Source organism: Ascaphus truei, chromosome 5 (assembly GCF_040206685.1).
Source record: "Ascaphus truei isolate aAscTru1 chromosome 5, aAscTru1.hap1, whole genome shotgun sequence".
Taxonomy (NCBI): domain Eukaryota; kingdom Metazoa; phylum Chordata; class Amphibia; order Anura; family Ascaphidae; genus Ascaphus; species Ascaphus truei.
This window is the reverse complement of record NC_134487.1, coordinates 190,291,902-190,363,990: the sequence shown is the minus strand read 5'-3', so window position 1 is coordinate 190,363,990 and position 72,089 is coordinate 190,291,902. Positions and strand designations below refer to the sequence as shown.

General features: G+C 50.4%; 1 protein-coding gene and 1 long non-coding RNA gene across 7 annotated transcripts in view; both read left to right on the top strand.

Moving 5' to 3' along the window:
- The window catches only part of PPP3CC (protein phosphatase 3 catalytic subunit gamma), a 91,507-nt gene extending 87,207 nt beyond the window's left edge, over nucleotides 1-4,300 (top strand). For all 5 annotated transcript variants that reach the window (XM_075601460.1, XM_075601456.1, XM_075601455.1 and 2 more), the window contains exon 14: nucleotides 1,767-4,300. In XM_075601460.1, the coding sequence (XP_075457575.1) occupies nucleotides 1,767-1,930 (164 nt within the window). In that variant the 3' untranslated portion in view covers nucleotides 1,931-4,300. The remainder of the gene's footprint in view (nucleotides 1-1,766) is intronic.
- Nucleotides 4,301-39,880: 35,580 nt separating this feature from the next.
- LOC142494521 (uncharacterized) lies at nucleotides 39,881-70,918 on the top strand. Of its 2 annotated transcripts, none has more exons than XR_012801506.1 (3): nucleotides 39,881-40,187; nucleotides 50,125-50,238; nucleotides 70,766-70,918. It is a non-coding gene; the product is annotated as an uncharacterized LOC142494521 (long non-coding RNA). The 2 variants fall into 2 exon arrangements; XR_012801505.1 differs by lacking the exon at nucleotides 39,881-40,187 and adding an exon at nucleotides 48,291-48,809.
- The last annotated feature ends 1,171 nt before the right edge of the window (nucleotides 70,919-72,089 follow it).

Below are 72,089 nucleotides of genomic sequence, written 5' to 3'. Positions count from 1 at the left end.
AGGAGTGTACAGCTCTGTCTTTCTTACAGTGGATCCTTGTATTAAACCCCCATGCTGACAGTTGCTGTGAGCAGTAGACTCAGAGTTCCACTGATGCTGGGGTGAGTCAGCTGCAGGTATTTTGCCTAACCCCTGTAAGGAGTGTGCAGCTCTGTCTTGCTTACAGTGGACCCTTGTATTCAACCCCCATGCAAACAGTTACTGTGGAGAGTAAATTCAGAGTTCCACAGATGCTGGGGTAAATATCCCTGCTGGCTAATTGTCAGCTGAAACCTACTTTCCTGGATAGTATGCCTGTAATCAGATTAAGTAGATGGCGTTCTGAACCATTCACCTCAATAATCGCAGCCTTGTAACTAAGTGTAGTCTACCCCCTAAGCAAACCTGACACTGTCCATAAGTTAAAAGAGCCCTGGTCGACGATCGTTTCGCGTCTGCTGCTTTTTCAAAACTTCTGGGCTGAGAGAAATGTGACTCCGTCGGATCTATTCATATCCAGTGCTTAGCACCGATTGGCTGTGTTGCCTGATTGAAGGATGTCCGTGATTGGAGGCTTTGGGTGTTCCCTGCAGTGTCATATGACATCACACGGCTTGTGTTATTTGCATTCCAGGTAAGGGGGCAGGATCTTAACAGCCCTATTCAAACGCAGCTAATTCGCATATGCAATGAATGGAAATACATTGTGACTGAATGAGTGGTGTTGCGATTCCTTATTATGTGGCTAGGTAACCAATTGTATATACACTGGCGTCCGCCTTTATTCTAAAGCGGCCGCCACCATAAAGGGCGGCTGTCTCGCGGCTGTTTCCTGGCGTGTGCCGCGCGTCACAGTGGCGCCAGTCACACCGTGCCAGGGTTCCCCGGCATCCCCGAAGGCCCCGAATGTTGATGGGGTAAGAGGAAGATGCGGAACAGCCAGGGGGAGCAGCTGGGGATCGCGAGGTGAGCAGATGCGATGCGCACGCGGGGAAGAAGATGCGCACGCGGGGAGGGGAAGGCGGCTGGCGCGCGGCCAAGTTCGCAAACTGCCGAAAACAATTCCGGGCAAACGTTAGAATAAAGCTGGTCGCAGCAGTATATAGAACCCTCCTTATATCCTTATGAAAGGCAGAGGCAGTGACCTGTTAATACACTGCAGTCCCAACCTGCTGAACGGTTAACGCTTTAATTGGGTCCAAACAGGGGTTAACAAGCAGAGAGACATGAACTCAGTATTGTATAGTATATATAGCACCCTCCTTATATCCTTATGAAAGGAAGAGGCAGTATCTTGTTGATACCGTACAGTCCCAACCTGCTGAAAAAAAATTCCACTCCATGCACCAATATTTTAACATTTAATTCAATAAAGATATATTTTTAAATCAACCACACTATCCTACTACAGATAATAGAGTGCTACTTTAAACTGCGTTCTTTCTCTTCTGGTTCATTGGTCCAGTTAAAGGTAAGGTATCATACCACCTTCCCTCCCCCTCCTTTGTTACCACGTGGTAAAGCTATCCATAAAGCTATCCTGGCTGAGACACCCCCACCCCCCCATACATCGCATAACCAAATCAAAGGTAACCTGCCCATCTTTCCACTGCTGACAGTGTCAGTGAAAGCCACTAACGGTGCGTCACTCTCTCCCTCCAACCTCCCACTTTCATTCTGCCCCCCCCCCCTCTTTGTCTCCCGCCCTTCCTCCTCCCCCCACCCCATTGGCTATCTCTTGCTCATACTCCATTTTCTGCACACACTCACTTTCCGTTCTCCCATAGACGTCCGGGGCTTCTCCCCTCAGCACAAGATCCGCAGTTTTGAGGAGGCCCGAGGGTTAGATCGAATCAACGAGCGCATGCCCCCCCGCCGCACGTCCTCTCCACAGGACCCACTGCTCAACTCCTCCGACAAGAACAACACCACCGAGAAGAGCTCGCAGTGACACTCCCCCTCCCCCCACGACAACCTGCGGTTCTGTGTGCCACCCCCTCCTCCTCCGCTGCCCCTTCCCAAAAACTGCGTATGTGAGGGCAGGACTCACAAAACCAGACTGACACACACACGGGTACAGAGATATGTAAACACACAGATGCATACACAGTGACACAGCTGTATACATATAGACAGATACAGGATACACACAAACAGTGCAAACATAAGATACGTACACGTACATACAGTGACACAAAAAGATACACAAATATGCAGCAAAGCACAGGATACACACAAACACAGCTCCAGACAAGCTGGATACACAAACTGTATGGTTATAGCAAACAATACATTGTACAAACGCACACCCCACCGATGCAAATACATGGAGATTCATACAAACACTGGACAACTAACACAGACACAGGTAGATACACACACAGATGGGGATCTCTGCACACATATGTTTCTGCGCATACGTGCGCACATGCACACAGATTTCTGTGCACCCAAACACAGGTCTCTACACATACACACACACACGTCCTCCAGAGCCCTGGTCTGTCCTGCGGTTTGTATTCTCTTTGTAAATGTCATTTCCGTTCCATATATATATTTATACATGTGTAATATAAAGACCCTCTTTTTTAATGTAGGGTTTGTCTAACTTGCGACTGCTACGGCAGTAATGTATCATGCGGCAGGCCCAGGGCACGTTCACAGCCCTCTCACTCCTTCAGTGCACAGCGGCCTGCATAGCATTGCTCTGCACACAGGTATAGATTGCTCTTCAGTGCATCACTTTGCACACAGACAAGCATTTTGCCAAGCACGCACAGATTGCTCTGCAGTGCGTTGCTCTGCACACACAGACTGATCTGCAGTACGTTGCTTTGCAGGAACCTGATCTGCAGTATGTCACTCTCCACACATCTCTGCAGTACATTGTTCTGCACACACATCTCTGCAGTACATTGTTCTGCACACACATCTCTGCAGTACATTGCTCTGCACACACATCTCTGCAGTACATTGTTCTGCACACACATCTCTGCAGTACATTGTTCTGCACACACATCTCTGCAGTACATTGTTCTGCACACACATCTCTGCAGTACATTGTTCTGCGCACACATTTCACTCTGCAGTACATTGTTCTGCATACACATCTCTGCAGTACATTGTTCTGCGCACACATTTCACTCTGCAGTACATTGTTCTGCATACACATCTCTGCAGTACATTGCTCTGCACACACATCTCTGCAGTACATTGTTCTGCACACACATCTCTGCAGTACATTGTTCTGCACACACATCTCTGCAGTACATTGTTCTGCGCACACATTTCACTCTGCAGTACATTGTTCTGCATACACATCTCTGCAGTACATTGTTCTGCGCACACATTTCACTCTGCAGTACATTGCTCTGCACACACAGATCACCACAGTACATTGCTCTGCACACGCAAAGTGCTCTGCAGTCCGTTGCTCTGCACACACATCACTGCACTATGTTGCCCTGCAGACACATATAGCTCTGCACTGTGTTGCTCTGCACACACAGATTGCTCTGCAATGTGTTGCTGGCCTCTCAAGCACTGAAGGATGCATATGGGAGAGTTCAGTTTGATTGATTGTGTTTTTTTTCTATGGGGAGGGGGGAGCTAAGTTTTCTTTTTCCCCTGCCACCCCTCTACCCCTGCACGCCCCATACTTGCCCCCCAATCAGCCCACTGACAGGGCACTTCTTTTATGTTACTGGGTTTTTTAGGGCTATCGAAACAGGAACATTTCTACAGCAAGGGCTTGAGGTCACACCGAGTTGTAACTGCAATAAGGCACTCATAAGTTGGTTTAACCTCAGGTAATATCACCCCACTGGGGGTGCCATACAGTGGCACTGCCAGAGCAATAGGGCACCCAGGAGCTGGGTTAACCTCATGCCATCTCACCCTTACAGTGTGTACTGGGACAGCAAGGCACCTAAGGAGCAGGGTTACACATTACTGCAGCCATCTCAGAAGCGGAAGGGGGTGCTAGTCCATAATGATACCTGAACACCTGTGGTACCCCCTAGCAAGAAACAGCACAAGGATTAACCCCCTTTCTGCCAGAGGCAAGGGGTTAAAAGTTACCTTGACGCATTCATCTATAGCTTTGATGGCCCACATTGGGAGGGAAGGGGGAGACGTTTCCTATTCGCCCCTCTCCCCTGTTCATATAATTTCTTATTATTTGCGGAGTTGTCTTGTATTAAAAAAAGAGAGAAAAAAAATGTAAAAAAATATATATAATGATTTTTTTTTTCCCTGCGAAAGAACAGGAGGGAAAACCAAAAACAAGAGAACTGTTCAGAATAAACGGCAAAATAGTTAACAGACGCGTGAGTGTTGTTTCATTCCCGTGGGGGAAGGCTAGTGCTGCTCGCATTGTGCATAAATGGAGAGTTTGGTGGTGTGTGTGTGTGAGGTGAAGGCTGGTATTGCCGCTGCATGCGCTTCACCAGTGCTGTGTATAAATAGAGGGTTTAGGAGTGTGCATTGGGAGGTTAGCACTGCTGCTTTCCATGCTGAACTTGTACTATATACATATAATGGTGAAGAAATGTGAGTTTGAGGTTGGCACTGATGCTGCCCGCTTTGTACCTGCACGTCATTTTTTTTTGCAGAATCTGTGAGGGGGGGAGTCAAACTCTGCCTCTGATCATAGTGTGTGTGTGTGTGTGTGTGTGTGTGTGTGTGTGTGTGTGTGTGTGTGTGTGTGTGTGTCCTGGCCCCGATGGTATACATCCAACAGCTCTTATGGAGTCAAGTTCAGTAATAGACAAACCATAATAAATATTCAAGGACTCCCATTTCCACAGGCTCAGTACCACAAGTTTGGCGTAAAGCTAGGGTGACTATATTTAAAAAGGGAGCTAGATCACAACAGGGGAATTACAGACCTGTAAGCCTGACATGAATAGTGGGGAAGTTACTTGAAGGTTTAGTACGGGATACTATTCAGGAATACCTAATGGAAAACAATATTATTAGTAACAGCATGGATTTATGAAGGAAAGATCATGCCAAACTAACCTTATTTGTTTCTTTGAGGAGGTAAGTAGGAATTTAGACCAGGGTAATGCAGCTGATGATACTAAATTGTGTAAGGTAGTAGAATCAGAGCAGGATGTAATTTCTCTCCAGAAAGACTTGGAGAGACTGGAAACTTGGCAGGTAAATGGCAGATGAGGTTCAATACAAATAAATATAAATAGATACACAACTATAGCACTATACTCCAAAAAATTAAATGTATATAATATGTTTACAAATAACGTGTTACAATGCAAATAACAAATCAAATATAATAAATCAATACGTGCAATAAGTGTTGCGGGTCCACTTAATTACGAAGTCCTGCAGCCAGATGGTCCCTAGGATTATCCAAGTCCTATCATGAAAGTCTTTGGAAAAAAATGTCCTCCTCGGCGCTGGTCTTCACTCTGTGCTCAGTGCAGATGTATAGGAATAAAATATTAAAAAACTATAATATGTGCAATAAACTATAAACAATAACACCTCTGTGAATGAACAATTGGAACCAGATGTGGATACCCAACAGTAGATAACTTGTAGATAAAGACGTTATAAAATGATCCCATTAATCATTTGTGCTGGAATTAAGTGAGCTTCCTTAGTGCAGGAGGTATCAATCAAATATTTAACCCCTTTATTTATAGCACCTAGTGCACACCAACAGTGCCTGATAATAGGACATAACTTACAAAAGGGAACAACTTGATGACAGACAAAGGCCTGCAGATCACTGGGATATCCTCAACAATATTTCATAGAAAAAGGGAAAAAGACAACATAGAACAGATAACTGTTAGACTAAAAACTAAAATGTAATAAAACATAAAAGGGGCATCTGGAATGCCACTCACATACTACTTCATCCTTTAAGAACCTTCCAACACATTAAGCCTGGTTGAGGGCCCTGGAGTCGCCGTCTGTTCAGTCTGTCACCACCGCTCTCACCGGTGTCTGCAATGGAGCTTGAACTCGGTGTCCACGCCGGAGTTGGTTCCTGAATCTCCCTGTGTCCGCTTCTGTTGTGCAATGACGTGACCCTCTAATCGGCTATCAGGGACAGGCGCCTCTCCACTCGCAGTCAGTTCTCAGATTTGCCTTGCAAGACTGCAACACTCCCTCAGGCAAGCCAAGCCAAGTGAGGGAAGCAGGATAAATGGTAGTAGCTATCCTCAGGTTATCTACACAAACAAAAAAAGTTATCTATTGGCTCTTAAATCTATTACTAAATGGTAAATAAGTGACTTATAATAAGTGCTAAAATAATAGTGAAATCAAACTCTTAAGGTAAATCTGTGATATTGTGAATAAATATATAAAATAAGGTACAGCTTCAACCCTTCATGTAGATTGCTTTTCCTCAATCCAAAAGTGTCAGGTATCCTTGATGTTTGTGGGGAGCGCAGATATATATGTGGAAAGAAAAACACAAGCAAAATAGTGCAAATATGCCTTTAAAAAAACTGGATATTCAGTGAGTTCTTCGTAGAATCCAGAGAAATTTGTACTTACAAATTTCCCAAAGTACACATGTACATAAAGGTATCTTTTATCCCGAAACAGCAGCTTTCACCGACATGTATGTATATATATATATGTAACATCGCCGGAAGAAGAGATCAGTGTATCTCGAAAGCTCGCACAAATAAAAGCATTTCGTTAGCCACAGAACGGTATCATCTATTTATTTTTTGATTATTGAAGCTCGGCTAACACGGTACTGATACCACTACATGTGTGTATATATATATATATATATACTGGGACCTTATCGGAATAGAACAGAAATACAGGACATAACGCAGACTGTTCAAATTTTATCTTCTTAAAATACAAAGTAAAAATGCACTCACATTTTACAAAATATAATCACGCATTTAGGATATAATATCCGCACCAACAGAACTCTGCTTCCACAATCTGTATGGCGTGTGACGCCTGCTCTCACGTGTCTGGAAGGAAATCCCTCAGGCTGACTGGAGATCGAGCTGCAAGCAGACAGATGTCCTTGGATACGCCCACCTCTGACGTCACTCTGATCGTGACGTCTCCAGGAGGCGCCTTCCAACAGCGTGGAGTCAGGAAAGGTAGTGCAGACCGGTCTCAGCATGTGTCCCTCTGCTCACCAATGCTGGATTACACTCCACGCGTTTCACCTATGCAGGTTTCATCAGGAGTGTTTCATGATGGTAATTGCACACTATAACTACCCTGTCTCTGCTTCTCATTGGCTGATAATAAACCAATGGAAAGGTGTGTTATTTACCTTACTATAAGTGCCCTGTCTCTGCTTCTCATTGGCTGATAATAAACTAATGGAAAGGTGTGTTATTTACCTTACTATATATGCTCAAAATCAAAGATGTAAACATTGAGTCACAAATGTGATAGCACAAATTAAAATTCAATGTAAGACATACAAAGAATTCCAAAAATTGGTGGACATTATAATAACATTAAAAATAATTCTAAAATATTAAGTATAAACTATAAACAATCTCTAACTACTTGAAGTTTTTATGAATAAATAAATAATAAAATATTTAGAAATCTGGAAGAACAGAAGGAAATAGAATATTAGAAAACATCAATATTCAAATGAAAACACTCAGATCAAAATCGGCATTTAAACCAGCGGGACTGAGGGTGTTTCATGATAGATCCAGAATGATTCTCTCCTAATCTTATACTATATTAGTGAAAGCACTGTATGTTTGCCTGCCTGCATGCATGCATGCCTGCCTGGATGTCCGGTGTCCCTAGGGGAAATCTCATTGGTCCCTTGGCCCGCCCGCCCCCGCACACCTCTCATTGGCCTGAGGCGGAGTGACGGGCCAAAGGACACACAGGGACACACACACACAGGGACACACACACACAGGGACACACACACAGGGACACAAACACACACAGGGACACACACACACACACAGGGACACACACACACAGTGACAGACACACACACACACACACACGTGTGTAGGGGGGGTGTTACCTACATTAGCGGAGCTCACAGTGTTAGCAGCACCCGCGCGCACCTCCTCTCCCCGTGTCTCCCGCGCTTTCACCCCGCCCCCCCCCTCCCCCGGCGCCGCTACAGTCAGCGGGACACACACACTATTATTACCCCTTCAGCGCCCCCCCCCCCACCCAGTGTCAGCGGCCGTGCGAGACCCCCCTCTATATCTCCCACCTCTCCCCCCCCCACACATATACATGCCCCCCCCTCCCCGGCGCTACAACTCACCCCTCCCCGGCGGGGGAACAGCCAGTGGCCAGGCAGGCTGCCTCGCGGCGCCGAGTACCCAAGATGGCGGCGCCCGGGACACAGCGGGGGAGCGGCCACAACACGCTGCCTCCCGCCTCAGATCCACGTGGGACCTGCCGGATGGGTGAGTGAGCGGCCTTCACCCCCCTTCACCTCTCCTCCACCCCCCCTTCACCTCCCCTCCACCCCCCCTCCCCTCCAGTGTCAGTGTCTCCCCGATACCCCCCCCCCCCCGGCGCCGCTACAGTCAGCGGGGGAGCGAGTGAGCGCCCGGGACACAGCGGGGGAGCGGCCACAACACGCTGCCTCCCGCCTCAGATCCACGTGGGACCTGCCGGACGGGTGAGTGAGCGGCCTTCACCTCCCCTCACCCACCCCTCACCCCCGATCACCTCCCCTCACCTCCCCTCACTCCACTTCTCCCTTCCACCCCCCTTCACCTCCCCATTTATCTCCCCCCCCTCCACACCTCCCCTCCACCCCCCCCCATCACCCCCCCCCATCACCCCCCTTCCCCCCCCCCTCCGCTCCCCTTTCCACCCCCCCCCTCCGCTCCTCTTCCCCCCCCTCCACCTCTTTTTCCCCTTTCCCCTCCCACCCCCTCCCACACTTCCACCCCCTCCTCTAACCCTTCCCCCCCCTCCTCTAACCCTTCCCCCCCCCTCCTCTAACCCTTCCCCCCCCTCCTCTAACCCTTCCCCCCCCTCCTCTAACCCTTCCCCCTCCTCCACCCCTTGCCCCCCTCCTCCACCCCTTGCCCCCCTCCTCCACCCCTTGCCCCCCTCCTCCACCCCTTGCCCCCCTCCTCCACCCCTTGCCCCCCTCCACCACCCCCTCCTCCCCTTCCCGCCGCCCTTCGCCTTCATGCCCGCCTTACCGCCTCCCAACCCCCGCCTCTGCCTTTCCCCCGCCCTTACTCCGGCCGCCTCTGCCTTTCACCCACCGCCTCACAGCCGCTGCACGCACTCAACAGACACCCGCCACACTCGACACATACCTGCCGCCACACACACCTGCTGCCTCCCGCCCCTACGCACCGACATCACTGACCCACCGCCCCACACCCTAGCAGGACCCCCACTCACAGACAGCACTCACAACCCACGCGCCAGCCGCCGCCTCACACCCTTGCAGGACCCCCACTCACAGACAGCACTCACAACCCACGCGCCACCCGCCGCCTCACACCCTAGCAGGACCCCCACTCACAGACAGCACTCACAACCCACGCACCACCCGCCACCTCACACCCTAGCAGGACCCCCACTCGCAGACAGCACTCACAACCCACGCGCCACCCGCCGCCTCACACCCTAGCAGGACACACGACTCAGATTTTTACATCACTTATGGCACCAAAATATACATTGTACTGTGGTGTGGTTACAATAAACCATGTTTATACAACATCGTATTACATTTTCTTCCATCTTTCTTTTCAATATTATTATCCAACCTTTACAACAAACAGTCACCTTTTGTTCCACGATTTATAAATAATACTACCTATTACGCATTTACATCCCGGGCAACGCCGGGTCTCTCAGCTAGTAAGATCTATATTGCGATCTCCACCTCTCCAATGTGGTAAAACTGATTCTATACCCATATATCTTAATCCGGAAGGGTCAGAGTCATGGAACTTGAGGAAACTTTCTTTTGATATTTCATGTTCCAAGACTCTAGTACGTAGTGGTCTGATGGTCTTCCCAATGTATTGCAGTCCACAGGGAAAAGTCAAAAAGGTAGATAATGAATTTAGATCTACAAGTGATATGTCTATTTACCTTATAACTTCTCCCCGTGGTATGCGACATAAATGAGTCTCCTGAAACACCACTAGATGTGCAAGCTAAACAACTCTTACAACTTAAAAAACCTACATATAACAGTGTTTATCCAAGAAGGATCAAAAAAGTATCCCCATAGCACCCGGCACTCAATGCTGGATAAATTATTCCGGACGACAATATTCCAATAGGAGAAATTACCTATTTAAACAAATGTATAGGGAATTAGTGACCCTTGTACCAAAAAGTCCAAAGAAAATAATAAAGTTTTATTAGTCTAAATACTCATTTAAAAACACACATATATACATCATTCAAAACTGTTAAAAAAAAAACCCATTCAGAGGTGGCTGTTAGGGTCAGCAGCAGTTCAGTGAACTATCTATCATAGATAGGAAATCCAATTATTCTCTGACATGCATTGCAGTGAATCATGCCGTGTTGTGTGTCATAGAGTGTTTGTGCATAGTAACACCTTATATATGTTAGTTTAGGCTTGTTGATGTAACATTTCTAGCATAAATGCAACCATTCCTATGTCCCTCTATACAGTGGCCCTATAGATGTACTGAGTCCACTCTCAACGGATATAATTAGCTTGCTTATACAATTTATGACATAGGATTAACATGCTACGGACCATTTATGTAGCTTATGTATGTATAGCAAATATGTTCAAAGGCGTAGTGCAGCCCCACAGATGCTCCGTGATCACAGCGGGTCACAAGCTGAGTCTGTATCGGGACTCGGTAAGGTATACAAGCCTGTCTTCTCTCTATGCGGCTGATCACCGACTCTCGCCACCTCTGATGACGTCAGCGAGTGACGTCTATTCCCGACAACCGTTTCACGTAAGGCTACGTGCTTCTTCAGGGATGGAGGAGTCTCATCCTGGACTTAATGGTAAGTATTTATCTGTTTATTCATTTGATACTCCCGCCCCTCTTTACGTCAGGGGGCAGAGTTATACCCGTGATCCTCCTACATGGCTGTTTTATATCGTTATGTGGTCATTGACTTCCCTTAATAAAGAAATAAAATGTTTCAGGTACTGACTATGTTGTCTCATTGTGTGTATACTCAGTTACTTTTCAAAGCACTTTGTATCCGTGGTTGCATATGTATACAGGGGTGTGTATCGGTTGCTGCAGGCATATTATATAGCAGTGGCGAAAAGGTGTAGATTAATTACGGTTCGTGGATATTAACTATAGTGCAACTTGCAATTTTATAGCGGCTTCCATAGGGATGTAAATCCTGGGTGATGCATAGATAAGGGTTATCTGAACCCCTGGAGGAAAAGGTAAGTATATAGTGTAGGAGTGAAAAAACCTTGTTTCGATCTGCCCAAAGGCGGTCAATACAGATCCTGAAATCTTATACTATATTAGTGAAAGCACTGTATGTTTGCCTGCCTGCATGCATGCATGCCTGCCTGGATGTCCGGTGTCCCTAGGGGAAATCTCATTGGTCCCTTGGCCCGCCCGCCCCCGCACACCTCTCATTGGCCTGAGGCGGAGTGACGGGCCAAAGGACACACAGGGACACACACACACAGGGACACACACACACAGGGACACACACACACACAGGGACACACACACAGGGACACAAACACACACAGGGACACACACACACACACACAGGGGGACACACACACACAGGGACACACACACACACACAGTGACAGACACACACACACACACACACACGTGTGTAGGGGGGGTGTTACCTACATTAGCGGAGCTCACAGTGTTAGCAGCACCCGCGCGCACCTCCTCTCCCCGTGTCTCCCGCGCTTTCACCCCGCCCCCCCCCCTCCCCCGGCGCCGCTACAGTCAGCGGGACACACACACTATTATTACCCCTTCAGCGCCCCCCCCCCACCCAGTGTCAGCGGCCGTGCGAGACCCCCCTCTATATCTCCCACCTCTCCCCCCCCCACACATATACATGCCCCCCCCTCCCCGGCGCTACAACTCACCCCTCCCCGGCGGGGGAACAGCCAGTGGCCAGGCAGGCTGCCTCGCGGCGCCGAGTACCCAAGATGGCGGCGCCCGGGACACAGCGGGGGAGCGGCCACAACACGCTGCCTCCCGCCTCAGATCCACGTGGGACCTGCCGGATGGGTGAGTGAGCGGCCTTCACCCCCCTTCACCTCTCCTCCACCCCCCCTTCACCTCCCCTCCACCCCCCCTCCCCTCCAGTGTCAGTGTCTCCCCGATACCCCCCCCCCCCGGCGCCGCTACAGTCAGCGGGGGAGCGAGTGAGCGCCCGGGACACAGCGGGGGAGCGGCCACAACACGCTGCCTCCCGCCTCAGATCCACGTGGGACCTGCCGGACGGGTGAGTGAGCGGCCTTCACCTCCCCTCACCCACCCCTCACCCCCGATCACCTCCCCTCACTCCACTTCTCCCTTCCACCCCCCTTCACCTCCCCATTTATCTCCCCCCCCTCCACACCTCCCCTCCACCCCCCCCCCCATCACCCCCCTTCCCCCCCCCTCCGCTCCCCTTTCCACCCCCCCCTCTGCTCCTCTTTCCCCCCCTCCACCTCTTTTTCCCCTTTCCCCTCCCACCCCCTCCCACACTTCCACCCCCTCCTCTAACCCTTCCCCCCCCCTCCTCTAACCCTTCCCCCCCCTCCTCTAACCCTTCCCCCCCCTCCTCTAACCCTTCCCCCCCCTCCTCTAACCCTTCCCCCCCTCCTCCACCCCTTGCCCCCCTCCTCCACCCCTTGCCCCCCTCCACCACCCCCTCCTCCCCTTCCCGCCGCCCTTCGCCTTCATGCCCGCCTTACCGCCTCCCAACCCCCGCCTCTGCCTTTCACCCGCCCTTACTCCGGCCGCCTCTGCCTTTCACCCACCGCCTCACAGCCGCTGCACGCACTCAACAGACACCCGCCACACTCGACACATACCTGCCGCCACACACACCTGCTGCCTCCCGCCCCTACGCACCGACATCACTGACCCACCGCCTCACACCCTAGCAGGACCCCCACTCACAGACAGCACTCACAACCCACGCGCCAGCCGCCGCCTCACACCCTTGCAGGACCCCCACTCACAGACAGCACTCACAACCCACGCGCCACCCGCCGCCTCACACCCTAGCAGGACCCCCACTCACAGACAGCACTCACAACCCACGCACCACCCGCCGCCTCACACCCTAGCAGGACCCCCACTCGCAGACAGCACTCACAACCCACGCGCCACCCGCCGCCTCACACCCTAGCAGGACACACGACTCAGATTTTTACATCACTTATGGCACCAAAATATACATTGTACTGTGATGTGGTTACAATAAACCATTTTTATACAACATCGTATTACATTTTCTTCCATCTTTCTTTTCAATATTATTATCCAACCTTTACAACAAACAGTCACCTTTTGTTCCACGATTTATAAATAATACTACCTATTACGCATTTACATCCCGGGCAACGCCGGGTCTCTCAGCTAGTAACTAATACTCAGAATTGGTGTTACATTTATATAGCAGCGGCAGAGATGACATTTAGTCAAGGTTCGTAGAAAATGACTATAGCGCAAAATGTTATTGTATAGCGATTTCTACAGGGATGTTGATCCTGGGTGATACATGGATACGGGTTATCTGGACCCCTGAAGGAAGGGGTAAGTGTGTAGTGTAGGAATGAATTAACCCTATTTCGATCTGCCCAAAAACGGTCAATGCAGATCCTGAGTTAACTAATACTTTATACCTGGATCCCCATGTCGTCAAAGTTTATTAGTTTTCCATGATAGCGGAGTAGAATTGGTCTTCAGGTATTGACTGCATTGTCTCATTATATGTTTGATTCGTTATTTATAGGTCCATTATCACATAGGTTATGTTGTAGCAGATAGGCATAGGTAACAAAGAGAGCATAAATTAAAGATTAATGGAGTGTGAGTGATAAATGGCTAAAATATATATATAAAGCACGGATACTATCTGACAGCTTCTAGCTGTGTGTTTATTCATGATTGGAGAATGTAAAATATCGCTATAGTGCATAAAGAGAAGATCATTTTGATCCCTAAGAATAATATATAAGTGGTAAGTGTAGGAGTGAAAAAACACTAATTGATCTGCCCATATACGGTCAATACAGATCCTAAATTAATACTGTATACCTGGATCCCCTTTAAAGCAGTGTTCTCAAATAATAGTGCAGTTTACCTCTGGTGTATAAACGTGATATCTCAAAGGCCCATATTATGTAGCAGCTTCTAAATGCGTATTGATCATGAGTGAGGAATGTCACTAAAGTGCATAAATGAAAAGATCATATTGGTCCCCTTAGTAGGTGAATAAGTGTTGAGTGTAGGAGTGATTATACATTATTTGATCTGCCCATATGCGGTCAATACAGATCCTAAAATAACTAATGCTATATACCTGGATCCCCATGTGTCCAAGTGATAGTGCAAATTCTCTAGTGTATTTAGCATGAGGTCTCAAAATATCTGGATCCTCATAAGTGATATCATGTGATGAAATAATTCAAAACGGATGATATGAGAATCATATTATGTGTTCTGTCTTTATCAGCCACTATAGACCTATATCCCTACGTTTACTGTTCATGCTGATTATAAATGTATGGAGACAGTTGATATTGCTCACACCTTCCCAATTCTTCAAAATGGATACCACTGCCATGTATGGCTATTTCCACAAAAAGTTGCATAGTATTACAGATAGGAGGAATACTGCACCGACACACTTTATTCGAGCAAATACCCGGTATGTACCTGGCAGATACCTGGAATGCGCCGCTCCTCACCTCTGACAAGCCCCGTTGCGTTTGCCTTCCCAGCCTGGGTTCATGCCTTGCTGATGGGCGGCTGATTTGTTAAATTATAATGATTAGGATTTAATAGGCTGCAATGCTTCGCGTGTCTACAAGATGGCATAAATTCATGAATTGTAATGCAGTATATATATATATACTGTGCAGTATTGCAGCCAGCGGGAATAAAATGCTTCAATCCCTGCCTAGAAAATAACCCAATATACTCGGGCAGAAAACAGTCACAAACCTCAATACACCCGGGTATACCCGAATTCGTGGGACTAGCCGAGCTCGAATAAAGTGTGTCGCCAGTGTAAATAAATCCTTCATTGAGTCACAAAGGGGAGAGGGTATTCAGCTGGTAAATCCAGCGGCATTCTTTTTGTAGCAATTTCTTATCCCACTCACCCCCTCTGGGATCTCTCGGTACACTGTCAATCCCACTGAAGCGCATCACACTTGAGTCACCTTTATGATCTTGTAGTATGTGTCTCGCTACTGGTGTATCTATAGCATTTCGGACACTTCCCACATGTTCCAGGACCCTCTTTTTTAACGATCTGTGGGTTTTACCCACATATTTTCGGCCACAAATACATGTCATAAGGTAGATGGTACCACATGTGAGACAGTTTATAAAATCTTTGATTTTATAAGTGACTGTGTCGGTAGCGTTTGTAAATGTTTTTGTTGTTGGCATGAATTTACAGTCTTTGCACCTTCCACATGAGAATGATCCCTGCGGTTTATTTCCTAACCAAGTTTTTGATGGTGGTGTTTTGAAATGACTGTACTAGTCTGTCTTTTAAATTGGTATTGCGTCTACACCCTGTTGTAGGTTTATCTTTCAAAATCTTCCTTAGATCTGAGTCCTCCAGTAGGACGTGCCAGTGTCTTTGTAGTACATTTTTTATATTCTGCCACTGGTCGTTATATGTGGAGATGAACCTGATCGATTCGTCACTGGGTTACTTGGTTCTATTTACTAGAAGGCCTGGCCTTTGGGAGGTAAGTGCTTTATAATAAGCCTTTTTAATGAGTGTGTTGCTGTATCCCCGTGTTCTGAATGTTTCTGACATGTCCCTCGCTTGTAGAACAAATTCTGGTGTCGTTGAACAGTTCCGACGTAGCCTCAGAAATTGGCCCGTCGGTATATTATTTGTCACATGTTTAGGATGGTGACTAGTGGCCATCAATAGTGTGTTTGTAGCTGTGGGTTTCCTATAGATGCTAGTCTCAAGACATCCCTCTGTGGATTTAGAGATACTAATATCTAGGAACTCTACCTTCCTCTTATCGAATTGGAAGGTTAGTTTCAAATTGAATGAATTATTGTTCAAGATGTTGATGAACTCTAACAATAGTTCTTCTGTCCCCTTCCAGAATAGTAAAATGTCGTTGATGTACCTGACCCATAATTCCACATGTTCTGTATATTTCTCTTGTGATTCTATGAAGACCACCGTTTCCTCCCACCAGCCTAGGTATAGATTGGCATAGGTGGGAGCACAGGTGGTCCCCATAGCCGTGCCTCGTATCTGGTGATATAGAGTGTTGTGAAAATAGAAGAAATTATGGGTCAGGACAAAGTCCAACAATCTCAGGACCAGATTATTGTGAGGTACACAGTTGTTGTCTCTGGCTCTCAAAAAATGAACTGTTGCATCGATACCATATTTGTGTGGGATACTTGAGTATAGTCCCTCAAAGTCCAGTCCTACCAGATATGTATCAGAGTCCAGGGTCACACCTTCGATTTTACGTAATACATCAGTAGTGTCTTTCACGTATGATGGTAATATTTCAACAAAGGGGCGTAGTATCTTGTCTAGATAGACACTAACATTGGAGGTTAGATTCCCTATTCCGGAGACTATTGGTCTACCCGGAGGTGGACTTTGCTTCTTATGAATTTTGGGTAGATGGTAAAATTTTGCCACTTTAGGGTTTCTAATATTCATAAATTCAAACTCGTTCTTAGATATTAGTTTCTGTTCTAGACCTTCTTTCAGTGTATCACTGAGTGACTTCTGGTATTCTGAGGTAGGATTAGTGGGGGAAACCTGATAGTATACGTTGACATTCCTGTACATAGTCTGTTTGGTTGAGGACAACCACATTTCCCCCTTTGTCTGAGGGTTTGATAATAATTTTATCGTCCTGCTCAAGATCTCTGAGGGCTAATCTTTCAAGATATGTCAGATTTTGTTGTTTTTTCGTGATAGGTAAATCTTGTAGATCTCTAGTCACAAGTTGGTTAAAGACATCTATGTTAGTACTACAGTCATATGGTGGTACAAAGGTAGATTTATTTTTAAGTAGTGTGAAAGGGCCTTCCCCAGGTGGTCTGAGGCTTTCCTCTTCCAGCTGTTCAAGGATATCGATGGTATTTAGTTGTTGTGTGTTCAGAAACTCCATCGGAGTATTGGCATTTCGCCACTGACTACGTTTCTTAAAAAACTTGTGTAATGTTAGTTTTCTGCAGAAAAGGTTAAGATCTTTAATGCATGTGAAATGATCTAAGGGGCTAGTAGGACAAAAAGTAAGGCCTTTAGATAACATACTGATGTGATGTGTATTGAGGACTTTGGAGGATAGATTTATCACCTACGTCTCCTTCGCCTAGCTCTCCTCGATGGTTCCCTGTACCCCCAAGTTTCTCGATCCCTTTCCCCTCCTCGTCCTCCTCTTAGGTTTGGTATGGGGTAGAGCCCAGGGTTCTCTAAAAAACCTTGACTAAATGTCATCTCTGCCGCTGCTATATAAATGTAACACCAATTCTGAGTATTAGTTATTTCAGGATCTGTATTGACCGCCTTTGGGCAGATCGAAACAAGGTTTTTTCACTCCTACACTATATACTTACCTTTTCCTCTAGGGGTTCAGATAACTTTTATCTATGCATCACCCAGGATTTACATCCCTATGGAAGCCGCTATAAAATTGCAAGTTGCACTATAGTTAATATCCACGAACCGTAATTAATCTACACCTTTTCGCCACTGCTATATAATATGCCTGCAGCAACCGATACACACCCCTGTATACATATGCAACCACGGATACAAAGTGCTTTGAAAAGTAACTGAGTATACACACAATGAGACAACATAGTCAGTACCTGAAACATTTTATTTCTTTATTAAGGGAAGTCAATGACCACATAACGATATAAAACAGCCATGTAGGAGGATCACGGGTATAACTCTGCCCCCTGACGTAAAGAGGGGCGGGAGTATCAAATGAAAAAACAGATAAATACTTACCATTAAGTCCAGGATGAGACTCCTCCTCCCCTGAAGAAGCACGTAGCCTTACGTGAAACGGTTGTCGGGAATAGACGTCACTCGCTGACGTCATCAGAGGTGGCGAGAGTCGGTGATCAGCCGCATAGAGAGAAGACAGGCTTGTATACCTTACCGAGTCCCGATACAGACTCAGCTTGTGACCCGCTGTGATCACGGAGCATCTGTGGGGCTGCACTACGCCTTTGAACATATTTGCTATACATAAGCTACATAAATGGTCCGTAGCATATGTTAATCTTATGTCATAAATTGTATAGGCAAGCTAATTATATCCGTTGAGAGTGGACTCAGTACATCTATAGGGCCACTGTATAGAGGGACATAGGAATGGTTGCATTTATGCTAGAAATGTTACATCAACAAGCCTAAACTAACATATATAAGGTGTTACTATGCACAAACACTCTATGACACACAACACGGCATGATTCACTGCAATGCATGTATGAGAATCATTAGATTTCCTATCTATGATAGATAGTTCACTGAACTGCTGCTGACCCTAATAGCCACCTCTGAATGGGTTTTTTTTTTAACAGTTTTGAATGATGTATATATGTGTGTTTTTAAATGAGTATTTAGACTAATAAAACTTTATTATTTTCTTTGGACTTTTTGGTACAAGGGTCACTAATTCCATATACATTTGTATTTAAAAATCATATAAACTCTTGCGGGACTCTTTCCAGATGAAAATAATGTCACCAATATATCTTCGCCAGGTGACCAGGTTTAGCTTGGAGCGAACCTGGTCCCCATTGCGGTCCCGCAGAGTTGTAGAAAGAAATCTCCATTGAACCAAAATACATTTTTCTTTAGGATAAAGTTAATACAGTCTATCAGGATATCGATTTGTACTACGCTAACCTCTTCATGAGTGTTTGGGAACAAGACCATATATGGTCATGGGTGGGCTGGGAAGCAAACCTGGTCACCTGGCGAAGATATATTGGTGACATTATTTTCATCTGGAAAGAGTCTATTTCTGTATCATCATCTTTATCCCTTGTCGACCCACTGCTGGATGAAGGCCTCCCCAATGATCTTACAGGTACTGCGGTTGCAAGACTCTCTTCTCCACGTTGCTCCAACGAATTCTGCCATCTTGCTTTTGGTCTGTTGTTAATCCTTAACTTGCTTCTATCTTAATGTAATAATGTTACGCCATGCTCACCACAGACTAGACGAGACCCCGGTACTGAGATGGGAATGGGCAAACACCAGCCACAGACACAGGGGTCGTGTCCGGAATGTAGAGTGGTCTTGGCAGCCAGGTCGGGGTAGGAGAGATCAAAGTAGTCGTATACTTGCTGAGGTCAGTGCAGGAGAGGTCCGGATCGTAGATGGAGGTATACCCGAGATCGTGTAGGAGAGGTTCGGATCGTAGATGGAGGTAGGGCAAGGCAAGGCAGGGATCTAGCAGGCAGGAGAGGTAAGCACAGCGAACAAGAAACTATGCTCAGCCAATGTGCCAGTGGCACGGCTGAGCATATATAGGCAGAAGGAACCAATCCCCAAGGGGGGTGGAGCGGAGGCGCGACCTCCGCAAGGGCAGCGATAGGCTGGGAAGATGCTATGGCAGGTGAGGCTGTTAAAAGCTGATTTTGCTTGACATGTCACGGGCGCGTCACGTGCCGATGATGCGCAACGCGACCAGGGACCAATCCAACACACATGCACGCCGCGCGGGTAGAGGGCGCCACTCCAGCGTGGGAAGCCCTGTGCATGCGCGAGGAGGCGCGCATGATAGCGCGGGATTCCGGGGGAGCGGCAACGGGTGCCGGAGCAGATGGTGAGAGGCTGCGCGTGTGTCGGCGTTTTGCAGGAGAGCGTGGAGGGCCGTGCGATTCCCGAGTCCTCACAGTACCCCCCACTTCAAGAGAGACCTCCGGACGATTCCAGCAGGGTTTAAAGGGGTATTTCTGATGGAACCTCCTGATGAGCTCGGGTGCGTGAACTTGGTGGTGAGGAATCCAAGAGCGCTCCTCTTGACCATATCCTTTCCAGTGGATAAGATACTGGATGGTTCTCCTTGAGATCCTAGAATCGATGATTGCCTGGACTTCGTACTCCTGCTACCCCTGCACGAGTTGAGGAGCTGGTGGTGCGGGAGAGAGATCCGGAAAACTGGGGCTGCGGTAGGCGGGTTTCAACAAGGAAATGTGGAAAACTGATGGTATCTTCATCGAAGAAGGGAGTTGTAGGCGGTATGCCACTGGGTTGATTCTCTCCAAGATTTGGAATGGGCCCAAAAACCTTGGTGCTAGTTTGAAAGTGGGAACCTTTAAATGTATGTTTTTTGAAGACAGCCCTACCTTGTCTCCTGGCTGTAGCTCTGGAGTTTCTTGGCGGTGGCGGTCTGCTTGTAACTTCTGTCTAGAGGAAGCTTTTCTCAAATTCTCCTGAATCTTGATCCATGAATCTTGCAAGGTGTGGATCCGGTTGTCTGCTGCCGGAACCCCTGAAGAGGAAGGGGTGATGGGTAGCCATGCAGGATGAAATCCATAGTTCACGAAGAAAGGAGAGGCCTCTGTGGATTCATTCCGTAAGGAATTGTGGGCGAATTCCGCCCAGGGAAAAAGGTTTGTCAAGTCGTCCTGGGTATCCATGACAAAGCAGCGCAGGTACTGCTCTAACGACTGGTTGGTCCTCTCTGTTTGACCGTTAGTCTGGGGGTGGTACCCAGATGAGAAATGCAAGGAAATGCCCAATTGTTTTGAAAAGCCCGCCAAAATTTAGAAACAAACTGGGAACCCCTGTCAAAAACGATGGTTGAGGGGACTCCGTGAAGGCGGAAGATCTCTCTTCAAAAAATATCTGGCAGTGTGGGTGAGTCCGGAAGCCCTTTGAGAAGGACAAAGTGTGCCTGTTTTGAAAAGCGGTCGATGACCACGAGGATAGTGTTCATGCCCCTGGAAATGGGTAGTTCCACAATGAAGTCCATTGACAAATGGTTCCAGGGGCGATCTGGTATGGGAATGGGGTGTAAAAGTCCTGGGGGTTTGCTGCGAGGGACCTTGTTCCGAGCACATGTGGTGCATGCCTTGACAAACTCCTTCACGTCTGCTTGAATGTAGGGCCATCAGAACGTCCGTGAGATAAGATCAGAAGTTCTTCTAGAACCAGGATGACCGTCAGTCTTTGAAGAGAGACCCCACTCCAAAATCCTCCTGCGAAAAGGTGGTGCGGCAAAGAGACAACCGTCCGGAACCTCCAGACCCTCAGGAATGTTGGTCTGATCTCGAAGAATGTCGTCTAGCATGTCGAACGAGTTGGCGGATATGATGAGCTTAGAGGGGAGAATGGTCTCTGATCTGGCTTCGTTTCTGTCCTCGACTAGAAATTGGCGGAAAGGGCATCAGCCTTAAGATTCTTGGAACCGGGTATGAAGGAGATGATATAGTTGAAACGTGAAAAGAAAAGAGACCAGCGAGCCTGATGGGCACCCAGGCGTTGAGCACTCTCCAGATACATGAGGTTTTTATGATCCGTCAAAATGGTAATTGGACTCTCCGTACCCTCTAATAGATGGCTCCATTCCTCCAAGGCGAGTTTGATAGCTAGTAGCTCTCTGTTGTCCACGTCATAGTTCTGTTGTGCAGAAGAATTTTTTTTTTAAAAGAAAGCACAAGGGTGCAACTTGGCTGAAGGAGACTTTTTTTGGGATAGGATGGCGCCAGCTCCAATATAAAAAGCATCCACCTCTAGGGTGAATGAGAGTTTAGGATTGGGGTGAATCAGGATCGGAGCAGAGCTAAAGGCTTTCTTCAAGACGTCGAAGGCCAGGATTGCTGCAGGGGGCCAAGACACGACTTCGGCTCCTTTCTTGGTAAGAGCCGTGATAGGCGCAACAATGGAAGAAAATTTGTGGATAAATCTTCTATAGTAATTGGCAAAGCCCAGAAATATCTGAATGCCCTTGAGAGAATTAGGAAGGGGCCACTCCATGACAGCTTTCAGTTTGGAGGGGTCCATAGAAAAACCAGAATCGGAGATAATGTATCCTAAGAAGGTAGTAGAGGTTTGGTGGAAGTGGCATTTCTCCAGCTTGGCATAGAGGTGGTTCTGTCGGAAGCGTAGTAGTACCTGCTTGACCTGTTCAATATGTTCCGGAAGAGACTTGGAAAAAATCAAAATGTCGTCGAGGTAGACAATAAGGAAGTTGTTGAGAAGATCTCTGAATATTTCGTTTACAAAATCCTGAAAGACCGCGGGGGCATTACACAGGCCAAATGGCATAACTAGATATTCATAATGGCCATCCCTTGTGTTGAAGGCGGTCTTCCACTCGTCGCCCCGACGTATCCTCACTAAATTATATGCTCCACGTGGGTCTAATTTGGTGAAAATGGTAGAACCTTGAAGACGTTCGAACAATTCAGATATTATCGGTAGGGGATATCGGTTCTTTATGGTAATCTTGTTTAGGCCCCGATAGTCAATACATGGACGAAGGGTGCCATCTTTCTTTTTGACAAAAAAGAACCCTGCCCCTGCCGGTGAAGAGGATTTTCTGATGAAACCCTTCTGAAGATTATCCTGGATGTAGTCAGACATGGCCTTGGTCTCAGGGAGAGAGAGGGGATAGGAGCGTCCCCTGGGGAGGACGGAACCCGGCAAGAGGTCTATGGGACAATCAAAGGGACGGTGGGGGGGAAGTGTCTCCGACTTGGCTTTATCGAAAACGTCAGTGAATTCAGAATAGTAGTCCGGTAAAGGGCTCAGTACCTGTACGGGCATTTCCATGCTGCAGATTTTCTGAGGTGGTGTAACGCAGGTCGTGGAGCATTTGGTATTCCAAGAGATAGGCCTTAGTTTATCCCAATTGATGTGTGGGTTGTGACGTTGCAGCCAAGGAAGACCCAGGATGACCTCCGCGGATGGGGAGTGGATGACTTCCAGGGAAATCACCTCCCTGTGGGTCCGTTCACACACAAGAGAAAGGTCAACAGTTTGTAGGATGATAAAGCCGGTTGCAGCGGACGTCCATCTATGGCCTCCAATCCCACCGGGGTTTTCTTTCTTCTAAGTGGAATGTTGTTCCTAGTGGCAAAGTCTTGATCGACAAAGTTAACTCCCGAACCAGAGTCGATGAAGGCCGAAGTGGTAACCGCAAAACCCGGGCCCTGAAGGGATACCGGGATCAGGATTCTGTTGGGTAAAGATTCCTTGGAAATAGAGGAGTTAGAGAGTGTATCCACTGAGAATCTTCTGGAACTTAGTGGGGGTCAGCCGCCTCCCGACTTGAGAGGGCAGGAAAGAGCTAGATGACCAGGATTGCCGCAATAGAAGCAAAGACCGGATGCGCGGCTGCGCTGTTTCTCCGAGATGGACAGCTTGTTGCCTCCTAACTGCATAGGTTCCGGAACATCGGCTTCAGGAACCTCCGAAAAAGAGGGGAGGACAAAGGAAGATCTGCTGGGTACCTGACGATGGCGAGAACGCTCCGCTGCTCTTTCCTGCTGGCGCTGGTCCACCCGGATGCAGACGGCGATGAGCTCCTCCAGGTCGGCTGGACGCTCTTGTGCGGCGAGTTCATCCTTCAGTTGTTCCGAGAGTCCTGCCAGAAGGCAGAAGAAAGGGCCTCGTTGTTCCATCCTGTCTCAGAGGCGATTGTCCAGAATGCCAATGCATACCTGGCCACAGAACGATTCCCCTGAGAAATGAGAAAAAGGGAGGAAGCGGCAGTGGTTTTGCGACCTGGGGTATCAAAGACACGTCTGAACTCTTTAGTGAATTGTCCAATGTCTTGTGTGAGGTCCCTTCTCTGTTCCCAGATGGGGGAGGCACAGGCCAATGCATCGACGGTGAGTAATGAAATAATATAGGCTACCCTGGACCTAGGCGTAAGGAATCTGGAGGGCGTCATCTCAAACTGGATAAGGCATTGGTTGAGGAACCAACGACATACTATGGGATCTCTGGAGTACCGGTTGGGAGTGGGAAGTCGTGGATCGGACGACAAGGGGTTAACCTGTTGAACCTGAGCTGAGAGGGTCTGAAGGTCCTTCCGTAGGGAGTTCATATGACGGTCAGACTGCTCTAGGTACTTCTCAAGTTTGAGGAACATAGCGGCATGAGATGCCACCATCACTCCCACCTCAGTGGGGTCTATGTTTGTGGGGCTGAGCATAGTTACACTGTGCTCACCACAGACTAGACGAGACCCCGGTACTGAGATGGGAATGGGCAAACACCAGCCACAGGGGTCGCGTCCGGAATGTAGAGTGGTCTTGGCAGCCAGGTCGGGGTAGGAGAGATCAGAGTAGTCGTATACTTGCCGAGGCAGTGCAGGAGAGGTCCGGATCGTAGATGGAGGTATAGCCGAGGTCAGTGCAGGAGAGGTCCGGATCGTAGATGGGGGTATAGCCGAGATCGGTGTAGGAGAGGTCCGGATCGTAGATGGAGGTAAGCCAGGGTCAGGGTAGGAGAGTGACGGATGGTCGAGGAAAGCCGAGATCAGTAGTCCAGGGAAGCGGTAGTCTAAAGGCAAGCCAGATCGGTACACGGGAAAACACAAGGCAGGGCAAGGCAAGGCAAGGCAGGGATCTAGCAGGCAGGAGAGGTAAGCACAGGGAACAAGAACTATGTTCAGCCAAAGTGCCAGTGGCACGGCTGAGCATATATAGGCAGAAGGAACCAATCCCCAAGGGGGTGGAGCGGAGGCGCGACCTCCGCAAGGGCAGCGATAGGCTGGGAAGATGCTATGGCAGGTGAGGCTGTTAAAAGCTGATTTTGCTTTACACGTCGCTTGGGAGCGTCACGCGCCGATGATGCGCAACGCGACCAGGGACCAATCCAACGCGCATGCGCGCCGCGCGGGTAGAGGGCGCCACTCCAGCGGGGGAAGCCCTGCGCATGCGCGAGGAGGCACGCGTGACAGCGCGGGATTCCGGGGGAGCGGCAACGGGTGCCGGAGCAGAGAGTGAGAGGCTTCGCGTGCGTCGGCGTCTTGCCGGAGCGCACGGAGGGCCGCGCGACTCCCGAGTCCTCACAAATAATTACTTTAATAACAATAACTTTATTTCATATAGTTCTTTTTCCCAGTGGGACTCAAAGGGCTTCACAATGACAGTATAGTGTGCGGTACGCAGCACACAGGAAGGAACAGACACAGTCCCTGCCCAGATGATCTTACGATCTGTTTTTGGTGCCTGAGGAGCAGGGATAGAAAGTGACTTGCCCAATGTCACAAGGAGCTGACTCCGAGATTTGAACCAGGTTCCCCTGCTGCAAGCTCACTGTCATTGTTTGCTGAGTCGTTACTCACTGAGCCACCCCCTTCTCCAATCTAATGGTAGATGTGGCATTCATGTAAATATTCCTTATAACATCACTGTACGCTTCTTCAACGCTTTGTCTTAATGCATTTACAACCGTTGAGGTGTAGACAGAATCACATACTTTCCCTTAATTTACAAATCCTAAGTGTAAATCACATTCATTACTTTGGTAAATCACCTCTTGTACGACTTTGATGTGGTCCATTATATTGTATCCACTACGAAATCCTGCTTTTTTTTCAGGGTGAGCAAAGTCCAGGGTCTGTTGCAGCCGATTAGCGGGTATCGTCGCACAAATCGGGTAAGTGATTGGAAGTAGAATGATTGGTCTGCAGTTCTTAGGGTCTTCTTTGTTCCCTTTGTTCTGGATGAGGATACAGTAACTATGAAAAGGGCATTCACTGGCTCGTACAAGTGGTACAACTTAGTAAAGGAAGATAAAAACATAGCCGAAGTATAGCATAAAGTTGCAGAGCCTTCACTGTTACAGGTGGCTACGGAAATGGTTACCTCAGACGACTCAGAAGAGTGTTTAGAACAATATTTTGAATCCTCTTCACATGAGGGAGTTTCGGGCATACTGGAAAGGCATAGATAGGCGCTTTACACAAAAAGTGTTCACTATTCTTAAAGTGACAGAACATGAATGCAAGAAAATATTGTGAAAAATAAATGTGCATATAAGTGCAATAAATAAAGTTGTCACTCCCTGCTCAAATCCTCTGGTAGGGCCTGTCTTCACTGGTCCCAAGGGGTAGAACTGTGTATTGTCGCCGTCCAGGGGGAGCATATAGGAAAAAAACAACAAACAAATCTAAGTGCAGATGATAGTGCAATTAAGGGTATATAAGCTTGACACTTGGCTCTTATGCGCAGCCTACTCACAAGATGTCAGATATATTAATGCGACTTCAAAACTGTGGCAAACTGTGTCTTTATACCAGGTCAGGATGTGCATCGAGTGGAAGGGTCATCAGACAGGAGTGTCAGGAGAGTTGAACAATAATGCAGAGATAAAAAGGCACGTAACACTGTCATGTGTGTTGGCAGACGCCATCGGACACTGCCGCTCACCACACTCGCCTCCGTTCGGGTGTGGGTGTCTGTGTGTTTGTGTGTATATGTCTCCCTATCTCCTGTATCTGCCTCTATATAACGGTATTTGTGTATGTGTCTATCTCTGTGTATCCATGTGTCTGTGTCACAGTAGAACAAAGTTTCAGCTAATTATTATCGGTGTCCTTTTCTTTTTAAAGCAATAATTTGCAGCCTGCTATGGCAGCCAAGGGGTTAAGCTTCACAAACGCAGCCTATTTTTGGGATGGTGTTAGGCTTTGCTTATAGTGCCGGCGACGTGACGTCGCGGCAAAACAAATGTATTGCTGCCGTCGCGTGCGCTTATAGTAAGCGTGGCGCTTATAGTAAACGTGATGCAACGGCAGCGACACGAAATTTTGAAGCCGGTCAAATTTGATTTTTCAGAGGCTGTCGCCACATGTGACAGCCTCTGAACTAATCAATGACCTGGTCGCCCGCGACGTCGCCGCAAAGCGAATGACAACTTTTGCGGGTGGTGACGTCATCCATCGCGCGCACTATAAGCGCGGCCTTACATATGTATGTGCCTCCACTGCAATGTAGCAACAATATATACTTCCAAGCAGTTCCCCAGCATTAAATCACTAATTAGTCCGAATAACCTTTGAGGGGTTTTCATAGAACTCATTAGTGTCGTCCCACAGAGGCCCTTTTGAGGTGGCACATAGAGGTCCCCAAGGAGGTCTCCCAGCCCTTATATTGCACTTCTTCTGTTACTCAATATACACACGTTTAATGTTTCTATCTGCATTTCATTTATATAACTTTTATTTAATTTTTTATATATATATAGGCTAAAGCAGTAAAATTCAGGACATTATTGAAAACCCTGCTCTCTGATTGGTTAAAATTCCGGGCGTTATCCACAGTAATGCCCTCAATTTCGGCAGCTTGCAAAATGCAGTTTTCAATCTGTTTATTTCCAGCCAATCAGCTTTCAGAACAGCTGAGACAGGGCAAGGGATTGGTTTGAATTAAGTAAAAGCTCTGAGACATGGCAGGGGATTGGTCAAAAATCAGCCACGGTTTGACTCCTCCCCCTCCCGAGCTGACTGAGATTTTCTGAGCAGATTCAGTTGAATTGGGGGGGGGGGGGGGGGGGAGAGAGACTGCAAAGAAGTAAGTGTGTTGTGTATAGAGGTGCAGTGTTGTGTGTGTGTGGGGGGGGGGGTGTAGAGGTGCTGTGTTGTGTGTAGAGCTGGGGGGGAGAGTGCAAAGTTTAGTAAGTGGCTGCATTTTTTATTGTGGCAATAATTCAGGGGATTATTCCCTGACGAAGTCGGCTTAGACCGACGTAACGCGTAGGACTGACGATCACGTGGTGTCTTGAGATCATTGTGGACACTAATATTGGATGTTTACTGAGGTGGCATGCCGTGGTGAATAGATCTGCTGGACTGTAACACTACTTTGAAAGATCTTGACATTGGTTCCTGCTGGTACAGTTTGTTACTGTTACCTACAGGTTTTTGGCGGTGCTCCACAGGTCTGCAGAGGTGTGAGTATTGGCTGATGCCCCTACTGTCTGTCACCCGGCTAATCACACAGTATATCAAAGAAACCTTTACTGCTGCGGCTCATCTGAGTCTAACACATCGCCGGTTTTTCCCTGGCTTTTTCCTGGAATGCGACGCACTTCACCTGGAGCATGCCGCATTCATTTTGCGTTCTCAGCCACGGGTCATGCGCGGTTGACGCGCGGTTGATGTGTTTATTGAGAATGGTTTGGATTTAATAGGTTGCAATTCTTCGCGTGTCCGCCAGATGGCAGATATTTATGAATTGTAATGCGCATGCGCTTCAGTAATGTGTCGACTTGCAGGTGTTTCGTTTAAAAAAGATGCCACAGTGTGCTATTGTAACTTGGCCTTGAGACTGAAGGAAGAGGTTGCAAAAATGTATCAATTTAGGCTTTTCATATTAAAGAAAGACAAAGACCAGTTTCGGTTACAGTATTCTCCAGAGACCCGCCGCCCGCCATGAGTATTCAAGTGCAGCCCGTTTTCCGAAAACCCGACAGAAGTTACGCGTATTTGATATGGGCCGCGATTAATGCAACAGATGATAAGATGGCAACAGTTGTTCAAATTTATCAGTATTTTATCGAAAACTATGACTTTTACAAATTTTCGCCAGCTCCTCATACGTGGAAGCGTGCAATAAGGAAAAGGTTATGTAGCGATCCCTGTTTTTATCGTATTGAGCCACAATTTGTTGGAGGGTATTGGTGTGTATCACCGGCTTTTTCCTGTATCTATGATCATGCAGACGGCAAAAGGCGAAGGGTCGTGTTAAAACCAACTAAGAAACGACAGTCGCTGCCAAGCAATGCACCAGCACCGGCTTCCAATGATGGTCCCGCCGTCAGTGACAACCCTGAGCCTGAGCCGGATTTCGCGTGCAGTTTCGATCAAGCTTGCATGTACCTAAGCAATTTCCAGCCTCATCAGCTGACTACAGGTGGACTAGTCCCGCTGCAAACTATCGACATAGATGATCAAGAACACTGGACTGGCAGTGGACCGGCGCCGGCGCCAGCTGAATGGGAAATTCTATGGTGAGTATTGTTAGTATTGTTGCCGTATTATTTTCTGTGTTTTTTTTTTATTTTGACAATACAGTATCAATATCGGTGCGATTCGAAAGTCAAGCGATTCTCCTGTAAGCAATATCATTGGCTGAGCGGCTTCTACAGTACTGTACTGCAGATACTGAACAATTGGTGGAACGCTAGGCGCATGCACATTGGAACCTTCTTGAAACGCATATGCGTATCATTACATCGACGATAGGCGCATGCGCATGTGAACAGGAGACGCCCCCCGAGAAAATTATTGCTGGGACTGGCTGGGAACTTCTTTAGGGGACTGATTGACCATTACAGTAAAACTTTTTTTTTTGTTTTTCCTCAGAAAAGAAAACGGCTAATGGAGGGATTTCGATGGATAATATCGCTTTGTGTAACAATGCCTGCACATTGCTGAATCGGATTTAAAAAGCCACGTACCGGAGTCTACAGTTTAGTGGCCGTTGTGATTGATTAGGATAGAATACTGTACCTGAAACAGTATGCTGATGTTTTCCGGCCATACAGTATACAATACTTTTTTATATACAGTATACTGTGTAATAAACCCGAAAAAATAAAAACTATGCATTTATTCTACACTAGCTGAGAGACCCGGCGTTGCCTGGGATGTGAACCATGCTCACACTGACACACACTGCTCATTGTTCACACTGCACACTGCACACACACACTGCACACTGCACACACACACTGCTCATTGGTCGCACTGACGCACACTGCGCACACACAGCTCACAGTGACACACACTGCACACTGCATACACACTGGTCACACTGACACACACTGCACACTGCACGCTCACTGCTCACACTGCACACACACACATACACAGCTCATTGCTCACACTGACACACTGCACACTGCACACACACTGCTCACACTGACACACACTGCATACTGCACACACACTGCTCAATGGTCACACTGCACACTGCACACACACTGCTCAGACTGACACACACTGCATATTGCACACACACTGCTCATTGGTCACACTGCACACACTGACACACTGCTCATTGCTCACACTGCACACAGTGCACACACACTGCTCATTGCTCACACTGCACACACTGCACACACACTGCTCACACTGACACACACTGCACACTGCACACACACTGCTCACACTGCACACACAGTGGTCATTGCTCACACTGCACACACTGACATACTGCTCATTGCTAACAGTGCACCACACACACACACACACACACACACACACACACACACACACACACACACACACACACACACACACACACACACACACACACACACAGTTACAGACAATCACAGACAGTTACACACACTCACACACAGTCACACACACTTTCACAGTTTCAAACAGTTTCACACAGTCATAGACACTTACACAGACTTACACACACTCACACACTCTCACACTGTGAAACACTTACACACACTGTCACACACAGTCACAGACACTTACACACAGTTTCACACAGTCAAAGACACTTACACACACTTACACACAGTCACAGACACTCACACACAGTCTCACACAATTACACACACCAGCACCAACACCCGCTCCCCCCCCCTCCTCCTGCGCAGGCAGCGGGGACAACGGTGGGGAGAAGGTGAAGCGGGGACCGGAGGGTCATCCCCCCTCCCATCTCACGTCCCGCGGCCTGTCACGCGGTAACAGGGGGGAGCCGGGACCGGAGGGGCATCCCCCCTCCCATCTCACGTCCCGCAGCCTAGGGGGGAGCCGGGACCGGAGGGGCATCCCCCCTCCCATCTCACGTCCCGCGGCCTGTTACGCGGTGACAGGGGGGAGCCGGGAGCGGAGGGGCATCCCCCCTCCCATCTCACGTCCCGCGGCCTGTCACACGGTGACAGGGGGGAGCCGGGAGCGGAGGGGCAAGAGCAGCACGTAGCATGTGGAGGGGGGGGGGAGCTCACCCGTCCTGCCGCTGCCTCACTCATCCTGCCGCTGCCTCACTGATCCGGCCGCTGCCTCACTCATCCGGCCGCTGCCTCACCCATCCGGCCGCTGCCTCACCCATCCGGCCGCTCCCACGTGGATGTGAGGCGGGAGGCCGCGTGTTGTGGCCGCTCCCCTACGTTTGTCCCGGGTGCTCGCTCCGCTCCCCCGCTGACTGGTGGGGGGGTGTGAGCTTGGGGGGGGATGAGCTTGGGGGGGGGGTGAGGTGTGTGTGAGCTTGGGGGGGGTGGGAATGTGTGTGTGTGTGTGTACACGGGACTCCGGGTAAGTTCGGGCACAGGGAGGGTGGGGGGGGGTGTGGAAGTTGAGGTGCGGTCCAGCTGACGGGGGAGAGTGAGGGGCACCGGGAGGGGATTGTGTGTGTGTCCGTGTCCGTGTCCGTGTGTGTGTGTGTCCCTGTGTGTGTGTGTCCCCCTGTGTGTCCTTTGGCCCGTCACTCCGCCTCAGGCCAATGAGAGGTGTGCGGGGGCGGGCCAAGGGACCAATGAGATTTCCCCTAGGGACACCGGACATCCAGGCAGGCAGGCATACAGTGCTTTCAATTATATAGTATAAGATGTATTACAGTGCCAGTACATACAGTACAGTACAGTATGTGTCTTCTATTTCTTTTAATACTCTTATACTGAGCATGTGACAAAAAGAAAAGAGGTTGGGGCGCTCCCTATTTGTATAGGCTTGTGATGTTGCCTGTGTGGTAGTGTATAACCAAAGAAAGGGTAGTGTATACTTGCCCTTGTTGTTTTCTGCAGCTGGACCATTAGAGAAGATAAAGCCCGGAATCTTCTTGTAGTTGCAGTGGAGGTGGAGGGTTGGTCAGCGCACGGGACCTTTGGAATTAAACTTTGGAATTAAAAATGTATGAAAAATATATATTTAAAATAGCTTAGAAATCTTTGGAATCCGACGGCGGGACGCGACCACGGGAGCTGTACTGGTGAGAGGAATATCACCGGACGATCAGGCTGATGCTGGGCTGTTTTAAAGCTGTACCGTGAGTGTTATTTTGACTTTGTTTTCTGTACCTAATAAATTCTATTTTGCTCACTCACCGAGTTCGGCCCTTTTCTTCCTATTTGGGCCCCCGGGAGAGAAGCAACTCACGTACTGCCCCCACCAGGAGGGTGAGAAAGTTATTGTTTTTAGCAGCATTCCGTGAAGGAAAGACTGCACATTAAACTCTGCTAACCAGCCCCATTATCCCATTTTTACCTCAGACCAACAACAGGCTATGTAAACACACCCTGTTAGTCATCCACATATAGCACATATTCTGCTTCTGTTCATAAAAAACCACACAATTCCATTTAAATTTTATTTAAGGATTTTATTTAAGGATTTTTAAGCTATTTTAGAATATATTTTTTCATATATTTACTTTTAATTACCAAGGTTCTTTAATTCCAAAGAGTTTTAAGCTATTTTAAAAATATATTTTTCATACATTTTTAATTCCAAAGTTCTTTTGGCTGTATTGTACCGTTCGATTACTAAAACACTAATACCGTGTTCCATATCTTCCTATCCTCTTATCTCTACGTTTGAGCAAAATCCCGTGCTCTTATACTGAGCATGCCTACAGTATACAGTACACTGTATTTTGTTACAGTAGCAAAGGAGCCAATGGAACAATGTAAAACAAATAAACATGTTCTTTTATTGGTGAGTAAGTACAAAAACATTTATTTACAAATACTGTACAATGTAGAAACATTTTAAGTGCACAGCAATTCAAAACATCAACAGGTGTATGGTTTACTGCTACAGTTGTGAAAACATTTATTTATGTATAGAAAGTAAAAACATTTACAGTCAGTCAGTATGGTTTACAGTCACATGTTTTAAAAACAAATTCTTTATTCATAAAATATACCAAACCCAACATCTCCTTTATTAAAGTCAAAACATATACAGTGGGATGGTCTGCAAAACAGTCTGCACCAGTACAGGCCTCGAGGGCAGCAGACAGGCCCGGTTTTCAGGACAACCGTGAAAACCGTGCCTGTTTGCGGCCCTCAGGGACTGGAATTGTGCAGGTCCTGTGTGTGTGTACAGCAAGTTAAAACATTTCTGTATAAATACAAGTTAAAAAACACACAACAACATCTCCTTTATTTAAGTACAGCAGGTCAAAACATGTACAATACAGTTCAGCACAACAGTATGGTCTTACCTGTGATTAAAAAAATCTTTATTCATAAAATGCAGTATACAAAAGTCAACATCTCCTTTATTAAATAAACATACAGTGTACAGTGGGATGGTGTGCAAAACTGTCAGTCAGGCCTGCACCAGTACGGCCCTCATGGACTGGAATTGTGCAGGTCCTGTGTGTGTGTGTACAGCAAGTTAAAACAGTAAGTTAAATACAGTACAGCAGGTCAAAAGATCTCCTTTATTTAAGTTCAGCAGGTCAAAACATGTACAGCACAGTTCAGCACAACAGTATGGTCTTACAGTTCCCGTGACTAAACCAGAAAGTCCACCACATTGTCCGTCCATGGCCGATTCCTTGCATGGCGCAAAACGCCATTAATGCAGTCTCGAACGCCTTTCATTACAGGATCTGTAATTGGATAAAAGCGCCGCATTTCATCCTGAATGTTCTTTCTTAAATTGTCAGGAAGCGCCTTTTTAACGCGATTTTGCTTCGTAGTTCACTTTGAAGGCCCAGTCGCAGTACAACGAGTAGGGAACGTGGTGCTTAAAAAGTAACAAGGCATACTTGTAGGGTGCACTTAAAAAATTTAGATCCAAAAATGTACAGTACATTTTCTAATATTTTTGTTACTGTATTTCTGTAGATTTATATTACAACAGTATATATATTTTGTATATTTATATTACAACAGTATACTGTATATATTTTGTATATTTATATTTATATTACAACAGTATACTGTATATATTTTGTATATTTATATTTATATTACAACAGTATATATATTTTGTATATTTATATTTATATTACAACAGTATATATATATATTGTATATTTATATTTATATTACAACAGTATACTGTATATATTTTGTATATTTATATTTATATTACAACAGTATATATATTTTGTATATTTATATTTATATTACAACAGTATACTGTATATATTTTGTACAGTATATTTATATTTATATTACAACAGTATATATTTTTTTATATTTATATTTATATTACAACAGTATATATAATTTTTATATTGATGCATATAAATAAAACAATATATTTTCTTTACATTGTAGGGAGACAACTCTTCTGGTGGACAAAATTAGTGCGGAGAATGATGAGAAGAGTGCATTAAGGGTCAAATACACTCTGCAGGAAAAGCACAATCTCACTGTATCCGAGACCAGCATAAAGAAGATAAGACGCAGCATTGGATGGAAATATGGACGTGTGAGGTTAGTACTGGACAGTACAGGAGGTAAAAGTGTTGTTTAGGAAACTGTACTGTACCGCAAAAATTATTTATTCCTTTATTTATTCCTTGTCATTACAGAGCGTACCCCTTGATATGGGACGCAAACAAAATCAAAATCAAAAGAGTGGTCCAGGCCCAGGCATGGATCGACAGCGGGGAAACTTTCCAGGATTGCATCTTCACTGATGAGTCTACTGTGTCGCTGGAGAGATTTGCAAGCTTTGCATTCCACAAAAAAAGGCCCCATATCTTTGAAGCCGCGGCCAAAACACCCCGTGAAGCTGCATGTGTGGGGTGCCATCTCTAGGCGTGGACCAGGATGCATTGTCATCTTTGAAGGTAAAATATATCAAATATAATGTAGCCTTATGCACTGTACTTTACTAGTGTAGCCTTACTGTATGCACTGTACTGTACTATTGTGCAGTTTTTTGAGCACTTTTCTTTTCTTGCTATAGGAATCATGAATAAAGCTTTCTTCCAAGACAACATTGTCCCTGAGATAGTGCAATACATCACATGCGAGTTCCAGAATGGTCACCGCTTCTACCAGGACAACGATCCGAAGCACACCGCGTCAACAGCGCATATCCTCGAGCGCGGTATCAACTGGGTGAAGACACCAGAGGAGTAAGTGCAGTAGACCGTGTCTCATTTTTTCCCCACTGTTTTTACTGTGTACTGTATCTCTTAAACTAATTGTCCTTTTTTTCCAATGACAGATCGCCAGACTTCAATCCGATCGAAATGGTCTGGCATCAGCTGAAGGACCATATCCGGAAAGTGGCGAAACCCTCCAAAAAGGACGAGTTGTTGAAAGGCATAATGAGTTTTTGGAACGATGTACTCACCGTGGAACGCTGCAATAAATATATAGACCATATTGCCACTGTGTTGCCCATTGTGATCGCGCGTAATGGGCAAGCATCAGGAAAGTAGTACTGTGCTGTAGTATTGTAAGTACAGTATGATACAGGTAAGTATGGCACAGATTTTTTCTTTCCCAATAGTCAGAGTATACAGTAGTTACAGTTTTTTCTTTACAGAGAGAGCAGCACCAGCCATCAGGTTACAGTACATACTGTAGTATTTAACAGTAGTCAGAGTATACAGTAGTTCCAGTATACAGTAGACTAGTTTGACAGTACTACAGTAACTGCCTACTAACTGCTCAATTTTTTTTTCAGAGAAAGCAGCACCAGCCATGTACAGTAGTACTACACATCACACAATGCCATAATACAGTACGCACATAACTGCACTAATTTTTTGTTTTCTTGTCGTTTCAGGAAAAAGGGTGGCCTGGGGGGAGGTGGGGTGTTGTGTCCAGTCTAATCTGCTTGTACAGTCAAATGTACAGTATATAAACAGCAGTAATGATGTACACAAAACCTCTCCTCTCTCAATGAACTACTGTACTGTACACAGAATGAGGAACAAGATAAAGACGGAAAAAATAATATATATATATATATATATATATATATATATATATATATATATATATATATATATATATATATATATATATATATATATATATATATATTATACATTACAGTATATATTATTAAATAATATTCTTATAAATGTGCATTATTCATGTTTCCCCATGTTTTACAAATGTTTTCTAAATGTTTATCCAATTTCAATCTGCCAGAAGAACTTAATAAAGACAGCATTATGTATTATTCATGATTATTTTTATATTTGTATTTTTTGGTTCCTGATAAAATAAAATGTATATTTATTCACATTCCTGCTAATCATAATCATTGACAACAACCACAACCCCCCCTCCCCCCACCCCTTCAGTACACCAATGAATAAGAATGAATGACAAAACAACATGAATCAGTTAATGGTTTTGTTAACTCTCAATTCTCACAATGCTGTGCAAATCAGATTTACATTTCAAAATCGAGAAGGGATTTTCCAAAGCGTTACCGTAAACTAAGCCTGAAAGGATTGGGGGGGGGGGGGGTGAGTCATGTGCATTAATCAGCTAGCTCCCATCTCAAAGAGGATTACACAATGGCAATATTCAGAAAATTAATGACTCTGTGGAGAGAGGGGGTTAGGTGACTCATGTGTAGTAAGCAGCAAGCTCCCATCTCTAAAAGGATTAGCGTACACGCAGGCGCAGTGAGGCAATTGACGCTCGGCTAGGGGCGGATTAAAAACACAATGACTAACTAACGTCAGAAAATTAATGACTCTGTGGAGAGAGGGAGTTGGGTGACTCATGCGCAGTAAGCAGCAAGCTTACATCTCTAAAAGGATTACAGTACAGTAATTTCAAAAGGCAGTTCATCATAATACTGTAATTTGATCCCTACACCCCCCAAATACAGTACATAAAAAGCACACAAATCAACCATGTGCAGGCAAACGCACAGATTTAATATCGTAATATCAAGATTGTTTTTGCAGGCGTGTGGATAAAATAACAGTTAAAAGTTACAGGCGCATGAGCAGGAATAAACTAGCTCCCATCCGAAAGAGGATTACACACAGGCGCATAGAGAGGTGATGCTCTGTGCAAATCAAATTCGAGAAGGGATTTTCCAAAGCGTTGCCGTAAACAAAGCCTCAAAATTCCCATCTCAAAGAGAATTACACGCAGGCGCAGTGAGGCTTTGTAGCTCGGCTATGGACGGATTCAGAACACAATGGCAAGATTCAGTAAATTAGTGACTCTGTGGAGAGGGGGGGGGGGTTGGGTGACTCATGCGCAGTAAGCAGCTCCCATATGAAAAAGGATTACACGCAGGCGCAGTGAGGCTTTGAAGCTCGGCTATGGACTGATTAAGAACACAATGGTAAGATTCAGAAAATTAACGACTCTGTGGAGAGGGGGGGGGGTTGGGTGACTCATGCGCAGAAAGCAGCTATCTCCCATCTCAAAGAGAATTACACGCAGGCGCAGTGAGGCTTTGAAGCTCGGCTATGAACGGATTAAGAACACAATGGCAAGATTCAGAAAATTAACGACTCCGTGGAATTTCAAATCCTTGATCTAGCGTTCGTGGGGGAGAGGGCTACAGATACAGCTGCATGAAGTTCAAAGCTAAAGACATACTTTCATTTCAAAAGGCAGTTCATCATAATAATACACCCCCAAATACAGTACGTAAAAAGCACACAAATCAACCATGTGCAGTCAAACACACAGTGTCGCAGTCAAAAGCTACAGCACAGATTGAATATCGTAATACAGTAAGATGGTTTTGGCAGGCTTGTGGAGAGAAAAAAATTACAATAAAAAATTTTTTTTTTGGTCACTCACTCAGGCAAGCAAGCAGTGGTGGGCGAAGTTACAGGGGCATGCGCAGTAAATTCCTGCTGTCAAGCAGGAATGTGATTGAAACCAGACACACGTTCAAAGGAATGGTGTGGGAGAGATGTACTGCATTTTAGAGAAGATAAGAAGTTGAAATACCCTGCAGTGCAGTTAATTATCCTGAGCGAGGGGAGAGCGCAGTATATGCAGAAATGTGACACTGTTACAGTACTGTACACGCCTATGCGTTTGAACAATTTTCAAATGAGACATACTGTACAGCAGCACAGCACTGCAAATGCATGTATACTTTAAATATGCAAATTTACAATTACTGCGCGCGCACACACAGACTGTGTACTGACGTAGGTTGAAGCGCGAAGGTATTAGGCTTCTAAGACAACAGCTCGCAAACGCCCCCCTGAGTTTTTACACGGCATTGCAGTTTTGCAGACAGCGAGAATAAAATGCGAATATCACGAGCGCGAAAATAACGCAATTCACTCCGGGTGAAAACTACAAAAAAACGCACCTAACCGTGATAAGCTGAGAGCCGCGGATCTAGCCCGGATCTATTCTATATCCATCTTGTAAGTGTGCACTTTTATCACACATCTATTTTATTAAATAATTTTATTCTATGTCCTGGAAGTTATTGCACTAGGGGGTGTGCTTTTTTCCTTTTTCTTTTCTTCATATATATATATATATAGCCACACTTACTTGAAGTAACTTACAAGGCATACACCGTGCACTGGTAAAAAATAAATAAATATAAGAATATCACATCACAAAAGTGGTCAAATATATATTTCTTGTCTACTACGGGTATTTTGACCACGTTTATGATTGGATATAATATTTTAAATATGAAAATTTCAAATCTCAAAGATTTTACAATGACAAACAATTAATATAGAACCTGGTCAATTCCCTGTGTCGGCTCCTTGTGACCTTGGGCAAGTCACTTTATCACCCTGTGCCTCAGGCACCAAAACATAGATTGTAAGCTCCACGGGGCAGGGACCTGTACCTGCAAAAATGTCTCTGTAAAGCACTGCGTAATTAAATAAGAACAAACAATTATTATTGTTTAGACAGGACTGTATATATGAGTATGGTTCTGTTCTGTTATTCTTCTAAATATTAGTCAAATGAAACCTTTCTATAAACTCAAACAATGACGCGCGAAATGTATTAACACCTAACAATTCAACTGTGTTGCAGAATTAGATTATAATGTAAAACCCATAAATTATAATAAATCCATTAAAATGAACTTTTGCAAGGAAGGAAAAAACAAAAAACTGCATTGAGATGGGGACGATATTGTACAATAATCTCACTGTCCGAATGAGAATGAATCTGTACTTATAAATGCAAATAAAGGCAGCACAGAGGGTCCTTCATCAGGACTCCCACCTATTGGGTGCAGAATTAGAAGGGTTCCTGCAAGGACCGCATTCCATTTGCAAGCCCATACTTAAAGGGCCAGTGCTTCCTAGTAACTTGTATACAGGCAGCTGACTGACACCTTTTTAAAATAATAAGACATGTATAAGTATTATAATAATGTTTTTGTTTTTTTAAACATGAGTTTTTATTTTATGTTGTTTTTGGGGGTACAAAAAAATAAGAATGGGGTGGGTAGGTGGATACAGAAAGAAAAGGGGTAAGGTGGGGGAGGGGGAGCATATATCATTACTCTTCCAACATACAGGCTAGAACCACGTGTCATTATTGGTGCAACTGTACTACACCAGTTATCCCATTACTATGTAGTGCAGAATCTTGTGCCTATCCCTATGGTCTCATCTCATGCTTTAATAACTTTCTAAACTCATAACACTTCTGTGGTAAACAATGGAATCTTTATATGCATTTATGTAATGTAAAACATATTACAACCTTTATCTAATGTCTTTTATTGATCAGACTGTTTGTCAGCCCTCAAAGCCCCTGGTGAATTGTTAGCTTTGTTCTGTCTTCTGCTTGTAAAGTAATGATGAGGCTGTCATTGGTCAGACAGATAAACGGGAGCAGGTAGACTGGGATTCAGTGTTCCCGGAGAGAAGGGAACATTGAACATTTCTAAGGAATCAATTACTCAGAGACGAGGTTTAAAGAAACATTGACTCGGTATGTTGATCTGCCCCTTTAATAAGTGAGAGTGCAATCACCCGGCCAGGACAACGACAATGTGAAGTGACTTTCAGGAGGAGGAGGTGAAGACAGGACAGGACAGAACATTGGAAGTGTACTGGGGACAGGACAGAACATTGGAAGTGTGCTGGGGACAGGACAGAACATTGGAAGTGTGCTGGGGACAGGACAGAACATTGAGACGCCTCAGGAGGAGGGTGAGTAAATGTCATGTTCTGGGAAAAGCTGCTCTCCCTCTACACACTGTGTCACTGCACTTCTCTCTCCCTCTATACATTGTGTCACTGCACTTCTCTCTCCCTCTGCACACTGTGTCACTGCACTTCTCTCTCCCTCTGCACACTGTGTCACTGCACTTCTCTCTCCCTCTATACATTGTGTCACTGCACTTCTCTCTCCCTCTGCACACTGTGTCACTGCACTTCTCTCTCCCTCTGCACACTGTGTCACTGCACTTCTCTCTCCCTCTACACACGGTGTCACTGCACTTCTCTCTCCCTCTATACACTGTGTCACTGCACTTCTCTCTCCTTCTATACACTGTGTCACTGCACTTCTCTCTCCCTCTATACACTGTGTCACTGCACTTCTCTCTCCCTCTACACACTGTGTCACTGCACGTCTCTCTCCCTCTACACACTGTGTCAGTGCACTTCTTTCTCCCTCTACACACTGTGTCACTGCACTTCTCTCTCCCTCTATACATTGTGTCACTGCACTTCTCTCTCCCTCTACACACTGTGTCACTGCACTTCTCTCTCCCTCTATACACTGTGTCACTGCACTTCTCTCTCCCTCTATACACTGTGTCACTGCACTTCTCTCTCCCTCTACACACTGTGTCTCTGCACTTCTCTCTCCCTCTACACATTGTGTCACAGCACTTCTCTCTCCCTCTACACACTGTGTCACTGCACTTCTCTCTCCCTCTATACACTGTGTCACTGCACTTCTCTCTCCCTCTATACACTGTGTCACTGCACTTCTCTCTCCCTCTACACATGGTGTCACTGCACTTCTCTCTCCCTCTACACACTGTGTCACTGCACTTCTCTCTCCCTCTACACACTGTGTCACTGCACTTCTCTCTCCCTCTATACACTGTGTCACTGCACTTCTCTCTCCCTCTATACACTGTGTCACTGCACTTCTCTCTCCTTCTATACACTGTGTCACTGCACTTCTCTCTCCCTCTATACACTGTGTCACTGCACTTCTCTCTCCCTCTACACACTGTGTCACTGCACTTCTCTGTCCCTCTACACACTGTGTCACTGCACTTCTCTCTCCCTCTACACACGGTGTCACTGCACTTCTCTCTCCCTCTACACACTGTCACTGCACTTCTCTCTCCCTCTATACACTGTGTCACTGCACTTCTCTCTCCCTCTATACACTGTGTCACTGCACTTCTCTCTCCCTCTACACACTGTCACTGCACTTCTCTCTCCCTCTATACACTGTGTCACTGCACTTCTCTCTCCCTCTACACACTGTGTCACTGCACTTCTCTCTCCTTCTATACACTGTGTCACTGCACTTCTCTCTCCCTCTATACACTGTGTCACTGCACTTCTCTCTCCCTCTACACACTGTGTCACTGCACTTCTCTCTCCCTCTATACACTGTGTCACTGCACTTCTCTCTCCCTCTACACACTGTGTCACTGCACTTCTCTCTCCCTCTACACACTGTGTCACTGCACTTCTCTCTCCCTCTACACACTGTGTCAGTGCACTTCTTTCTCCCTCTACACACTGTGTCACTGCACTTCTCTCTCCCTCTACACACTGTCACTGCACTTCTCTCTCCCTCTACACACTGTGTCACTGCACTTCTCTCTCCCTCTACACACTGTGTCACTGCACTTCTCTCTCCCTCTACACATGGTGTCACTGCACTTCTCTCTCCCTCTACACACTGTGTCACTGCACTTCTCTCTCCCTCTATACACTGTGTCACTGCACTTCTCTCTCCCTCTATACACTGTGTCACTGCACTTCTCTCTCCCTCTACACACGGTGTCACTGCACTTCTCTCTCCCTCTACACACTGTGTCACTGCACTTCTCTCTCCCTCTACACACTGTGTCACTGCACTTCTTTCTCCCTCTACACACTGTGTCACTGCACTTCTCTCTCCCTCTATACACTGTGTCACTGCACTTCTCTGTCCCTCTACACACGGTGTCACTGCACTTCTCTCTCCCTCTACACACTGTGTCACTGCACTTCTCTCTCCCTCTACACACTGTGTCACTGCACTTCTCTCTCCCTCTATACATTGTGTCACTGCACTTCTCTCTCCCTCTATACACTGTGTCACTGCACTTCTCTCTCCCTCTACACACTGTGTCACTGCACTTCTCTCTCCCTCTACACACTGTGTCACTGCACTTCTCTCTCCCTCTACACACTGTGTCACTGCACTTCTCTCTCCCTCTACACACGGTGTCACTGCACTTCTCTCTCCCTCTACACACTGTGTCACTGCACTTCTCTCTCCCTCTACACACTGTGTCACTGCACTTCTTTCTCCCTCTACACACTGTGTCACTGCACTTCTCTCTCCCTCTATACACTGTGTCACTGCACTTCTCTCTCCCTCTACACATGGTGTCACTGCACTTCTCTCTCCCTCTACACACGGTGTTACTGCACTTCTCTCTCCCTCTACACACGGTGTCACTGCAGTTCTCTCTCCCTCTACACACTGTGTCACTGCACTTCTCTCTCCCTCTACACACTGTGTCACTGCACTTCTCTCTCCCTCTACACATGGTGTCACTGCACTTCTTTCTCCCTCTACACACTGTGTCACTGCACTTCTCTCTCCCTCTACACATGGTGTCACTGCACTTCTCTCTCCCTCTACACATGGTGTCACTGCACTTCTCTCTCCCTCTACACACGGTGTTACTGCACTTCTCTCTCCCTCTACACACGGTGTCACTGCACTTCTCTCTCCCTCTATACACTGTGTCACTGCACTTCTCTCTCCTTCTATACACTGTGTCTCTGCACTTCTCTCTCCCTCTACACACTGTGTCACTGCACTTCTCTCTCCCTCTACACACGGTGTCACTGCACTTCTCTCTCCCTCTATACACTGTGTCACTGCACTTCTCTCTCCCTCTACACACTGTGTCTCTGCACTTCTCTCTCCCTCTACACACTGTGTCACTGCACTTCTCTCTCCCTCTACACACGGTGTCACTGCACTTCTCTCTCCCTCTACACACTGTGTCACTGCACTTCTTTCTCCCTCTACACACTGTGTCACTGCACTTCTCTCTCCCTCTACACACGGTGTCACTGCACTTCTCTCTCCCTCTACACACTGTGTCACTGCACTTCTTTCTCCCTCTATACACTGTGTCACTACACTTCTCTCTCCCTCTATACACTGTGTCACTGCACTTCCCTCTCCCTCTACACACTGTCACTGCACTACTCTCTCCCTCTACAGTATACACTGTGTCACTGCATTGCTCTCTCCCTCTACACACAGTGTCACTGCACTTCTCTCTCCCTCTACACACGGTGTCACTGCACTTTTCTCTCCCTCTACACACAGTGTCACTACACTTCTCTCTCTCCTGTGACATTACCTCTATTTCTTTCATTTTCCCATCTCTCTCTTTTCCTCATACTTTACATATAATTTTTTCCTTTTCATCATCATCATTGTTTCTCTCTTCTTATTCACTCTATTTTGTCTCTTTCACTCTCTCCCTGTCTCATTTCTCTTCCACTCTTCCTATTTCTCCCTCTCAAAACAAATCAAATTAAATCAGCTTTATTGGCAATGAAAGAACATTTCAGTATTACCAAAGCATGAATAACAGGGGGTAGGGTATAATGGTCGTGCAGTGCATGAATAATAGGGGGTAGGGTATAATGGTTGTGCAGTGCATGAATAATAGGGGGTAGGGTATAATGGTTACACAGTACATGAATAACAGGGGGTAGGGTATAATGGTTACACAGTACATGAATAATAGGGGGTAGGGTATAATGGTTACACAGTACATGAATAACAGGGGGTAGGGTATAATGGTTACACAGTACATGAATAACAGGGGGTAGGGTATAATGGTTACACAGTACATGAATAACAGGGGGTAGGGTATAATGGTTACACAGTACATGAATAACAGGGGGTAGGGTATAATGGTTACACAGTACATGAATAACAGGGGGTAGGGTATAATGGTTACACAGTACATGAATAACAGGGGGTAAGGTATAATGGTTACACAGTACATGAATAACAGGGGGTAGGGTATAATGGTTACACAGTACATGAATAACAGGGGGTAGGGTATAATGGTTACACAGTACATGAATAACAGGGGGTAGGGTATAATGGTTACACAGTACATGAATAACAGGGGGTAGGGTATAATGGTTACACAGTACATGAATAACAGGGGGTAGGGTATAATGGTTACACAGTACATGAATAACAGGGGGTAGGGTATAATGGTTACACAGTACATGAATAACAGGGGGTAGGGTATAATGGTTACACAGTACATGAATAACAGGGGGTAGGGTATAATGGTTACACAGTACATGAATAACAGGGGGTAGGGTATAATGGTTACACAGTACATGAATAACAGGGGGTAGGGTATAATGGTTACACAGTACATGAATAACAGGGGGTAGGGTATAATGGTTACACAGTACATGAATAACAGGGGGTAGGGTATAATGGTTACACAGTACATGAATAACAGGGGGTAGGGTATAATGGTTACACAGTACATGAATAACAGGGGGTAGGGTATAATGGTTACACAGTACATGAATAACAGGGGGTAGGGTATAATGGTTACACAGTACATGAATAACAGGGGGTAGGGTATAATGGTTACACAGTACATGAATAACAGGGGGTAGGGTATAATGGTTACACAGTACATGAATAACAGGGGGTAGGGTATAATGGTTACACAGTACATGAATAACAGGGGGTAGGGTATAATGGTTACACAGTACATGAATAACAGGGGGTAGGGTATAATGGTTACACACTACATGAATAACAGGGGGTAGGGTATAATGGTTACACACTACATGAATAACAGGGGGTAGGGTATAATGGTTACACACTACATGAATAACAGGGGGTAGGGTATAATGGTTACACACTACATGAATAACAGGGGGTAGGGTATAATGGTTACACACTACATGAATAACAGGGGGTAGGGTATAATGGTTACACAGTACATGAATAACAGGGGGTAGGGTATAATGGTTACACAGTACATGAATAACAGGGGGTAGGGTATAATGGTTACACAGTACATGAATAACAGGGGGTAGGGTATAATGGTTACACAGTACATGAATAACAGGGGGTAGGGTATAATGGTTACACAGTACATGAATAACAGGGGGTAGGGTATAATGGTTACACAGTACATGAATAACAGGGGGTAGGGTATAATGGTTACACAGTACATGAATAACAGGGGGTAGGGTATAATGGTTACACAGTACATGAATAACAGGGGGTAGGGTATAATGGTTACACAGTACATGAATAACAGGGGGTAGGGTATAATGGTTACACAGTACATGAATAACAGGGGGTAGGGTATAATGGTTACACAGTACATGAATAACAGGGGGTAGGGTATAATGGTTACACAGTACATGAATAACAGGGGGTAGGGTATAATGGTTACACAGTACATGAATAACAGGGGGTAGGGTATAATGGTTACACAGTACATGAATAACAGGGGGTAGGGTATAATGGTTACACAGTACATGAATAACAGGGGGTAGGGTATAATGGTTACACACTACATGAATAACAAGGGGTAGGGTATAATGGTTACACAGTACATGAATAACAGGGGTAGGGTATAATGGTTACACAGTACATGAATAACAGGGGTAGGGTATAATGGTTACACAGTACATGAATAATAGGGGGTAGGGTATAATGGTTACACAGTACATGAATAACGGGGTAGGGTATAATGGTTACACAGTACATGAATAACAGGGGTAGGGTATAATGGTTACACACTACATGAATAACAAGGGGTAGGGTATAATGGTTACACAGTACATGAATAACGGGGTAGGGTATAATGGTTACACAGTACATGAATAACAGGGGTAGGGTATAATGGTTACACAGTATATGAATAACAGGGGTAGGGTATAATGGTTACACAGTACATGAATAATAGGGGGTAGGGTATAATGGTTACACAGTACATGAATAACGGGGTAGGGTATAATGGTTACACAGTACATGAATAACAGGGGTAGGGTATAATGGTTACACAGTATATGAATAACGGGGTAGGGTATAATGGTTACACAGTACATGAATAATAGGGGGTAGGGTATAATGGTTACACAGTACATGAATAACAGGGGGTAGGGTATAATGGTTACACAGTACATGAATAACAGGGGTTAGGGTATAATGGTTACACAGTACATGAATAACAGGGGGTAGGGTATAATGGTTACACAGTACATGAATAACAGGGGGTAGGGTATAATGGTTACACAGTACATGAATAACAGGGGGTAGGGTATAATGGTTACACAGTACATGAATAACAGGGGGTAGGGTATAATGGTTACACAGTACATGAATAACGGGGGTAGGGTATAATGGTTACACAGTACATGAATAACAGGGGGTAGGGTATAATGGTTACACAGTATATGAATAACAGGGGGTAGGGTATAATGGTTACACAGTACATGAATAACAGGGGGTAGGGTATAATGGTTACACAGTACATGAATAACGGGGTAGGGTATAATGGTTACACAGTACATGAATAACAGGGGGTAGGGTATAATGGTTACACAGTACATGAATAACAGGGGGTAGGGTATAATGGTTACACAGTACATGAATAACAGGGGGTAGGGTATAATGGTTACACAGTACATGAATAACAGGGGGTAGGGTATAATGGTTACACAGTACATGAATAACGGGGTAGGGTATAATGGTTACACAGTACATGAATAACAGGGGGTAGGGTATAATGGTTACACACTACATGAATAACAGGGGGTAGGGTATAATGGTTACACAGTACATGAATAACAGGGGGTAGGGTATAATGGTTACACACTACATGAATAACAGGGGGTAGGGTATAATGGTTACACAGTACATGAATAACGGGGTAGGGTATAATGGTTACACAGTACATGAATAACAGGGGGTAGGGTATAATGGTTACACAGTACATGAATAACGGGGTAGGGTATAATGGTTACACACTACATGAATAACAGGGGGTAGGGTATAATGGTTACACAGTACATGAATAACAGGGGGTAGGGTATAATGGTTACACAGTACATGAATAACAGGGGGTAGGGTATAATGGTTACACAGTATATGAATAACGTGGGGTATCTCTCTCTCTGTTCCTGTTTCTTCCTTTCCATTCTCTCGGTTATTCTTTCCTTTCTATTTTCTGATCCATCTTTACCTCCCTCTTCCTTTCCCCCGCACTGTCCCTCTCAGTACTTTCCCCCGCACTGTCCCTCTCAGTACTTTCCCCCGCACTGTCCCTCTCAGTACTTTCCCCTGTCTGTTTGTCTTTATCCTCCCTCTGTCACTTTTCTCCTTGTTTCTCACCCTTTCTGTTTCTGCTTCTGTTCATGCTTGCCTTTCCTTCTCTGATCTCTCCCACTCTTTTTTCTCTTCTCTCCCTCTATTCCCTCCTTTCTCTTCCTCTCTCTTCCTCCCATCCTTTCTCTTCCTCTCTCCTCCTCCCATCCTTTCTCTTCCTCTCTCCTCCTCCCATCCTTTCTCTTCCTCTCTCCTCCTCCTCCCATCCTTTCTCTTCCTCTCTCCTCCTCCCATCCTTTCTCTTCCTCTCTCCTCCTCCCATCCTTTCTCTTCCTCTCTCCTCCTCCCATCCTTTCTCTTCCTCTCTCCTCCTCCCATCCTTTCTCTTCCTCTCTCCTCCTCCCATCCTTTCTCTTCCTCTCTCCTCCTCCCATCCTTTCTCTTCCTCTCTCCTCCTCCCATCCTTTCTCTTCCTCTCTCCTCCTCCCATCCTTTCTCTTCCTCTCTCCTCCTCCCATCCTTTCTCTTCCTCTCTCCTCCTCCCATCCTTTCTCTTCCTCTCTCCTCCTGCTATGATCCTTTCTCTTCCCCTTATCATACTTGTGACCTTTGCTGGATATGATGTTCTTTTGCTGTTAATTATTTATCCAGGCTGAAGGGCCAGAGTTCAGACCTGAGGGTGTGTGTGTCACAAGTGGGACATACATAGCAGGGTGTGTTTGTTAGACATGGAAAAAGCAGCGTCAGTGTGTTTGTGTTAGCTGTGCAGAGCAGGGTGTGTGCCAACCCTTCGAAGAATAGGACGTTTTGTGTGTGTGTGTGCTGTCTGTTGTGTTTATGTGTGTGAAGTTTGCAGATCATTGCATGCCGGTGTATTTAACATACACCTGTGTGTTTGAGTTTGTGTTGTGTTCTGTGTGTGTAAGTTTGTGTACTGTTTGCTGTGTGTGTTAGTGTTTGCAGTGTGTATAAGATTGTTAGGCATTCAGTGCTGTATTTGTAGTGTTGTTAAAAGTATGTTTGAAAGTATGTGTTAGACAGCACTTTGCGTGTGTTTGTATTGTGTATACATGCTTTGTGTGGTGTGTTGTGTGTGTATGTGTGTGTGACTGGTGTGCACACAGTGCCTGAGGTACGTGCTGAGCTTTGTCCCAGAACTATTACCCTGGAAACAACCTGGAAGGGGGAGAAACTAGGAGTGTGCAGTGACAAGTGACACTGGGAGGATAGTGCAGTAACAGGTGAGACACGGAGAGGGTGCAGTGTCAGGTGAGATAGTGGAGGAGGGTGTAGTGACAGATCTGACACTGGGGGAGGGTGCAGTGACAGATGTGACATTGGGGGAGGGTGCAGTGACAGATGTGACATTGGGGGAGGGTGCAGTGATATCTGAGACACTGGGGAAGGGTGCAGTGACAGATGAGACACTGGGGGAGGGTGCAGTGATATCTGAGACACTGGGGGAGTGTGCAGTGACAGATGAGACACTGGGGGAGTGTGCAGGGACAGGTGAGACACTGGGGGAGGGTGCAGTGATATCTGAGACACTGGGGGAGGGTGCAGTGACAGATGAGACACTGGGGGAGTGTGCAGTGATATCTGAGACACTGGGGGAGGGTGCAGTGACAGATGAGACACTGGGGGAGGGTGCAGGGACAGGTGAGACACTGGGGGAGGGTGCAGTGATATCTGAGACACTGGGGGAGTGTGCAGTGACAGATGAGACACTGGGGGAGGGTCCAGTGACTGCTGAGACACTGAGGGAGGGTGCAGTGACAGCTGAGACACTGGGGGAGGGTGCAGTGATATCTGAGACACTGGGGGAGTGTGCAGTGACAGATGAGACACTGGGGGAGGGTGCAGTGACGGGTGAGACACTGGGGGAGGGTGCAGTGACAGTTGAGACACTGGGGGAGGGTGCAGTGATGGGTGAGACACTGGGGGAGGGTGCAGTGACAGGTGAGACACTGGGAGGGGGAAGGTGCAGTGATGGGTGAGACACTGGGGGGGTGCAGTGACAGGTGAGACACTGGGGGAGGGTGCAGTGACGGGTGAGACACCAGGGGGAGGGTGCAGTGACAGGTGAGACACTGGGGGGAGGGTGCAGTGACAGGTGAGACACTGGGGGAGGGTGCAGTGACGGGTGAGACACTCGGGGAAGGTGCAGTGACGGGTGAGACACTGGGGGGGAAGGTGCAGTGATGGGTGAGACACTGGGGCGGGTGCAGTGACGGGTGAGACACTGGGGGAGGGTGCAGTGACAGGTGAGACATTGGGGGAGGGTGCAGTGACAGGTGAGACACTGTGGGAGGGTGCAGTGACAAGTGAGACATTGGGGGAGGATGCAGTGACAGGTGAGACACTGGGGGAGGGTGCAGTGGTGGGTGAGGCACTGGGGGGAGGGTGCAGTCACGGGTGAAACGCTGGGTGTGCAGTGAATGCTTAATCCCAAACCTGCTGCATGGCTTGTGGAGCAATCAGGATGATAAGATACAGTATTGTGATAGCCCCAGGTCACCCCCTGCTGACCTTGGCATGTGATATCACTTCCTGCAGATGGAGCCACAAGCGCTGGGCCCTAACCTCCCTCTGACACTGGACGACTTCATCCCCCCTCACCTGCAGAAGAGACAGACCCCAGGACCCTGGCAGAGAACTGAGGAGTACATGGTGAGCCACAGTCACCGTATCACTCTGCTACCTCATATGTCATGTTCTGTAATACTATATATCTCATATTGCATACACTGCAGTCTCTCTCCCTGCGCACACGCTCTTCCTCTCCCCATGCTTCCGCTCTCTCTCCCTGCGCACACGCTCTTCTGCTCTCTCCCTGCGCGCACGCTTTTCCTCTCCCCATGCTTCCTCTCTCTCTCCCTGCGCACACGCTCTTCCTCTCTCTCCCTGCGCACACGCTTTTCCTCTCCCCATGCTTCCTCTCTCTCTCCCTGCGCACACGCTCTTCCGCGCTCTCTCCCTGCGCACACGCTCTTCCTCTCTCTCTCCCTGCGCACACGGTCTTCCTCTCTCTCTCCCTGCGCACACGCTCTTCCTCTCTCTCTCCCTGCGCACACACTCTTCCTCTCTCTCTCCCTGCGCACACGCTCTTCCTCTCTCTCTCCCTGCGCACACGGTCTTCCTCTCTCTCTCCCTGCGCACACGCTCTTCCTCTCTCTCTCCCTGCGCACACACTCTTCCTCTCTCTCTCCCTGCGCACACGCTCTTCCTCTCTCTCTTCTTACTCACTCACACGCTCTTCCTCTCTCTCTCCCTGCGCACGCGCTCTTCCTCTCTCCCTCCCTGCGCACACGCTCTTCCTCTCTCTCTCCCTGCGCACACGCTCTTCCTCTCTCTCTCCCTGCGCACACACTCTTCCTCTCTTCCTGCGCACATGCTCTTCCTCTCTCCCTGCGCACACGCTCTTCCTCTCTTCCTGCGCACACGCTCTTCCTCTCTCTCTCCCTGCGCACACGCTCTTCCTCTCTCTCTCCCTGCGCACACACTCTTCCTCTCTCTCTCCCTGCGCACACGCTCTTCCTCTCTCTCTCCCTGCGCACACACTCTTCCTCTCTTCCTGCGCACACGCTCTTCCTCTCTCCCTGTGCACGCGCTCTTCCTCTCTCTCTCCCTGCGCACACGCTCTTCCTCTCTCCCTGCGCACACGCTCTTCCTCTCTCTCTCCCTGTGCACGCGCTCTTCCTCTCTCCCTGCGCACATGCTCTTCCTCTCTCCCTGCGCACATGCTCTTCCTCTCTCTCCCTGCGCACACGCTCTTCCTCTCTCTCTCCCTGCGCACACGCTCTTCCTCTCTCTCCCTGCGCACGCGCTCTTCCTCTCTCTCCCTCCGTGCACGCTCTTCCTCTCTCCCTGCGCACACGCTCTTCCTCTCTCTCCCTGCGCACACGCTCTTCCTCTCTCCCTGCGCACACGCTCTTCCTCTCTCCCTGCGCACACGCTCTTCCTCTCTCTCTCCCTGCGCACACGCTCTTCCTCTCTCTCTCCCTGCGCACACGCTCTTCCTCTCTCTCTTCTTACTCACACGCTCTTCCTCTCTCTCTCCCTGCGCACACACTCTTCCTCTCTCTCTTCTTACTCACACGCTCTTCCTCTCTCCCTGCGCACACGCTCTTCCTCTCTCTCTCCGTGCGCACACGCTCTTCCTCTCTCTCTCCGTGCGCACACGCTCTTCCTCTCTCCCTGCGCACACGCTCTTCCTCTCTCTCTCCGTGCGCACACGCTCTTCCTCTCTCTCTCCCTGCGCACACGCTCTTCCTCTCTCCCTGCGCACGCGCTCTTCCTCTCTCTCTCCCTGCGCACACACTCTTCCTCTCTCTCTTCTTACTCACACGCTCTTCCTCTCTCCCTGCGCACACGCTCTTCCTCTCTCCCTGCGCACACGCTCTTCCTCTCTCTCCCTGCGCACACGCTCTTCCTCTCTCCCTGCGCACACGCTCTTCCTCTCTCTCCCTGCGCACACGCTCTTCCTCTCTCTCTCCCTGCGCACACGCTCTTCCTCTCTCCCTGCGCTCACGCTCTTCCTCTCTTCCTGCGCACACGCTCTTCCTGTCTCTCTCCCTGCGCTCACGCTCTTCCTCTCTCTCCCTGCGCTCACGCTCTTCCTCTCTCTCCCTGCGCACACGCTCTTCCTCTCTCTCTCCCTGCGCACACACTCTTCCTCTCTTCCTGCGCACACGCTCTTCCTCTCTCCCTGCGCACACACTCTTCCTCTCTTCCTGCGCACACGCTCTTCCTCTCTCTCTTCTTACTCACACGCTCTTCCTCTCTCCCTGCGCACACACTCTTCCTCTCTTCCTGCGCACACGCTCTTCCTCTCTCTCTTCTTACTCACACGCTCTTCCTCTCTCTCCCTGCGCACACGCTCTTCCTCTCTCCCTGCGCACACGCTCTTCCTCTCTCCCTGCGTACACACTCTTCCTCTCTTCCTGCGCACACGCTCTTCCTCTCTCCCTGCGCACACGCTCTTCCTCTCTCCCTGCGCACACACTCTTCCTCTCTTCCTGCGCACATGCTCTTCCTCTCTCCCTGCGCACACGCTCTTCCTCTCTCTCCCTGCGCACACGCTCTTCCTCTCTCTCTCCGTGCGCACACGCTCTTCCTCTCTCCGTGCGCACACGCTCTTCCTCTCTCTCCCTGCGCACACGCTCTTCCTCTCTCCCTGCGCACACGCTCTTCCTCTCTCTCTCCCTGCGCACACGCTCTTCCTCTCTCTCTTCTTACTCACACGCTCTTCCTCTCTCTCTCCCTGCGCACACACTCTTCCTCTCTCTCTTCTTACTCACACGCTCTTCCTCTCTCTCTCCCTGCGCACACGCTCTTCCTCTCTCTCTCCCTGCGCACACGCTCTTCCTCTCTTCCTGCGCACACGCTCTTCCTGTCTCTCTCCCTGTGCACGCTCTTCCTCTCTTCCTGCGCACACGCTCTTCCTGTCTCTCTCCCTGCGCACACGCTCTTCCTGTCTCTCTCCCTGCGCTCACGCTCTTCCTCTCTCTCCCTGCGCACACGCTCTTCCTCTCTCTCCCTGCGCACACGCTCTTCCTCTCTCTCTCCCTGCGCACACGCTCTTCCTCTCTCTCCCTGCGCACACACTCTTCCTCTCTTCCTGCGCACACGCTCTTCCACTCTCCCTGTGCACACGCTCTTCCTCTCTCTCTTCTTACTCACACGCTCTTCCTCTCTCTCCCTGCGCACACGCTCTTCCTCTCTCTCCCTGCGCACACGCTCTTCCTCTCTCCCTGCGCACACGCTCTTCCTCTCTCCCTGCGCACACGCTCTTCCTCTCTCCCTGCGCACACGCTCTTCCTCTCTCTCCCTGCGCACACGCTCTTCCTCTCTCTCCCTGCGCACACGCTCTTCCTCTCTCCCTGCGCACACGCTCTTCCTCTCTCCCTGCGCACACGCTCTTCCTCTCTCCCTGCGCACACACTCTTCCTCTCTCCCTGTGCACACGCTCTTCCTCTCTCTCTTCTTACTCACACGCTCTTCCTCTCTCTCCCTGCGCACACGCTCTTCCTCTCTCTCCCTGCGCACACACTCTTCCTCTCTTCCTGCGCACACGCTCTTCCGCTCTCTCCCTGCGCACACGCTCTTCCTCTCTCCCTGTGCACGCTCTTCCTCTCTCCCTGCGCACACGCTCTTCCGCTCTCTCTCCCTGCGCACACACTCTTCCTCTATCCCTCCGTGCGCACACGCTCTTCCTCTCTCCCTGCGCACACGCTCTTCCTCTCTCTCCCTGCGCACACGCTCTTCCTCTCTTCCTGCGCACACGCTCTTCCTCTCTCCCTGTGCACACGCTCTTCCTCTCTCTCTTCTTACTCACACGCTCTTCCTCTCTCTCCCTGCGCACACGCTCTTCCTCTCTCTCCCTGCGCACACACTCTTCCTCTCTTCCTGCGCACACGCTCTTCCGCTCTCTCCCTGCGCACACGCTCTTCCTCTCTCCCTGTGCACGCTCTTCCTCTCTCCCTGCGCACACGCTCTTCCGCTCTCTCTCCCTGCGCACACACTCTTCCTCTATCCCTCCGTGCGCACACGCTCTTCCTCTCTCCCTGCGCACACGCTCTTCCTCTCTCTCCCTGCGCACACACTCTTCCTCTCTCCCTGCGCACATGCTCTTCCTCTCTCCCTGCGCACACGCTCTTCCTCTCTCTCCCTGCGCACACGCTCTTCCTCTCTCTCTCCGTGCGCACACGCTCTTCCTCTCTCCGTGCGCACACGCTCTTCCTCTCTCTCCCTGCGCACACGCTCTTCCTCTCTCCCTGCGCACACGCTCTTCCTCTCTCTCTCCCTGCGCACACGCTCTTCCTCTCTCTCTTCTTACTCACACGCTCTTCCTCTCTCTCTCCCTGCGCACACACTCTTCCTCTCTCTCTTCTTACTCACACGCTCTTCCTCTCTCTCTCCCTGCGCACACGCTCTTCCTCTCTCTCTCCCTGCGCACACGCTCTTCCTCTCTTCCTGCGCACACGCTCTTCCTGTCTCTCTCCCTGTGCACGCTCTTCCTCTCTTCCTGCGCACACGCTCTTCCTGTCTCTCTCCCTGCGCACACGCTCTTCCTGTCTCTCTCCCTGCGCTCACGCTCTTCCTCTCTCTCCCTGCGCACACGCTCTTCCTCTCTCTCCCTGCGCACACGCTCTTCCTCTCTTTCTCCCTGCGCACACGCTCTTCCTTTCTCTCCCTGCGCACACACTCTTCCTCTCTTCCTGCGCACACGCTCTTCCTCTCTCCCTGTGCACACGCTCTTCCTCTCTCTCTTCTTACTCACACGCTCTTCCTCTCTCTCCCTGCGCACACGCTCTTCCTCTCTCTCCCTGCGCACACGCTCTTCCTCTCTCCCTGCGCACACGCTCTTCCTCTCTCCCTGCGCACACGCTCTTCCTCTCTCCCTGCGCACAAGCTCTTCCTCTCTCTCCCTGCGCACACGCTCTTCCTCTCTCTCTCTGCGCACACGCTCTTCCTCTCTCCCTGCGCACACGCTCTTCCTCTCTCCCTGCGCACACGCTCTTCCTCTCTCCCTGCGCACACACTCTTCCTCTCTTCCTGCGCACACGCTCTTCCTCTCTCCCTGTGCACACGCTCTTCCTCTCTCTCTTCTTACTCACACGCTCTTCCTCTCTCTCCCTGCGCACACGCTCTTCCTCTCTCTCCCTGCGCACACACTCTTCCTCTCTTCCTGCGCACACGCTCTTCCTCTCTCTCCCTGCGCACACGCTCTTCCTCTCTCCCTGTGCACGCTCTTCCTCTCTCCCTGCGCACACGCTCTTCCGCTCTCTCTCCCTGCGCACACACTCTTCCTCTCTCCCTCCGTGCGCACACGCTCTTCCTCTCTCCCTGCGCACACGCTCTTCCTCTCTTCCTGCGCACACGCTCTTCCTCTCTCTCTCCCTGCGCACGCGCTCTTCCTCTCTCTCTCCCTGCGCACACGCTCTTCCTCTCTCTCTCCCTGCGCACACGCTCTTCCTCTCTCTCTCCCTGCGCACACGCTCTTCCTCTCTCTCTCCCTGCGCACGCGCTCTTCCTCTCTCTCTCCCTGCGCACACGCTCTTCCTCTCTCTCTCCCTGCGCACACACTCTTCCTCTCTTCCTGCGCACACGCTCTTCCTCTCTCCCTGTGCACACGCTCTTCCTCTCTCTCTTCTTACTCACACGCTCTTCCTCTCTCTCCCTGCGCACACGCTCTTCCTCTCTCCCTGCGCACACACTCTTCCTCTCTCCCTGCGCACACGCTCTTCCTCTCTCTCCCTGCGCACACGCTCTTCCTCTCTCCCTGCGCACACGCTCTTCCTCTCTCCCTGCGCACACGCTCTTCCTCTCTCTCTCCCTGCGCACACGCTCTTCCGCTCTCTCTCCCTGCGCACACGCTCATCCTCTCTCTCCCCCTGCGCACACGCTCTTCCTCTCTCCCTCCGTGCGCACACGCTCTTCCTCTCTCCCTGCGCACACGCTCTTCCTCTCTCTCCCTGCGCACACGCTCTTCCTCTCTCTCTCCCTGCGCACACACTCTTCCTCTCTCTCTTCTTACTCACACGCTCTTCCTCTCTCTCCCTGCGCACACGCTCTTCCTCTCTTCCTGCGCACACGCTCTTCCTCTCTCTCCCTGCGCACACGCTCTTCCTCTCTCCCTGCGCACACACTCTTCCTCTCTCCCTGCGCACACGCTCTTCCTCTCTCTCCCTGCGCACACGCCCTTCCTCTCTCCCTGCGCACACGCTCTTCCTCTCTCCCTGCGCACACGCTCTTCCTCTCTCTCTCCCTGCGCACACGCTCTTCCGCTCTCTCTCCCTGCGCACACGCTCTTCCTCTCTCTCCCCCTGCGCACACGCTCTTCCTCTCTCCCTCCGTGCGCACACGCTCTTCCTCTCTCCCTGCGCACACGCTCTTCCTCTCTCTCTTCTTACTCACACGCTCTTCCTCTCTCTCCCTGCGCACACGCTCTTCCTCTCTCTCCCTGCGCACACACTCTTCCTCTCTTCCTGCGCACACGCTCTTCCTCTCTCTCCCTGCGCACACGCTCTTCCTCTCTCCCTGTGCACGCTCTTCCTCTCTCCCTGCGCACACGCTCTTCCGCTCTCTCTCCCTGCGCACACACTCTTCCTCTCTCCCTCCGTGCGCACACGCTCTTCCTCTCTCCCTGCGCACACGCTCTTCCTCTCTTCCTGCGCACACGCTCTTCCTCTCTCTCTCCCTGCGCACGCGCTCTTCCTCTCTCTCTCCCTGCGCACACGCTCTTCCTCTCTCTCTCCCTGCGCACACGCTCTTCCTCTCTCTCTCCCTGCGCACACGCTCTTCCTCTCTCTCTCCCTGCGCACGCGCTCTTCCTCTCTCTCTCCCTGCGCACACGCTCTTCCTCTCTCTCTCCCTGCGCACACACTCTTCCTCTCTTCCTGCGCACACGCTCTTCCTCTCTCCCTGTGCACACGCTCTTCCTCTCTCTCTTCTTACTCACACGCTCTTCCTCTCTCTCCCTGCGCACACGCTCTTCCTCTCTCCCTGCGCACACACTCTTCCTCTCTCCCTGCGCACACGCTCTTCCTCTCTCTCCCTGCGCACACGCTCTTCCTCTCTCCCTGCGCACACGCTCTTCCTCTCTCCCTGCGCACACGCTCTTCCTCTCTCTCTCCCTGCGCACACGCTCTTCCGCTCTCTCTCCCTGCGCACACGCTCATCCTCTCTCTCCCCCTGCGCACACGCTCTTCCTCTCTCCCTCCGTGCGCACACGCTCTTCCTCTCTCCCTGCGCACACGCTCTTCCTCTCTCTCCCTGCGCACACGCTCTTCCTCTCTCTCTCCCTGCGCACACACTCTTCCTCTCTCTCTTCTTACTCACACGCTCTTCCTCTCTCTCCCTGCGCACACGCTCTTCCTCTCTTCCTGCGCACACGCTCTTCCTCTCTCTCCCTGCGCACACGCTCTTCCTCTCTCCCTGCGCACACACTCTTCCTCTCTCCCTGCGCACACGCTCTTCCTCTCTCTCCCTGCGCACACGCTCTTCCTCTCTCCCTGCGCACACGCTCTTCCTCTCTCCCTGCGCACACGCTCTTCCTCTCTCTCTCCCTGCGCACACGCTCTTCCGCTCTCTCTCCCTGCGCACACGCTCTTCCTCTCTCTCCCCCTGCGCACACGCTCTTCCTCTCTCCCTCCGTGCGCACACGCTCTTCCTCTCTCCCTGCGCACACGCTCTTCCTCTCTCTCCCTGCGCACACGCTCTTCCGCTCTCTCTCCCTGCGCACACGCTCTTCCTCTCTCTCCCCCTGCGCACACGCTCTTCCTCTCTCCCTCCGTGCGCACACGCTCTTCCTCTCTCCCTGCGCACACGCTCTTCCTCTCTCTCCCTGCGCACACGCTCTTCCGCTCTCTCTCCCTGCGCACACGCTCTTCCTCTCTCTCCCCCTGCGCACACGCTCTTCCTCTCTCCCTCCGTGCGCACACGCTCTTCCTCTCTCCCTGCGCACACGCTCTTCCTCTCTCCCTGCGCACACGCTCTTCCTCTCTCTCCCTGCGCACACGCTCTTCCTCTCTTCCTGCGCACACGCTCTTCCTGTCTCTCTCCCTGCGCACACACTCTTCCTCTCTTCCTGCGCACACGCTCTTCCTCTCTCCCTGCGCACACACTCTTCCTCTCTTCCTGCGCACACGCTCTTCCTCTCTCTCTTCTTACTCACACGCTCTTCCTCTCTCCCTGCGCACACACTCTTCCTCTCTTCCTGCGCACACACTCTTCCTCTCTTCCTGCGCACACGCTCTTCCTCTCTCTCTTCTTACTCACACGCTCTTCCTCTCTCCCTGCGCACACACTCTTCCTCTCTTCCTGCGCACACACTCTTCCTCTCTTCCTGCGCACACGCTCTTCCTCTCTCTCTTCTTACTCACACGCTCTTCCTCTCTCTCCCTGCGCACACGCTCTTCCTCTCTTCCTGCGCACATGCTCTTCCTCTCTCCCTGCGCACACGCTCTTCCTCTCTCTCCCTGCGCACACGCTCTTCCTCTCTCTCTCCGTGCGCACACGCTCTTCCTCTCTCCGTGCGCACACGCTCTTCCTCTCTCTCCCTGCGCACACGCTCTTCCTCTCTCCCTGCGCACACGCTCTTCCTCTCTCCCTGCGCACACGCTCTTCCTCTCTCTCTCCCTGCGCACACGCTCTTCCTCTCTCTCTTCTTACTCACACGCTCTTCCTCTCTCTCTCCCTGCGCACACACTCTTCCTCTCTCTCTTCTTACTCACACGCTCTTCCTCTCTCTCTCCCTGTGCACGCGCTCTTCCTCTCTCTCTCCCTGCGCACACGCTCTTCCTCTCTTCCTGCGCACAAGCTCTTCCTGTCTCTCTCCCTGCGCACACGCTCTTCCTGTCTCTCTCCCTGCGCTCACGCTCTTCCTCTCTCTCTCCCTGCGCACACGCTCTTCCTCTCTCACCCTGCGCACACGCTCTTCCTCTCTCTCTCCCTGCGCACACGCTCTTCTTCTCTCCCTGCGCACACACTCTTCCTCTCTCTCTCCCTGCGCACACGCTCTTCCTCTCTCTCCCTGCGCACACGCTCTTCCTCTATCTCCCTGCGCACACGCTCTTCCTCTCTCTCTCCCTGCGCACACGCTCTTCCTCTCTCTCCCTGCGCACACGCTCTTCCTCTCTCTCCCTGCGCACACGCTCTTCCTCTCTCTCTCCCTGCGCACACGCTCTTCCTCTCTCTCTCCCTGCGCACACGCTCTTCCTCTCTCCCTGTGCACACGCTCTTCCTCTCTCTCTTCTTACTCACACGCTCTTCCTCTCTCTCCCTGCGCACACGCTCTTCCTCTCTCTCCCTGCGCACACGCTCTTCCTCTCTCCCTGCGCACACGCTCTTCCTCTCTCCCTGCGCACACGCTCTTCCTCTCTCCCTGCGCACACGCTCTTCCTCTCTCTCCCTGCGCACACGCTCTTCCTCTCTCTCCCTGCGCACACGCTCTTCCTCTCTCTCCCTGCGCACACACTCTTCCTCTCTTCCTGCGCACACGCTCTTCCTCTCTCCCTGCGCACACGCTCTTCCTCTCTCCCTGCGCACACGCTCTTCCTCTCTCTCCCTGCGCACACGCTCTTCCTCTCTCTCCCTGCGCACACACTCTTCCTCTCTCTCCCTGCGCACACGCTCTTCCTCTCTCTTCCTGCGCACACGCTCTTCCTCTCTCTCCCTGCGCACATGCTCTTCCTCTCTCCCTGCGCACACGCTCTTCCTCTCTCTCTCCCTGCGCACACGCTCTTCCTCTCTCCCTGTGCACACGCTCTTCCTCTCTCTCTTCTTACTCACACGCTCTTCCTCTCTCTCCCTGCGCACACGCTCTTCCTCTCTCTCCCTGCGCACACGCTCTTCCTCTCTCCCTGCGCACACGCTCTTCCTCTCTCCCTGCGCACACACTCTTCCTCTCTCTCCCTGCGCACACGCTCTTCCTCTCTCTTCCTGCGCACACGCTCTTCCTCTCTCTCCCTGCGCACATGCTCTTCCTCTCTCCCTGCGCACACACTCTTCCTCTCTCTCCCTGCGCACACGCTCTTCCTCTCTCTCCCCCTGCGCACACGCTCTTCCTCTCTCCCTGTGCACGCTCTTCCTCTCTCCCTGCGCACACACTCTTCCGCTCTCTCTCCCTGCGCACACACTCTTCCTCTCTTCCTGCGCACACGCTCTTCCTCTCTCTCTTCTTACTCACACGCTCTTCCTCTCTCCCTGCGCACACACTCTTCCTCTCTTCCTGCGCACACACTCTTCCTCTCTTCCTGCGCACACGCTCTTCCTCTCTCTCTTCTTACTCACACGCTCTTCCTCTCTCCCTGCGCACACACTCTTCCTCTCTTCCTGCGCACACACTCTTCCTCTCTTCCTGCGCACACGCTCTTCCTCTCTCTCTTCTTACTCACACGCTCTTCCTCTCTCTCCCTGCGCACACGCTCTTCCTCTCTTCCTGCGCACATGCTCTTCCTCTCTCCCTGCGCACACGCTCTTCCTCTCTCTCCCTGCGCACACGCTCTTCCTCTCTCTCTCCGTGCGCACACGCTCTTCCTCTCTCCGTGCGCACACGCTCTTCCTCTCTCTCCCTGCGCACACGCTCTTCCTCTCTCCCTGCGCACACGCTCTTCCTCTCTCCCTGCGCACACGCTCTTCCTCTCTCTCTCCCTGCGCACACGCTCTTCCTCTCTCTCTTCTTACTCACACGCTCTTCCTCTCTCTCTCCCTGCGCACACACTCTTCCTCTCTCTCTTCTTACTCACACGCTCTTCCTCTCTCTCTCCCTGTGCACGCGCTCTTCCTCTCTCTCTCCCTGCGCACACGCTCTTCCTCTCTTCCTGCGCACAAGCTCTTCCTGTCTCTCTCCCTGCGCACACGCTCTTCCTGTCTCTCTCCCTGCGCTCACGCTCTTCCTCTCTCTCTCCCTGCGCACACGCTCTTCCTCTCTCTCCCTGCGCACACGCTCTTCCTCTCTCTCTCCCTGCGCACACGCTCTTCTTCTCTCCCTGCGCACACACTCTTCCTCTCTCTCTCCCTGCGCACACGCTCTTCCTCTCTCTCCCTGCGCACACGCTCTTCCTCTATCTCCCTGCGCACACGCTCTTCCTCTCTCTCTCCCTGCGCACACGCTCTTCCTCTCTCTCCCTGCGCACACGCTCTTCCTCTCTCTCCCTGCGCACACGCTCTTCCTCTCTCTCTCCCTGCGCACACGCTCTTCCTCTCTCTCTCCCTGCGCACACGCTCTTCCTCTCTCCCTGTGCACACGCTCTTCCTCTCTCTCTTCTTACTCACACGCTCTTCCTCTCTCTCCCTGCGCACACGCTCTTCCTCTCTCTCCCTGCGCACACGCTCTTCCTCTCTCCCTGCGCACACGCTCTTCCTCTCTCCCTGCGCACACGCTCTTCCTCTCTCCCTGCGCACACGCTCTTCCTCTCTCTCCCTGCGCACACGCTCTTCCTCTCTCTCCTTGCGCACACGCTCTTCCTCTCTCTCCCTGCGCACACACTCTTCCTCTCTTCCTGCGCACACGCTCTTCCTCTCTCCCTGCGCACACGCTCTTCCTCTCTCCCTGCGCACACGCTCTTCCTCTCTCTCCCTGCGCACACGCTCTTCCTCTCTCTCCCTGCGCACACACTCTTCCTCTCTCTCCCTGCGCACACGCTCTTCCTCTCTCTTCCTGCGCACACGCTCTTCCTCTCTCTCCCTGCGCACATGCTCTTCCTCTCTCCCTGCGCACACGCTCTTCCTCTCTCTCTCCCTGCGCACACGCTCTTCCTCTCTCCCTGTGCACACGCTCTTCCTCTCTCTCTTCTTACTCACACGCTCTTCCTCTCTCTCCCTGCGCACACGCTCTTCCTCTCTCTCCCTGCGCACACGCTCTTCCTCTCTCCCTGCGCACACGCTCTTCCTCTCTCCCTGCGCACACACTCTTCCTCTCTCTCCCTGCGCACACGCTCTTCCTCTCTCTTCCTGCGCACACGCTCTTCCTCTCTCTCCCTGCGCACATGCTCTTCCTCTCTCCCTGCGCACACACTCTTCCTCTCTCTCCCTGCGCACACGCTCTTCCTCTCTCTCCCCCTGCGCACACGCTCTTCCTCTCTCCCTGTGCACGCTCTTCCTCTCTCCCTGCGCACACACTCTTCCGCTCTCTCTCCCTGCGCACACGCTCTTCCTCTCTCCCTCCGTGCGCACACGCTCTTCCTCTCTCCCTCCGTGCGCACACGCTCTTCCTCTCTCCCTCCCTGCGCACACGCTCTTCCTCTCTCCCTGCGCACACGCTCTTCCTCTCTCCCTGCGCACACGCTCTTCCTCTCTTCCTGCGCACACGCTCTTCCACTCTCTCTCCCTGCGCACACGCTCTTCCTCTCTCTCTCCCTAAGCACACGCTCTTCCTCTCTCTCTCCCTGCGCACACGCTCTTCCTCTCTCTCTCCCTGCGCACACGCTCTTCCTCTCTCTCTCCCTGCGCACACGCTCTTCCTCTCTCTCTCCCTGTGCACACGCTCTTCCTCTCTCTCTTCTTACTCACGCGCTCTTCCTCTCTCTCCCTGCGCACACGCTCTTCCTCTCTCCCTGCGCACACGCTCTTCCTCTCTCCCTGCGCACACGCTCTTCCTCTCTCTCTCCCTGCGCACACGCTCTTCCTCTCTCTCTTCTTACTCACACGCTCTTCCTCTCTCTCCCTGCGCACACACTCTTCCTCTCTCCCTGCGCACACGCTCTTCCTCTCTCTCCCTGCGCACACGCTCTTCCTCTCTTCCTGCGCACACGCTCTTCCTCTCTCCCTGCGTACACGCTCTTCCTCTCTCTCCCTGCGCACACGCTCTTCCGCTCTCTCTCCCTGCGCACACGCTCTTCCTCTCTCCCTGTGCACGCTCTTCCTCTCTCCCTGCGCACACGCTCTTCCTCTCTCTCTCCCTGCGCACACGCTCTTCCGCTCTCTCCCTGCGCGCACACTTTTCCTCTCCCCATGCTTCCTCTCTCTCTCCCTGCGCACACGCTCTTCCTCTCTCTCTCCCTGCGCACACGCTCTTCCTCTCTCCCTGCGCACACGCTCTTCCTCTCTCTCTCCCTGCGCACACGGTCTTCCTCTCTCTCTCCCTGCGCACACGCTCTTCCTCTCTTCCTGCGCACACGCTCTTCCACTCTCTCTCCCTGCGCACACGCTCTTCCTCTCTCTCTCCCTAAGCACACGCTCTTCCTCTCTCTCTCCCTGCGCACACGCTCTTCCTCTCTCTCTCCCTGCGCACACGCTCTTCCTCTCTCTCTCCCTGCGCACACGCTCTTCCTCTCTCTCTCCCTGTGCACACGCTCTTCCTCTCTCTCTTCTTACTCACGCGCTCTTCCTCTCTCTCCCTGCGCACACGCTCTTCCTCTCTCCCTGCGCACACGCTCTTCCTCTCTCCCTGCGCACACGCTCTTCCTCTCTCTCTCCCTGCGCACACGCTCTTCCTCTCTCTCTTCTTACTCACACGCTCTTCCTCTCTCTCCCTGCGCACACACTCTTCCTCTCTCCCTGCGCACACGCTCTTCCTCTCTCTCCCTGCGCACACGCTCTTCCTCTCTTCCTGCGCACACGCTCTTCCTCTCTCCCTGCGTACACGCTCTTCCTCTCTCTCCCTGCGCACACGCTCTTCCGCTCTCTCTCCCTGCGCACACGCTCTTCCTCTCTCCCTGTGCACGCTCTTCCTCTCTCCCTGCGCACACGCTCTTCCTCTCTCTCTCCCTGCGCACACGCTCTTCCGCTCTCTCCCTGCGCGCACACTTTTCCTCTCCCCATGCTTCCTCTCTCTCTCCCTGCGCACACGCTCTTCCTCTCTCTCTCCCTGCGCACACGCTCTTCCTCTCTCCCTGCGCACACGCTCTTCCTCTCTCTCTCCCTGCGCACACGGTCTTCCTCTCTCTCTCCCTGCGCACACGCTCTTCCTCTCTCTCTTCTTACTCACACGCTCTTCCTCTCTCTCTCCCTGTGCACACGCTCTTCCTCTCTCCCTCCCTGCGCACACACTCTTCCTCTCTCTCTCCCTGCGCACACACTCTTCCTCTCTTCCTGCGCACACACTCTTCCTCTCTCTCTCCCTGCGCACACACTCTTCCTCTCTCTCTCCCTGCGCACACACTCTTCCTCTCTTCCTGCGCACACACTCTTCCTCTCTCCCTGCGCACACGCTCTTCCTCTCTTCCTGCGCACACGCTCTTCCTCTCTCTCTCCCTGCGCACACACTCTTCCTCTCTTCCTGCGCACACGCTCTTCCTCTCTCCCTGCGCACACGCTCTTCCTCTCTTCCTGCGCACACGCTCTTCCTCTCTCCCTGCGCACACGCTCTTCCTCTCTTCCTGCGCACACGCTCTTCCTCTCTCTCTCCCTGCGCACACGCTCTTCCTCTCTCTCTCCCTGCGCACACACTCTTCCTCTCTCTCTCCCTGCGCACACGCTCTTCCTCTCTCTCTCCCTGCGCACACACTCTTCCTCTCTCTCTCCCTGCGCACACGCTCTTCCTCTCTCTCTCCCTGCGCACACACTCTTCCTCTCTTCCTGCGCACACGCTCTTCCTCTCTCCCTGTGCACGCGCTCTTCCTCTCTCTCTCCCTGCGCACACACTCTTCCTCTCTCTCTCCCTGCGCACACGCTCTTCCTCTCTCTCTCCCTGTGCACGCGCTCTTCCTCTCTCCCTGCGCACATGCTCTTCCTCTCTCCCTGCGCACATGCTCTTCCTCTCTCTCCCTGCGCACACGCTCTTCCTCTCTCTCTCCCTGCGCACACGCTCTTCCTCTCTCTCCCTGCGCACGCGCTCTTCCTCTCTCTCCCTCCGTGCACGCTCTTCCTCTCTCCCTGCGCACACGCTCTTCCTCTCTCTCCCTGCGCACACGCTCTTCCTCTCTCCCTGCGCACACGCTCTTCCTCTCTCTCTCCCTGCGCACACGCTCTTCCTCTCTCTCTCCCTGCGCACACGCTCTTCCTCTCTCTCTTCTTACTCACACGCTCTTCCTCTCTCTCTCCCTGCGCACACACTCTTCCTCTCTCTCTTCTTACTCACACGCTCTTCCTCTCTCCCTGCGCACACACTCTTCCTCTCTCTCTTCTTACTCACACGCTCTTCCTCTCTCCCTGCGCACACGCTCTTCCTCTCTCTCTCCGTGCGCACACGCTCTTCCTCTCTCTCTCCGTGCGCACACGCTCTTCCTCTCTCCCTGCGCACACGCTCTTCCTCTCTCTCCCTGCGCACACGCTCTTCCTCTCTTCCTGCGCACGCGCTCTTCCTCTCTCTCTCCCTGCGCACACACTCTTCCTCTCTCTCTTCTTACTCACACGCTCTTCCTCTCTCCCTGCGCACACGCTCTTCCTCTCTCCCTGCACACATGCTCTTCCTCTCTCTCCCTGTGCACACGCTCTTCCTCTCTTCCTGCGCACACGCTCTTCCTGTCTCTCTCCCTCCGTGCACGCTCTTCCTCTCTCTCCCTGCGCTCACGCTCTTCCTCTCTCTCCCTGCGCTCACGCTCTTCCTCTCTCCCTGCGCACACGCTCTTCCTCTCTCCCTGCGCACATGCTCTTCCTCTCTCTCCCTGCGCACACGCTCTTCCTCTCTTCCTGCGCACACGCTCTTCCTGTCTCTCTCCCTCCGTGCACGCTCTTCCTGTCTCTCTCCCTGCGCTCACGCTCTTCCTCTCTCTCCCTGCGCTCACGCTCTTCCTCTCTCTCCCTGCGCACACGCTCTTCCTCTCTCTCCCTGCGCTCACGCTCTTCCTCTCTCCCTGCGCACACGCTCTTCCTCTCTCTCTCCCATGCGCACACACTCTTCCTCTCTTCCTGCGCACACGCTCTTCCTCTCTCCCTGCGCACACACTCTTCCTCTCTTCCTGCGCACACGCTCTTCCTCTCTCTCTTCTTACTCACACGCTCTTCCTCTCTCCCTGCGCACACACTCTTCCTCTCTTCCTGCGCACACGCTCTTCCTCTCTCTCTTCTTACTCACACGCTCTTCCTCTCTCTCCCTGCGCACACGCTCTTCCTCTCTCCCTGCGCACACGCTCTTCCTCTCTCCCTGCGCACACACGCTTCCTCTCTTCCTGCGCACACGCTCTTCCTCTCTCTGCCTGCGCGCACGCTCCTCCTCTCTCCCTGCGCACACGCTCTTCCTCTCTTCCTGCGCACATGCTCTTCCTCTCTCCCTGCGCACACGCTCTTCCTCTCTCTCCCTGCGCACACGCTCTTCCTCTCTCTCTCCGTGCGCACACGCTCTTCCTCTCTCCGTGCGCACACGCTCTTCCTCTCTCTCCCTGCGCACACGCTCTTCCTCTCTCCCTGCGCACACGCTCTTCCTCTCTCTCTCCCTGCGCACACGCTCTTCCTCTCTCTCTTCTTACTCACACGCTCTTCCTCTCTCTCTCCCTGCGCACACACTCTTCCTCTCTCTCTTCTTACTCACACGCTCTTCCTCTCTCTCTCCCTGCGCACACGCTCTTCCTCTCTTCCTGCGCACACGCTCTTCCTCTCTCTCCCTGCGCACACGCTCTTCCTCTCTCTCTCCCTGCGCACACGCTCTTCCTGTCTCTCTCCCTGCGCACACGCTCTTCCTCTCTCTCCCTGCGCACACGCTCTTCCTCTCTCTCCCTGCGCACACGCTCTTCCTCTCTCCCTGCGCACACGCTCTTCCTCTCTCCCTGTGCACACGCTCTTCCTCTCTTCCTGCGCACATGCTCTTCCTCTCTCCCTGCGCACACGCTCTTCCTCTCTCTCTTCTTACTCACACGCTCTTCCTCTCTCTCCCTGTACACACACTCTTCCTCTCTCTCCCTGCGCACACGCTCTTCCTCTCCCCCTGCGCACACGCTCTTCCTCTCTCCCTGCGCACACGCTCTTCCTCTCTCCCTGCGCACACGCTCTTCCTCTCTCCCTCCGTGCGCACACGCTCTTCCTCTCTCCCTCCGTGCGCACACGCTCTTCCTCTCTTCCTGCGCACACGCTCTTCCTCTCTTCCTGCGAACACGCTCTTCCTCTCTCCCTGCGCACACGCTCTTCCTCTCTTCCTGCGCACACGCTCTTCCTCTCTCTCTCCCTGCGCACGCTCTTCCTCTCTCTCCCTGCGCACACGCTCTTCCTCTCTCCCTGCGCACACGCTCTTCCTCTCTCCCTGCGCACACACTCTTCCTCTCTCCCTGCGCACACGCTCTTCCTCTCTTCCTGCGCACACGCTCTTCCTCTCTCTCTCCCTGCGCACACGCTCTTCCTCTCTCCCTCCCTGCGCACACACTCTTCCTCTCTCCCTGCGCACACGCTCTTCCTCTCTTCCTGCGCACACGCTCTTCCTCTCTCTCTCCCTGCGCACACGCTCTTCCTCTCTCTCTCCCTGTACACACACTCTTCCTCTCTCTCTCCCTGCGCACACGCTCTTCCTCTCTCTCTCCCTGCGCACACGCTCTTCCTCTCTCTCTCCCTGCGCACACGCTCTTCCTCTCTCTCTCCCTGTGCACACGCTCTTCCTCTCTCTCTTCTTACTCACACGCTCTTCCTCTCTCTCCCTGCGCACACGCTCTTCCTCTCTCTCCCTGCGCACACGCTCTTCCTCTCTCCCTGTGCACACACTCTTCCTCTCTCCCTGCGCACACGCTCTTCCTCTCTCTCTCCCTGCGCACACGCTCTTCCTCTCTCTCTCCCTGTGCACACGCTCTTCCTCTCTCTCTTCTTACTCACACGCTCTTCCTCTCTCTCCCTGCGCACACGCTCTTCCTCTCTCTCCCTGCGCACACGCTCTTCCTCTCTCCCTGTGCACACACTCTTCCTCTCTTCCTGCGCACACGCTCTTCCTCTCTCCCTGCGCAAACGCTCTTCCTCTCTCCCTGCGCACACGCTCTTCCGCTCTCTCTCCCTGCGCACACGCTCTTCCTCTCTCCCTGTGCACGCTCTTCCTCTCTCTCTCCCTGCGCACATGCTCTTCCTCTCTCTCTCCCTGCGCACACGCTCTTCCGCTCTCTCTCCCTGCGCACACGCTCTTCCTCTCTCTCTCCCTGCGCACACGCTCTTCCTCTCTCTCTCCCTGCGCACACACTCTTCCTCTCTTCCTGTGCACACGCTCTTCCTCTCTCCCTGCGCACACGCTCTTCCTCTCTTCCTGCGCACACGCTCTTCCTCTCTCTCTGCCTGTGCACACGCTCTTCCTCTCTCCCTGCGCACACGCTCTTCCTCTCTTCCTGCGTACACGCTCTTCCTCTCTCCCTGCGCACACGCTCTTCCTCTCTCCCTGCGCACACGCTCTTCCGCTCTCTCTCCCTGCGCACACACGCTCTTCCTCTCTCCCTGCGCACACGCTCTTCCTCTCTCTCCCTGCGCACACGCTCTTCCTCTCTTCCTGCGTACACGCTCTTCCTCTCTCCCTGCGCACACGCTCTTCCGCTCTCTCTCCCTGTGCACACGCTCTTCCTCTCTCTTCCTGCGTACACGCTCTTCCTCTCTTCCTGCGCACACGCTCTTCCTCTCTCTCTCCCTGTACACGCTCTTCCTCTCTCTCCCTGCGCACACGCTCTTCCTCTCTCTCTCCCTGTACACACACTCTTCCCTCTCTCTCTCCCTGTGCACGCTCTTCCTCTCTCTCTCCCTGCGCACACACTCTTCCTCTCTCTCTCCCTGCGCACACTCTCTTCCTCTCTCTCTTCTTACTCACGCGCTCTTCCTCTCTCTCTCCCTGCGCACACACTCTTCCTCTCTTCCTGCGCACACGCTCTTCCTCTCTCCCTGCGCACACGCTCTTCCTCTCTCTCCCTGCGTGCACGCTCTTCCTCTCTCTCCCTGCGCGCACGCTCTTCCTCTCTCCCTGCGCGCACACTCTTCCTCTCTCCCTGCGCACACACTCTTCCTCTCTCCCTGCGCACACACTCTTCCTCTCTCCCTGCGCACACACTCTTCCTCTCTCCCTGCGCACACGCTCTTCCTCTCTCCCTGCGCACACGCTCTTCCTCTCTCCCTGCGCACACACTCTTCCTCTCTCCCTGCGCACACACTCTTCCTCTCTCCCTGCGCACACACTCTTCCTCTCTCCCTGCGCACACACTCTTCCTCTCTCCCTGCGCACACGCTCTTCCTCTCTCCCTGCGCACACACTCTTCCTCTCTCCCTGCGCACACACTCTTCCTCTCTCCCTGCGCACACGCTCTTCCTCTCTCCCTGCGCACACGCTCTTCCTCTCTCCCTGCGCACACGCTCTTCCTCTCTCCCTGCGCACACGCTCTTCCTCTCTCCCTGCGCACACGCTCTTCCTCTCTCCCTGCGCACACACTCTTCCTCTCTCCCTGCGCACACACTGTTCCTCTCTCCCTGCGCACACACTCTTCCTCTCTCCCTGCGCACACACTCTTCCTCTCTCTCCCTGCGCTCACGCTCTTCCTCTCTCTCCCTGCGCTCACGCTCTTCCTCTCTCTCCCTGCGCACACACTCTTCCTCTCTCCCTGCGCACACGCTCTTCCTCTCTCTCCCTGCGCACACACTCTTCCTCTCTCTCCCTGCGCACACACTCTTCCTCTCTCCCTGCGCACACACTCTTCCTCTCTCTCCCTGCGCACACACTCTTCCTCTCTCCCTGCGCACACGCTCTTCCTCTCTCCCTGCGCACACACTCTTCCTCTCTCTCCCTGCGCACACACTCTTCCTCTCTCCCTGCGCACACGCTCTTCCTCTCTCTCCCTACGCGCACGCTCTTCCTCTCTCTCCCTGCGCACACACTCTTCCTCTCTCCCTGCGCACACGCTCTTCCTCTCTCTCCCTACGCGCACGCTCTTCCTCTCTCTCCCTGCGCGCACACTCTTCCTCTCTCCCTGCGCACACGCTCTTCCTCTCTCCCTGCGCACATGCTCTTCCTCTCTCCCTGCGCACATGCTCTTCCTCTCTCCCTGCGCACACGCTCTTCCTCTCTCCCTGCGCGCACACTCTTCCTCTCCCTGCGCACGACGCTCTTCCTCTCTCCCTGCGCGCACACTCTTCCTCTCTCTCCCTGCGCACACGCTCTTCCTCTCTCCCTGCGCACACGCTCTTCCTCTCTCTCCCTGCGCACACGCTCTTCCTCTCTCCCTGCGCACACGCTCTTCCTCTCTCCCTGCGCGCACGCTTTTTCTCTCACCCTGCGCACATGCTCTTCCTCTCTCCCTGCGCACACGCTCTTCCTCTCTCCCTGCGCGCACACTCTTCCTCTCTCTCCCTGCGCACACGCTCCTCCTCTCTCCCTGCGCACACACTCTTCCTCTCTCCCTGCGCACACGCTCTTCCTCTCTCCCTGCGCACACGCTCTTCCTCTCTCCCTGCGCACACGCTCTTCCTTTCTCCGTGCGCACACGCTTTACCTCTCTCCCTGCGCGCACGCTCATCCTCTCTCCCTGCCCACACGCTCTTCCTCTCTCCCTGCGCACACGCTCTACCTCTCTCCCTGCGCACACGCTCTTCCTCTCTCCATGCGCGCACACACTCTTCCTCTCTCCCTGCACACACACTCATCCTCTCTCCCTGCGCACACGCTCTTCCTCTCTCCCTGCGCACACTCTTCCTCTCTCCCTGCGCGCACGCTCATCCTCTCTCCCTGCGCGCTACGCTCTTCCTCTCTCCCTGCGCGCACGCTTTTTCTCTCTCCCTGCTTCCTCTCTCTCTCACTGCGCGCACGCCCTACATTCCCCTTGGGTTCCAGTGATGTGCAGTGACATTGGTCTTTTATGATTCCCATGTACCCCAGCCAAGGCCGGGCCAGGAGCGATTCTCTATGGGGAGTGATGTGCACTGCAGAACCACAGCATCCCAAACTCAAGACCAGCGCTGGGGACAGACACTGGATCCGCTATGATGGTATCGGGCCTATAGACGAAGATGGAATGCCCATCGCTTCCAGATCTGTGAGTGGGCAATAAGGCACTCACTAGTGCACACCCTGTATATACACGTTGAGGTGAAGTGTAATTGCCATGAGCAATAAGGCACCCAGGAGTTAATTTACCTGCAGATGTTTTCACTGTAAGGAGCTGTGGAGTGTCACAGCCAGGAGCAATTATACACTGTGAAGTTAGGTTAACTTCAGGTTATATCATTCTGAGGAGCCGTAGAGTGACACTGCCAGAAGAAATAAGGGTCTCTTGGGGGCTGTGGAATGTCACTGCCAGGACCAGTAAGGCACTCAGGAGTTGTGTTTCCCTCAGGTTATAACAGAAGAAACAATCCAGAAGTGGAGAGCGGTGCACAGCTGAAGAGACGGGGCCAGCAGCCAAAATTTCAAAGGTTAAAAATCATTTATTTGAACAACGTAGTAACGGGGAAACACACTCTAACGCGTTTCAGGCAAACGCCCTTTCTCAAAGAGTACATCCGCATCTAGTCTCACTCCCTGTCTTAAAGGAAATCCCCCACCTCCAAACACTGACGTCATTGTTTCAAATATTGCGCGAATATCATATGAAGCAGTCCCATTGGTGGAGCTCTCCTCCAATCGGCTACCCCCAACAGAAGGTGCGTCCTGTGTGGACGGGCGAGGTTCTACAGACGCAGTGGGAGTGAGTAAAACAGCTGGCAAAAGAAAATCAATGCACAAAGACTCTAAACTGAACACAATAACATGAATGACAAACAACATAATACAAACTGGCGAATCTAGTTTCCTATGGAAGAGGAACATGGATGTGATCGGAAAAGTGGCTATACTAGATATTTAATAGCCACATCTAAGTTCTCCAGTTTTATATATAAATAGAACTTATAAGCATAAAAAATTATTTTGTAAATCAATTGTGCACACATAAGATGTATACTCCTATAAAATCTAACAAAAACCAATCTATTCAGAAATTGCAGCATAGTGAAGATTGGGGAACATCTAGAAGCAAAAGACAGCAATATAAGATACGCAAACAATAATTAGCAATGATAATAAAAGATATTAATATAGATATAATATTTTGATTTAAATCTAGTAATAATAAAATACCTGAATAAACATTGCAACATATGAATAGGATTTACTTCAAAAAATGCTTTAACTCCCAATCTTGGTTCATGCCCCTGGGAGTTAA